Below are 72,089 nucleotides of genomic sequence, written 5' to 3' on the forward strand. Positions count from 1 at the left end.
AACATGTGTCAGACCCATTTAACACTGGAATATCTAACATTTTTTTTTCATGCAGGACCTGCAAAGGATATAATTAATATAGAATTTTACATCAAAAGTATAATAACCTGCAATAGCAACAACATTATATATTTATTACATATATTTATTGTCCGTGTAATTTGCAATATATAGAAAGAACCAATAGAAATTTAAAAACACGAATAAGGGAACATATGAACAATATTAAAAGAGGACTGATGACCCATAGTGTGTCAGCACATTTCAAAACCCATCACAATTCCGATCCCTCTTTCTTAGTCCAATTCACAGGCATAGTCCAGAAAAAAGAACACTGGCGTGGAAGCCATATTATAAATACAATTTCTAGAGAAGAGACCCTCTGGATCCACAAATTAAAGACATTAACTCCACATGGTCTTAATATAGACATCGATTCAAAATGCTTTTTATTTAAATGTGACTAAAATGAACATATTGCCGAGATTTCTATACTTATTTCAGACCATCCCTTACCCACCCCCCAAACACATTCTACGGATATTGAAAAGTCTGATTATCAACTATATCTGGAATCATAAAAATCCCAGGATAGCTGCCTCTAAATTGTCGGCTCTAAAGCGGAACGGAGGCGTTGGACTTCCAGATTGGGATGCTTATTTGAAGGCTGCACAAGTTAATAGGTGTTTTGATTGGGCCTTCCATCACACTAGTAAACTTTGGGTAGGTATAGAACAAGAATCTTCACTGACTCCACTGATGGCTTTACCTTGGTTGACGTCAACTGAGAGACGCATAACAGACAAAACTGACTCTAAGCTACTTTACACCCTTCAAATTTGGGATAGATTAGTCTTGACGGGGAAGTGGATACATGCACCCTCTAGATACACACCTATTTTCGGCAACCCTACTTTCCCCCCGGGATTAAATCCACGCCCTTACGTCGGATGGACCTTGAGGAGACATTTGGGGATTCAATCTCTTCTTTTTGGCACTACAGTCCCACAATGGGAGGTTCTATTTCCTAGTGTCCCCCCAACTCCTATGGATGTATTTCGGCTAGAGCAGGTGAGACATTTTATATTTTCCCGATGCTTGCATTTAACGACTACTGAACCTCCTACGCAGGTGGAACTTCTTTGGGAATCGAAAGATACTCCTCATAGAACGATCTCCTACCTGTATCAATGCATTCTAAGTGTTACAGACCCGCCAAAAGGTATCTTTAAGCATAAATGGGAGGCAGAGTTGGGAGTTCGACTGGAGGAGAGGGATTGGGATAAGATTGTTTGTTTAGCGCACTCAACTTCGACCTGCTGTAAAATTCAGGAACTTAATTATAAATTGTTAAGTCAATGGTATAGGACTCCGGCTAAATTGGCCAAGATATATCGCACACTTTCACCTTCATGTTGGAGATGCGATGAAGGGGTTGGGACCCTGTCTCACATCTTCTGGGGATGCCCGGGTCTGACGAATTATTGGTCTCAGATTAGAGATGTCGTTAAAGAACTCACGGATGTGGATGTCCCTAATGAACCCTTGGAGATACTTCTCCACTACACTTCCACTTCAATTAAGGCTTATCGCAAATCTCTGGTACCAATCTTGTTAGATACGGCTAAACTTCTTGTTCCCATAAACTGGAAACAACGTACTCCCCCCAAGATACGGGATTGGTTATGGAAGATTTCTGAGATTGAAAGGTTCTAAGGATATAAAGCATCATCCACCAAGATATTGAGAAATATACTCAGAAATGGTTTTATTGGGTACAGTTTAAACATTCAGCTAAATACGAGCTGCTGCTGCAGACTTAGATAGCCTTGATTTTAGTGATGTATTTGGAGATGGGATGTGTTTCCTGATTTGGCCTGTCGCTCCTTGGGAAGCAATAGCACTGGGATTTCGATCCACCTCGATTTCCAAGCATTGGCTTGCACATTGTAGGCTCTGCATGTGGATGTTGTCCGGTGGGAGCTGGCTTCTCCCGTCTAGAGGATCCCTGTTCACATCTCACTATAACAGGGTAGGTGCATCATTGTTGTTGTGTACATTATGTGGATGTGACAGTTTATGTGAATAATAGAATGATGGTATTAACTCCCGGACTCGGAGACCCATATCTATCTATGCTGCGTCCTGTGCGAGAGATATTCATGTCTGCTAGAAGATTTCTCTCTCTTTCTATCTTTTCCTTTTTTCTTTTCTCATTTTTCTTCCTTTTCTTACCTTTCTCCTCTCCCCTCTACGACGATTGTCTTATGTTGTTATCAGCGGCTCTTATTACACTCAGGGATGTAGGGTCGCTCCCTCGATATCATTGTGATACTATATGATGTATGATTAAATGGATGCTTTATTCTGTTCTTTGGCTTCCCGGAGTGTATTACCCCCTTTTTCTTTTTTCTGTAACCCTTTTAAAATTTCTAATAAATCAGAATTAAAAAAAAAAAAAATGCTTTTTATTTGATTGATAAAATAAATGTATTGTTTTAAAAGTTGTGTATAGTTAAACATATATTTATAATTTTAACTCCTTTTTAATAATCAATATACGTACATCTGTGTACCATTAATTATGCAAACAAATTAATGGAAGACCAATGAATGTTATTTAAGTAATGACGTGGAAAAATATGGCGTATGCCCCTGATGAAGTACATGTGATATGAAACGCTTTGGGCCTTTTGTGTTCTAATAAATGATATATTTTATATCTACAAATTAGTCAAGTCGATTTTAAAACCCCAAATACTAAATACCGGATCAACGAGCTGATACACCGAAAGGATTCTGCAAATAACCTGTCGGAACACGCCGAAAGACATCTCAGCGTTGTACCACACGCCATAAGACACCTCCGCGTTCCATTCCTAACCGGCATAAACTAACAGGCCCCGCACTGGAAAGAAATCCAAAGGACAGCGATCCAGTTAACACGCTGACTCCGCAGCGCCCTGCCTGAATCTGACAGGCATTCTCTGCAGTAAGAGATCCAAAGAAAGACGGCGATTTACCTAATAAGGCATTCTTTCCTACGTGAAGCTCAGTAAGTGCAATTGCCCATAGGGCACTCCACACAGTTTCCGGTGATATTACACTATTGCAGCCGTTCCTTAGGTGCGTCAGAAGATCGTCTCTACTCTCCACCTTATGCGGCTAAGATTTCCGCGATAAGGATATTATCAAGAAACAACTTTGTGAGTACATCTGATTAGCGATCCACTCAATGTAAAAAACTGTAATACACTATATTGTTTTATTTCTTTATTTAGATATTGGGGACATATATACCGACTAATTGCACCAAACCCATAACTTTTTTTACTTGAGCGCCTAGTCTACAACTGACTAACCTCATTCCTCTCTGACAATAACCTGCTGGACCCCCTACAATCTGGTTTTAAGCCACAACACTCCACGGAAACTGCCCTGACTCGACTAACTAATGACCTTTTAACCGCTAAAGACAACAATCATTTCTCACTACTAATACTGCTTGATCTCTCAGCCGCATTTGACACTGTAGATCACCCTCTCCTCCTCCAGTCCCTCCAGTCGCTTGGCCTTCGTGACACAGCAATGTCCTGGTTCTCTTCTTACATCACCAATCGTTCCTTCAGTGTCTCCTACAATGGAGTATCATCTTCTCCCCTACCTCTTTCTGTTGGGGTTCCTCAAGGCTCTGTCCTGTGACCATTACTATTCTCCCTCTATACTTCCTCCCTCTGCAAATTAATGAGCTCATATGGTTTCCACTACCACCTCTATGCTGACGATACTCAGATCTATCTCTCATCTCCTGATCTCTACCCAGAACTCCTAACTCACGTCTCCTCCTGCCTGTCTGCTATCTCTACCTGGGTGTCGCAACGCTACCTTAAATTAAACCTCTCTAAAACTGAAATTGTTCTCTTTCCTCCAACTAACACCAGTAACATCCATCATATCTAACAATTCCACCTCTCCCCAGGCACCGGTGCCTTGGGGTTATCCTAGATTCTGCCCTGTCATTCACTCCTCATATCCAGTCACTTATTAAATCATGTCACTTCCACCTAAGGAACATATCCAAAATACGATCATCCAGAGACTCTCCAGTCCATAATGAACACTGCTGCGAGGCTCATACACCTCAGCAACCGCTCCTCCTCTGCCACGCCATTCTGTCAATCCCTGCACTGGCTTCCACTACCTCTCAGAATTAAATTCAAATTAATGAACCTGACATTCAAAGCACTTCATAACTCTGCCCCACCCTACATCTCTGAACTCATCTATATACTCACCCAAGCGCTTACTGCGATGCAACATGACTGTTGGGTGCAGACACAGCATTCTGAGAAAAATGTTGCTGCTAATTTCTCCTAACTTAAGCAAGTAAATATGTGTAGTCGTTCTTAAAATTATGTGTGAGTGAATTGTTGAAATGTTATACTTAAAACAAATTAGCAGTGGCTGTTGCATACACGTCTCAATTTCGTATTCAATATAATAAAGATTGATCTGCATTTTCCGTCCTACTTTATTTGTGCATTGCATTCACCTAAAACCGTGACTTACTTGTTGTAATGTTGAATGTTCCAACAACATAGAAAAGTTCTAGACAAAGACAAACCAGATGATGTAACTCATCATTGAGTGCAGGTATGAGCCAGAGCATTCATATTAAAGTAAATGTAAAACCTATTTCCATTAAAGAAGAATTAAAGTTATAATCACAGGGGGTGCTCTCTCAGTGAATATAATCAGTTACCGGATACACGAGACCAGTGCTCCTGTCTGCTGAAAACAGCACCGGTTTGGGGTACTTCTGTAGGAGCAACACAACATGAAGGTGTTCTTCCTCTTCTTCATTCTTTTGCCTCCAATAAGGATTAATTATATCTTAGTTGGGATCAAGTACAAGATACTGTTTTATTATTACAGAGAAAAAGGATGTTGTTTTTTTAACATTTTACAATTTGGATGAAGTGAATTCTATGGGAGACAGCATTCAGTATGTCCACATTGGAATATTTGACAGACCATCCCAATCTCATTTTAGTTCAGACATAGTGAAACTGGTTCATTTTTAAAGGGGTATTTCACCTATAAAGTCACTTTTAGCATGATGCATGTAAATACAATTACATTACATTTAATTATTTGATTTTTTTTTAAATTATTAACCTTTTTTTTAGCAGTTCTCTAGTTTGGAAATTTCAGCAGCTATTTGGTTTCTAGGGACCAGTGCACACTAGCAAGTACAACCAGGCAATTTATTTTGAGAAAAGCATGGTAAAAAGATAATTTGTGCCAAAATCATTAAACCATTAATATTGTTTACAGAGCAGGGGTAATTTGCAAACACAACTGTGGACCCACAAATTTCCCTGCAGTCAGTTGCATGAAAAACCCTCCCTCTGAAGCAAAACATAGCGCCAGGATTCCCACAGCTCCCAGTGGGAGCACACATTACTCTTCAGCCAAACACCAGAAATAAAGTCTACTGGATTTAGAAAACGCTCACTGCAATTGTTAATGATTCAGATGGGCTCTGGCACAAGTGCATTTTCTGAGGCTTCAAGTTTCCTGTATTAATAAAGAAAGTAGCCAATGGTGTATTACCCTTTTATATAAAAAAAAACAACTTAATCTTATCAGATCTACTCACGTTACGTTGGAGCAGTAGTCAGCTCAAATGTATATCGCATAAAATGAGGCTTCCTGGTGATGCTGTAACCTGATGGGAAATGAGCCACAAATAGTGAAGTACAGCGAGGAGTTCCCTCCAATGGCCCAGGAACCGTTTATACTTACAGGATGTCAATCATTTGAAGCATATCTGTGCAAGCGGTACATAGTCCGGCTGTTGTTTGGACGGACTGCTTCAAGTGCTGGTTACGGAGTGCCTGGGTTGTTATGATCCTTCCCTCCGTGCTGATGCTTCTGAGAATGAAATTGTTATGCTCAGTAGCAGCATTCGTCGAAATAAGGGACCCACTTGTCCGTAACGAAAATGAGTCAATCCTTGATTCTCAGCTGAACTACGTACCGCTCACAGAGATATGCTTCAAACGATCAATGTCCTGTACGTATAACCGGTACCTGGGCCATTGGAGGGAAGTCCTCACTGTAACAGTAAATCAGAATAGACAGCACTTCTGGATAGTTTAATAAAGCAGGTTAAGGGATTTGATCTTGAAACGCGTTAGGTTTTTCCTGCAACCTGCTTTATTAAACTGTCCAGAAGTGCCGTCTATTCAGATTTTTCTGTTATTGGATACAGTGGGGATGCTGGAGACTGAGCACCTGGCAGGAGGAGGAACAAGCGGTGAGCTTGAGTGGTCTCAAGTTATCTTGTGAAGTCCTCACTGTACTGTGCACTATTTGCGGCTCATTTCCCACCAGGTTACCGTATCACCAGGAAGCCTCATTTTATGCGATATACATTTGAGCTGACTACTGCTCCAACGTAATGTGAGTAGATCTGATAAGATTACGGGGTTTTTTTTATTTAAAATGGTAATACACCATTGACTACTTTCTTTATTAATATAGGAAACTCAGAAACTGGGAAAGTCTCAGAAAGCACACTTGTACCTAGTTCAATTGTGACACGATTAATGTTGAATTAGGAACACAATTTAGTAAATTTTTTTTATAAAACATGTTTTTATTTAATATTTTATAACATAATATAGTACGTTTCCATTATGCAGTTTTGTACATACCGGTAGTAATAAGAATAAGTTCTTCACATTTTTTTAACAATATATAGTAACAGTGTAAGAACTTCAGCTCAAAATTTGGTATATGACCCTATGTAGGATTTAATGGGTATATAGCCAAAAATCCAGTAACGTGACTGGAGGGGGCGGGACCTGCAGCCGGGCCCCCGCCCCCTTCGTACATAGATTATCTGGCTGGAAATCTGCCGCTGCGGGAGGAAATCGCCAGTGCGCGGGCGGAAATCTCCAGTGCGCGAGCTGCAGGGGGGTCCTGAGGGGTTGCGGGCCCTGGCTCCCCCGATACTTCTGCCACTGCAAAAATCTATTTATTTGAATTTAGTCAATTTTAATGAATCAGCCCCAACTGTACCAGGTGCAACTTGCAAGCATGACAATACTGGAATTCTGGGGAGAAATGCTGGATTGTGGCACATGGAGATGCAAACTGCAGAAAGTAAATTATGTACCTCCGTGCAAAACTTTTTATAGAGGCAATTTTATAGAAGATTTTTTTTTTTCACTTTTCCAGTTTTGGCTAGTTACTATTGCTGAAAATTTTTTTCCTCAGGGCTAGGAGGATGCAATTATAATAATGTTTACAGCTATTTAGGTCAGGAGTTATGGAGTTGCAAATATATGTTCTATAGGACATAATTTGACATGTAAATGTACTGTAAATAGCAAATTCAAATATTTTAAAAACATGCATTTTTATAATCTGCCGCTAGATGGCAATAATGTTTATCATATGTACAGTAGCAGGGAGCCTAACCTGGTTAAGGTGGGCAGTGAAAGTACATTTTCTATACTATACTGTCTCCTTTGACTAAAATGGAATAATGAATCCTAGGTTCTGGTTTACTGTGCTCTATTTCACCACAACACAGTTGTAAAGTTCAGGAATTCATTCAGCAATAGATTGTCAGCTTTGAAGCCCAAGAATAGTTATGAAGCACTGAAATTATTTATACATTTTTTTAACATGATCTTTCTTATTTTCTGATAGTTCATGGTTTAATGTCATAGATGATCATAACGAATGAGGCAAGGAAAAAATCAATGTCAGACCCCAGTGTAATTGAAGGGGTTGCCATAGTGTTATCCTTGTCCCTTGGCACTTCATCAGCACGCCAGAGAAAATAAGAAAAACAAAGGTAAAATGCGGATCCCTCCCCTGTAGGGATCATGCACTGATCTCCCTAACCTCCAAGTCCCTGAACACTTATTAAGGGCCCCTCTTATTAGTTTTGGGTAAACAGTAAAGACAGTTCTCATGTGCAACGGACTGAATACAAAAATGATTTATACCCAAACATAGGGCCAGAACTAGGGGTAGGCAGTTGCATAGGACATAACTTGAAGGGAGAGCAAATTGAAGATAAAAGTGCACTGTCCCTAAGGGTAAGGTTAGGTTTAGGTGGTTTAAAAACAAAACATTATAAATAACCAAACTAATATTTAGTTACATAGACATTGACGGAGTTGCAATAAGGCTTGAGTATTAAATGAAAGAAACAACTATGTAATTTTTTTGATGTACAATCTTTAGTCCTTCATCTGTTTTTCCCTTTGTCAGTGAAATGTGTAGTTTAGTAGCAGATGACAAAAGGCCTGCAGGTTCTGTTACACTAATGAATATACATGTGGAATAATGTCCCCATCCCACTGTAAAATATAGTGTATTTAATGTCAGCAAGGACTTCCACAGTGCTTTGTAACATACACTAGTTTCAGTGAGTCAATGACACGCACTAATACTGATGGCATCACTAAGCACTTTTTTAGAAGCATGTACAGGTTATATATAGCTTTTGTGAATGATTTGCTTTTTTCCCAAAGGGGTCCCTGCATTGCTAGTAGGAACCCAAGCCAACTGCCCACAAAACAGGCACCTGTGAAGAGGGTTGCCACCCGGTATTTTACCGGCCTGGCTGTTGAAAATGTTGTTTGATGCCAATGTTATTTATAGGGAAAAACCATAAAAATATAGGAAGGACGGTATTTTTTTTCCAGAAAATGTGGCAAGTAGGGATGCACCGAATCCAGGATTCAGTTCGGGATTTGGCCAGGATTCAGCCTTTTTCAGCAGGATTCGAATCCTTCTGCCTGGCCGAACCGAATCCAAAGCCTAATTTGCATATGTAAATTAGGGGCGGGGAGGGAAATCACATGACTTTTTGTCACAAAACAAGGAAGTAAAAATTTTTTCCCCTTCCGGTATTCGGCCGAATCTTTCGCAAAGGGTTCGGGAGTTCGGCTGAATCCAAAAAAGTGGATTTGGTGCATCCCTAGTGGCAACCCTACTTTTGAACAATGGATATGCAAAAAAAAAAAAAATTGCTTTGTATCATTATTCCTTTTATTAACATCTGCATCTTAGTAAAATTCCAGAGTCAACTAATATGTATTTTACCTGTTTGCACATTTGTGAATCCTGCGGCTAAACTATAAATTCTTTTTTTATAGTTTTATTATATAATATATGTGCATTTAGAAAACATGAAAATTTCTACACAGCAGCAACTGAAGAGTTAACTTACTAACCAAAGGGCCGGACCAGTTGCATTGACCATGCATTTTATCACACAGGAAGCTGCTGGATGATTGGCTGAGGTTCACAGCATGTTTTGCTGATTATACGGTGTCCATTTTAGGACATCTGTGTGCAAAATTACAGTGTATCTGGCTGTCTTTCCAAACTAAAATCTCTATTTTACTCTCTTTTTTAAAAAAAAAAAAAAAAATCTTTATTGTACTGTTTAGCTCTTTGTTCTCCCCCTACGTGTAGGGCTTTTTTGGGCTGCAGCGTACTTCTCCATCCTGCTCCCTCCCCCCATGTCACTCTATCCTGCTCCCAACTTTCTCCACCCACCTCCCTCCATCCTGTCACTTATTTCATACGTCATTTGACCCACTCCCAACTCCCTCCCTCCTAATTTGTCCATGCTGCAGTATTCTACCTGTTCCTTACAGTGGCAATACTCTGAAGTTTCTAACTATAAGTTGATTTGTGGCTGTACATTAAATTAACCTATACATTTTATTTTGAGCTCTGTCTGCAATTAATTTGAGAGTATATAATAACTTATAGTTAGAAATGAAACAGAATCCCTACTAAAAGCAAAAAGATCCATTCACTAAGCACTAGAAGAACATACAGTTGAATTAAGGGATTGCTTTATTATATAGATTAATATCCATCTTTAAATCTGATTAGTTGCAGTTTGACAAAAGATAATACTGTATAATAAAACTCAATAACTCTGTATGTTTCACAGGCTTTGTGGATGATCTTGTGCCATGTAACAGGCCAGAGGTATCAGGGAGAAGGTATAATCATGCAGCAAGGATGAATCAGGAAGTAAAAAGCAGGTAGAGTGCTACAGAGGGATGGAATCAGGTAGCAGGATTGAGGGAGGGGATCAGAGAAATTTGGATGGAGTGAGATGGGGGAGGGAATAGGGTGCAGAATGGAGGGAGGTAGGAGGAGGGAGTAGAGAACAGGATGGAGGGAGGTAGGCGGAGGGAGTAGAGAGCAGGACAGAGAAAGTATGCTGCAGCCTGGAACAATCACTTACAAATAGAAAGATTACTAAGACTTTAACTGGGAGGCGCAATAAGAATTTTCATTAACAGAATTTACAATGGGGAGGGAGCAGAACGCACTGCTATTTTGCACACAAATGTCCTAAGATGGACACCGTTTGGTTACCTGCAGAGCACGTTAGTGAAGAAGAGGGCTGCGTGTACATGGTGTGGAATATGTTCAGTTTCCCACTGCTCTCTCAGCTGTACGGAGCCTCCAGGTAGCCGGGATTTGCCTTACAAGCAGACACTACTGGAATTGGTGAGCTTTGGGCTGAAATCTGGAGAGTGTGGAATTTTGTAGGAACTCACAGACAACAAAGGGTTTCTGGAGGGTTAAACTTGTCTAGCGTTCTTTTTTCTGTTTGGATAATGGTGAGACCATGTAACAGGTTGCTGGCAGTCGCCAAACCCCATGGGAGGTGAAGAGGAATAATAACTGGTGCATGGTAATCCCTGGGTGCCTTAGAAACATCTGCTGCTGAGCCAGGTGACATAATCCCTAGGCCAGTGCCATGCCGTTTTGGTACAGTGCAACCCGCCACTGATTTCCTTCTTTCCAAAGGCACTAGACATGAGGGTGACTGGGGATGACATGGATGGCTTTGAAGGAGAAGCATCTAGCACATCTATGGTGTCAGGGGCAAGCAGCCCATACCAACCCACCACTGAACCAGTGATGCACGGTCGGGGCCTCCGGGGTATACGCTGCGACTTGGCTTATATTCGCTCTCTCTTCGGGATCCTGAAATGCATTCAAGTGGTGAGTAATTTAAAAGAAAGATGTGTGAGTACATGGATTTGGTATAATAATTAGATTCAATAAGGTGGTCCTATTCCATTGCCTTTTCATTGTTTTGCTACTTCTTCTTCTTCTTAGCAACAGGTTGACAGGTGCATGTTTGAAATGACTGCTTTAACCAGGCCATGCATATTAAAACTAGAATCTTTCCAACACAGAATAGTTACAGTTAGCGAATGTTTGTTAGACAACGTAACATTAAAGGGCTGGGTCACCTTTAAGTTAACTTTCAGTATGTTATAGAATGGCTAATTGTATGCAACTTTTCAGTTGGCCTTTATTTTTTATACATTTTTTAAATTATTTTGGCCCCAATTTTTTTTTTTTTTTAAAAAATGCTTTGTAAGGCTACAAATGTATAGTTATTGCTACTTTGTATTACCCATCTTTCTATTCATATCCACTCCTATTCGTATTACTGTCTCTTATTAAAATCAATGCTAGGGTAAATTGGACGATAGCAACCAGATTTCTGAAATTGCAAAGTCTGTGGTTTTTGAGTTACTTATGTTTTTATTCAGCAGCTTTCTAGTTTGCAATTTCAGAAATCTGACCAAATTACCCTAGCAACCAGATTTCTGAAATTGTAAATTGAAGAGCTGCTGAATAAAATGCTAAATAGCCACGAAAAAAACACACATAAAAAAAGGAAAACCAACTGCAATTGCAGAATCTCACTATCTACATCAAACTAAAAGTTAATTTAAAAGTAAACAACCCATTTAACACAAAGGATATAAACAAGAGAATTGTTCTTCTGTTGTTGCCAGATTCAGAATCCATGTACTGATATTACTACTCTTTATTATAACTCGTTATTGTGAAAGGTTCCGTGCTGCTGTCCTGGACCGCACAGTTATACAATATTGTTTATATTGATAATTTTACTGTACTGTGCATGGCGGCACTGGAAGAACCCCAGGCTGGTGCAATATTCACAGATGATGAGCACCGTCATGGGATTTAAGTTTAGCAATTGCAAACACTAGGGGCACCTATAGTAATTTACACTTTTCTGCTTTGACCCAACCTGACCGACATGTTCAGACCTGCCAGACCAGTGGATGATCCAATACCCATTATATGTTCCAATATATTTGTAAGGCCCCAGTGCTCCTTAGGATGCGGCTGGGCGACATACCACCCTTAAAATTTTGCCGCCCTAGGGCCGGGCCTTTGTGGCCTTGCCACAAATCTGAACACAACTACCTGCAGGTCTGTATTTGAGCAAGCAGCCATTGCCATCTCCACAAGTTTAGAAAAATGTAATCCCAGGCTGCTTTATAGTCCCCAATAGAAATGGAACTCTGAAAAAACCCTGGCTCTTAGTCATTCTTAATCATGTTTGGGGACACATGAAGTATGACAGTAATGAAATAAAAAAGCACATTTGATGGTTTCAGTGTCTTGTTATTTAAACAATATTTTAGATGTTGGCTGATACACAACTTACCCACTCCTTACCTCTTACATGACCTGTTTTGTTTTACCAAGTCAGGCCAGGTAGTGTCTGACATTCTTGGTAATGCCCATTTCTCTGTCATACTGATGTAGCACCCCAGCTATGTAAAATAGGTGTTGTTTTGCATGGAAACAATGTTCTATTATAGAATCTATCAATTAGAAGGTCATTTTTACCTGTAGACACAAATGACTTGGCCTGTGTATATTTAAGGATGAAGCGAATAACCTGGCTAGAGCACTGTTCAACAACGGATTAGGTTGCTTATTGCTGCTACAGTTGTATAGGATTTAACAATTATTTACGCACATGGTACATATATTTAACTGTATTGTACACATGGATTTTAGCTAGCTGTCCTTTAGCTAATGTCACTACATAGGAAATAACAATGAACCAACGGCACTGTGGATTACAAATGACTTGTGATCACAGTATTTATTTTGTGCTGATAATTTAGCAAAGTCTATGATGAAAGTTTGGCCATGTGAATGTATGTCTGCATAAAGGTTAGGGTAGGAATGTGCAGTGCCCGCTGTACCTGCATCCTTTACATGCCCAGTCTTGCTCGCTGGAATGAGCACAATGTTCGGTTGTTGTCAGGGTCACCACGTGAGGGTGGAACTACGGCCAGAGGGTGCCAATAAGGTATATATTAATATTACAGAAAGTGGCACTTTGACTCTGTGCATGCAAACATGTACACCATGTAATAGTAACACCTGGAACAATGTTTATAGTGGGTTTACTTGCCCATAACAATTACATTTAGGGACTTTTTTAGCATATGTGGTCCTAGAAGGTAGAATGTAATGATGTTTGCTGGGAATTGTTGTGCTAGATCCTACTGTATGTAGGGCCAAATGTTTCCTATGCCTGTTCTACCATGAGATAAGTCTGGATTAGAACCATGGAAATATAGATCATAGCTATTGTAAAGTTTTATTCTTTTATTCAAGGGGGGGGTTACCACAGTTTTACACATGCTTGTAAGCCAAGGCGTGCACTGATAATTTTTTGTGTTTCTGAAAGCAGTGGGTCTGTCCTTATTGTTTATAAAAATCACAATAATACTGGTGTATGGAATAACTTCAAAACAGGGACAAGCTTTTGTGGTTTAATGGAGTCAGTCCACAAACAATAACATTCATACTGTGGAAGTACCATGGTCTCCCTTATGTGCTAAGCATTGGGATATCTTTCTTGAGCAGAAGCCAGTGCATTTGAAATATGTTAGTAGCATATTAATTATTTACAAGCAAAGGCTATACCTACTCATTTTATAAATTAAATTCTAGCTCCTGCATGCTAAGAAAGAAGTGACAGAAGAATGACCAGGTGGAACAAACAAACTTTTGTTTTGGTGGTACAATGGGTTTATTGGTTAGCATTGCTGCCTCTACCCGAAAAAGGTGTTTTTGAATAATGAAAGAAAATGTAGCAGACATCTCCAGGTTTAATTTAATTAAGAGGTTTACATTTGTTCTGCAACATTATTTCAGGAGAAAGAACCAGTAGTGCAGATTGTAAGCAGTCAGACAGGTACTGCTTTTAATAGCAACCACATTTACAAACGATATTAAAACAATTGAAAATGTTATTAATGTATATTGAAAAGGTACTTAAAATTAAATGTTTTGAATTGTAGAGGTGCCCCCCTGAACTACTGGAGTTCAGATTTAATTTCAACCAGAGCAGTACCTACAAATGTCATAAAAAAAAGCTTCTCCTATATTCCCCCTGTATATGCTTGGGTTCCTCCAAACACCAGCCAAGTTAATTGGCTCCTAATTAGATTGACACTATCTGTGGATGTGATAGGGACCTTAGACTGTAAGCTCTTTTGGGGCAGGGATCAGTGAATAGTCAGCCTCTAGACATAATTATAAAGTGCATGATTTTTTAGTATTTTGGTATGAACAACTACAGCATGATGCTCTCTAACACAAAGAAAAAATATAAACATTCCATCTGTATCTTTTTAACTTAGATGTTTAATTGCAGGACCTGCACAGGCTAATTAGGAGCAACTGTGTTCTTTTGTTTTATTTGCACTAGGAAGTGGATTTTGAATACGGTTGGGCACAGACAGTAGACAAGCTCCAATAACCAGGGTCACTTTGTTTGACTGAAGGACAAAGAATCAGGAGTGCTATGGATTAGTCTTAACATTTCTGGGTGATTTTCTTTGCTAATAACTCTTGAACATTTAATTTTTTTACACTACCTATAGGTATGTTTAGAAGCTCCTAAGAGGGTAACTGAACCCTTTCTGAAGTTTAAAACTTTTGTATCAGAAGCAACATAGGTATTGATTTGGCAGGTGGAAAGGGTTTATATTCTTGGTGGTGGTTTTATGTTCTAAAGGTTATGGTTACACCCTGTGCATAAATGGTTTGAAAGTCACACCCAATATACCTTTTCTTCATACATTTATTCATACCCAACGGAGCGTTTGAACAGTGGTAACTAGAGGTGAAATAGAATGCTGAGCTTAGGTAATCTTCTTAGCTACTTTCTCTTATACCAGAGAGAGCATTTTGATAATAGAAACTTAAATAATGCTCAGTTTCTTTATATTTGTTTTTAAATTAAGCACTTAGTCAATCCTAAGGTTCTGCACAATCTAACTGGAGGAGGGTTTTCCGACAACCTTGCAGTGGTCTCAGGAGCAGGCAATGGTGGCTATCAGATGGCAATTGGGAATGCTCACTTTGGTGCTCCAGGGAAATGCCATCTGACAGTGCTAACAATAGATATCATGGTTACCATTCAAATAAAGGTGAAGAAGCTGCAGTTGGTACAAAGACTTTTTTCTTATTACATTCATTTTCCTATTACATTCCAGTGTAACTGCAGCTTTAGGGTTCCCTGCTCAGCCACTTGGATTTTATTTTTTTTGAATGATAAAATAAGATTTTGATTGCTCCCACTGATCCGCCATTCACCACAGGTAAAGTTGCTGCATGCATGGGCTGCTTAACCTTCCCAAAAACAACCAGCTTCAGTGCCCTTACATCCCAACTAAATTCAAGATTATTTTGGCACAGACCTTAACCTTCTTGCAATCATTGCATCAGTGCTTAAGTTGAAAAGCTTTTTCTGACATTTGAATTGTTCATGCAATTATAATGCAGTTTATTAGATTTCTAATTCTATAAACCATAGTTGTGTTCTTCTGTAGGACACTGGAACAAGGTGAGGCAGAACACACTCTTGATTCTCTTTCAATGAGAAAGTCTGGTGCAGAGTGTGGAGAGTACGGCAACCCCCAATGTATCAGTAAAATAGAAATAACCCTGCCTTGAGTGCCAGTGTATTTCTATTTTTCTGTAGGACACCACATCACATGGAAACTACCGCTGTATTACTGGTCAAAAGTCAATACTGTACATGAATGTTTGTGCTCTTGCAATCTTCCTTTTCACTTTTGTAATACAAAAGTGTTTGAGAGTGTCATTCTTCCACTTGATAGTAGATGCTATTATTCACCATGCTTTAGCTCAGGGGTAATCTATATATAAAGGTACATTTTTATTGTAATTGTAATCCTATGAAATCATTTATTATTATATAGTACAGCACAAGAAAGGGCTGTTTCTGGTGTCCTCATGCCTGGATTTGTGTAAAGGCCTCAAAAGCCTAGGACAGTGGCGTAACTACAGAGGACAAGAAATCCAGAGGCACACAGAACTGATGCAAGCAAGGAACACCTTGCACGTTTATTGCGGTATAGATTGCGGTATAGCAGTGCTATACCGCAATAAACGTGCAAGGTGTTCCTTGCTTGCATCAGTTCTGTGTGCCTCTGGATTGCTTGACTTCTGGATTTGATTTTGAGGTTGCCGAACCTCTACCATTGTGCACCAGACAGCATTGATTTATTTCACACAAGGGTGTGCATGAGCCAGATTTCTCTTGGTAACTACAGAGGAAGCAAACCCTGCGGCTGCAGGGGGGGCCCAGGATGTATAGGGGCCCCATGAGCCCCTAATTCATATATAATTTCAATAAATATTGGTAAAACAGATCAATCTCTAGACATTTTTGAGCCATGAAAAATAATTTGCTGTGGGGCCCATTAATATCTAGTTATACCACAGGTATAGGGGGCAGAAGCACTGGGGACATGTGAAAGATTTGGTAGCTCTTTAAATCTTCATTGTGTCTCCATAATCCAGCCATGATGGGATAAGATTTGCACATGAGTGAATGCGCATATGAAGGGGGGAAGAAGGGGTAGGAAGGGGGGGAACGAGTGGTCCTAGCCTAGGGGTTCCCTATGTATAAATCTTATGTACAAATGTCTAAAAAGAGGAAGTTACTAGGGCAGTTACATTTTGAATCTTTTAAAGAGCAACTCTGTTAGTGAAATGTGGGTAAGAGAAACCTGCATCCGATCCTAACCCGCAAAATATTTGTACTGTAGGACACATACCCAACCCCTACTTGCATCTTTCCACTCTGTACTACTTCTATGTGTACCTCTGTTTCTAAGAGAAGAGGAAGAGTGTGTTTCCCAAGTCTGACCTGCACCCAACCAAACCTGCTATGGTCACCCAGATTTCAACCCAACTCTGAAGGTTTCAATTCAGCCCACACATTAATAAATTCTGTCCTAATATAAATAATGCTGATGTGCATTTGCATTTGGTTTTCCTACCACATGTGACTTTCTGTTATTGCGATCACTGCAATTGAACAGCCTGCAGGGCAGGAACATGACAATGTTTGCTGTGCTCAGCGTGGACTGCAAGCCAAAGATTCAAGACTTAGCTATCCTTTCTGCCTCAAGTGTTGCACCACGGCACTGTACCCTGCCAAGGGCTTATATTATCCTTATCATTATTCCTTTTAGTATTTCAGTACACCCCCTTTATGACAGGAGCTCATTTAATTGGGCTTAATGACAAAAAGAGACATACGGTAAATACTATGAATTTATAAAATATATATATATATATATATATATATATCCATACAAACTGGAGTGGAGCGGAGTCCCAATCTGTGTTTAGCCCACCATGTGAGCAAATCATACATTCAACAAAAAAGTCCAGACTTCAAAATTTCAAGAAGAAAAGGAGGAAAAGACGTTTATCAGAAAAACTTGCTCAGACAAACTTGCAACGTTTCGAAGCTCTCGCTTCTTTATCAAACATCACTTGATAAAGAAGCGGAAGCTTCGAAACCTGCAAGTTTTTCTGATAAATGTATTTTCTTTCTTTTTCCACAAAATATTGAAATCTGGACTTTTTTGTTAAATATATATATTTGTTTTTTAGCCAACTTAAAGGAAAACCATGATAGTTTGCCTGTGCTGCAGGGATCAGGCTGTCTTTTGTCTCATAGGGTAATCCAATCTGTGCACCACCCAATATGGACTTCAGGGGGGTATATTTTCCTATTAACTCTGCTTTAGGTGACACAGTTGAAAATATGTGCCCCTGTGTTAGGTAACTTTGAAATTTTGCTCGTGTAGGTATAATCACTAGTGATTATAATGACTTACCTGAGATCCTGGGTGGCTGTTTACTAAAAATCTGCACCAGGTACAACTTTGAGAGGGTCACATAGTGGCCTTCTTCTGCTTCTTTGATTTTCTCTGTGGTCCTGAGTCAAATTTGCAAGCGCAGTTAAGTGAAAAGCCAACTTTTGCATCTAGCTTTGGCTTTTCCCTCAACTGAACATACAGACCAGAACATAGAGAAGCTCCAGAAAGAAGAAGATGGTATCAGCGTGGCACTCTTACAGCAGTACCCTGGCTAGTGCAGTGAACAGCAGCACAGGATCTCAGGTAAATGATTAGAATCTTTGACATATTGTGACACTTTGGCACCCTACAGTAATTATTCCTTCTCCTTTTAAGATACTGGAAAATAACAATGAAAGCAGCAGGTGAGTTATTTAGCTCCCCAGCAGCATTAAGCGAGTATTTCCTTCCTTGCTGCAGTGTAGACTGACAATTTAATCATCTCTTGCCGATTAGTTTAAATACTACTTAAATACTACTTTTTTTACTGAAAGGTTTTCTTATATGAGCATCCGTATGTGCTGTGCAGGCACAAATATCCATAATTCAGCAATAAAAAAAACTGCAAGCACTATAACAAAAAAATACATTCCATTTCCAAGAATAAATAGGCTTGTGGTTTAACTAGGGGACGAGCAGCCCAGACGGAGGAATGTGTTTTTGGATCTGGTCACGAGTTAACGTCCCGCTTCCTTCTTTTCTGACAAACTTTGCATCTCCTGCTCCTGATGTTGAAATCCTAGAGAATGTTGTCTTTACTTGGTGATTAGTATTTGTCAGCACGTGGAACTGCTTTACTTTTTATTTCCGCTTAAGGTTACAAGTATATCTGTATGTCCCTCTTGTTTTACTCCATGCGTAATCACTGCCATTCGTTTGATTTGGCTTTACCAGCGTTAAAGAATTTGCGTGGTTTGATCCCTGATGGGTTCAGTGCTGACATAATACATAGGCTTGCTCTGTGGGTTTACTTATAATCCCAGAAATGTACAACATTTAATTCTAAAAATCTGAAGTCAGCAGCTTAGTTGTAATATATTTACAATAAGGAGTATCCCTGGGCCATTATACAGCTGTCTCATCTCTCACCAGTCCCTGCAAAGAGACCTACATCTAGTAATACATTAACATGTACAAGACTATACCTCTCATTAACTAAATGTTATTTTAGCCACATAGCAAACTTACTACAATTCAGCTTTCCTAAATAAGCATTGGGATTAATGGTAAGCACCTTTATTTAAAAATGTCTTGTTTTAAATAACTAATAAATAATGGTGTTAAAGGGCCTGTTTTTTTTCCAACTATTTTTTTTATTACGGCTACATCCCTGCTGACTTATTTTGTGTTTCATATGAACCCATATGCTTTCTTCCAACAGTTAAATTGTAGGCCTGTCTGGTTTAAAAAAAAAAAGGCAGTGGTCTGAAATCTTTTATTCTCATGTATATCCCCTATAAAGAGCAAATAACAAAAAAACAAATACATATGATTATTCCTTATATATATATATATATATATATATATATATATATATATATATATATATATATATATATATATATACTGTATATATATATATATATACTGTATATATGTATATATATATATATATATATATATATATATATACTGTGTATATATATATATATATATACTGTGTATATATATATATATCTATCTATCTATATATATATACTGTGTGTGTATATGTATGTGTATATATATATATATATATATATATATATATATATATATATATATATATATATATATATATATATATATATATATATATACTGTACAGGTGGAATTTTTTTCCCATGTGCTTGGTTAAACTGTAAGTAGAACTGTGAGTTCTAATTGTGTAGAACAGATTTTAACCCACGCCTTCTGTACTGCACTTTAAAGTGCCAGATGCTGTCAGTATTTTTTTTGTATTAATCTGTACTAGGGCATGTATGGTAAAAGCAGAGTTAACTTTGCCTTATGGACTTTGGGAGAGGCACAAACAGATGGGTTGTTTAACACCTCCTGCTCCCTCCATTGTGAGCTTTGGGTAATTATCAGCATGGGAACGCATCCTATAATTATATCACAAACGTATAATTTGTGTGCCTGCTAACTCTTGAATTGCTGCATTTTCTACAAATGCTTCTTAATGTAATATGGTTAGACAAAGGGTTACGCAAGTAAGTCTGTGTTCTGGTTTATATATAGACTTACTGGGGCATAGCCATGTATCTGAGCATCCAAATGTAATTTTTTTTGGGAAAACACAGGGCTTTGATTCCTTGGTAAAGTCTTCAAACTATTTTGCAGTGACTAGTACTTTGAGAAGCAGATTAAGGTAGAGAAATAATTATTTCCTTTTCATTAGTGTTTCAATTATTAATGTTTTGTTTTTCTAACATTTGCATACATTTTCCATAGACTGACATGGTGATAAATGTACCTGTGGTGTAAAAGGAAAAAACTGTTACAGGTATAGTATCCCTTATCCAGAAACCTGATATCTAGAAAGCTTTCAATTACTGGATATTCACCGCCCATGGGGCAAATTCACTAAGAATCGAAGTTGCGCCAGGCGAAACTTCGCCGCTCTTCGCCGCACTTCGCCAGGCGAATTTTCGCCAGCGCTCCGCAAATTCACTAAAATGCGAAGTTGCGCACAGGGGTAGCGTAATTTTGCGAAGTTGCGCTACCGTTGATTCGCTATATAAAGCGAAGTTGCGCTAGCGAAGGCTAATTTGCATACGGCGCGAAATTCAAATTTCAATGGAGGAACACGTATCTGCACTACAAGTGCCTAGAAAACCTTCAAATCTGCAAATAAAAATTTTATTTTGCCCTACACATGTGCCCACTGTCTAGGTAAGTTGCCATGAGTCAGGAAAAGTAGGGGGGAGGAAGGGGAGCCCCAAAAAAAATTCGATCTTTTTCAGCCTATCAGCCATCATGTAGAAAACACGCCAGCGTTTTTTGGGACTTAGAAAAAATTTTTACTTTTTTTGAAACAATCGCTATCTACTCTATTGCGCTTCGCCAGGTCTGAGGTGGCGAAGGAAGTCTAGCGTAAAAGGTAGCGTTCGCTACACTGCGCAAGTTAGTGAATTTGCGTAGTTTCGTCGCTAGCGAAAATTCGCCTGGCGTAAGGTTGCGAAGTAACACTAGCGAAACTACGCCAGCGTTCGTTAGTGAATTTGCGCAGTAGCGAAAATGCTGAACGCTAGCAAAAAAACGCTACCGTTCGGCGCTTCGCGCCTTAGTGAATTTGCCGAGTTTAGCAAATAATTATAAACCATATTATTTTTTACCAATTTTTTGTAAAAATAAAAGCGCACCCTTGTATTTGATCCTAACTAAGCTGCATGCATCCATATTGGGGTCAAAATAATCCTATTGGGTTAATTGAATGTTTACATTTTTTAGCAAAATTAAGATATGGTAATCCAGAATATGGGGATAGTCCCCAGATCCCAAGCATTCCATATAAAAGTTATTATACCTGTTTGCACTTGGCTGCTAAAATGCCTTTTACAATTTTTTTTTCAACATTGGTTCCTCCTTAGAACTGTTTAAGTAATAGGTAAATAAAAGTCCCCTTTAACTTCCGTTGCTTCATCCACAATTACACCTACAATACGTTTCCTTAACCTCTAATTGATAATTTCTGCTATAAACTGGGGCTGTTTTGTAGTGCAGTGGTGCAGTTTGGGAAGGGGATTGAAGGGCCACTACAGGAGTCATAACTTCAGTACATGGCTTTCATTTTCCTTTAAGGAGAACACTATATCAGGCCTATCAGTCTTCCTTTTCTTGCAGGTTAAATCCTGGTGAACAAACTTGAAATAGACGGCACTTCTGGGCAGGATTTATTGTAGCAGGTTGCTGGCCAGAAGTGGCCTAACGCGTTTTGGGATGAGATCCCTTAATTATAGGCTAACAATCCATTGCATTCAGCTGTTCTTTTATACAGTTCATTCTAGTGACCCCTAGTGGGCTTTTTTTAAAAACACATCTTTTATTTTACACTCTTAAAAAGCCTTAAAAAAAGCTTTAAAAGGTTAAAACCCAATATACAAAAATTACAAAAACATACTCATTGTAAAAAACCAAACAGAACCGTACATGTTTGTGTTTGAGTCTGAACGGAGAGAAATATTACTTCTTTGAGCTCTAATATAATCAGTTTTTTTTTTCTTTTTCCCTTTCTTTCTCACTCTTTTCTTCTCTTTTTTTTTATTCCCTTTATTGTTCTTAGTTTTTTACTAGTGTGAATTTATTGTATTTAAAGTTAATTTTGGTTGGAAGGAAGAGTTTTTGTTGGGGAGAAGTGTGTATATAACATCTTTCTTCCTTTTCGTTCCCTACTTAAAGAGATACTGACACCTGAAATTAAACTTTTTTTTACATCTATTATAATATTGGCTTTGCAAGCTACTTCTAACTTTGCCATAAAGTATTTGCATGATGCTTTTACATTACCTGTCTGATCCCCCATGTTCCTGTATGAGGGGGCTGCCATATTTGTGCAGCAGGAGTCCGTTAGCATTAGAAACTGTAACTAACAGGCTGAGATGGGACAGTCAGGTTGGCAAAGTCAGAGTGTCAGAGAGTCAGGCTTAGGAACTTCAACTAACAATTATATACAAAAACAAACCTCTCAGCAAAAAATTATCAACATGACCTATAGGTAACATTTAATGTACATTCATATGCTAAAATTCATTTTTTAGTGTCAGTATCACTTTAAGGTTTCGTATCTATGTATCCTATAGTTCTCAAGCCTCAATATAAATAGCTGATATCGTGTCTGTAGTTGAGGCCATTTGGAATTCTGGTTTCTAATTTCAGAATCCAGAATGCCTCTCTGAGGTTCAGTCTGTGAATGATGTTGTCCCCTCTAATAGAAACTTTAACCTGCTCAATAACTTTGACTTTTAGGTCTTAATTCCATTGGGGGAACATGTTGTAAAGTGTCTCCCCAACAGGGTTGTTTCCTCCTTGTTGGAGATGGTCCTAATGTGTTCCCTTATCCTATCTTTTAGTGGCCAGGTAGTCCGGCCCACATATTGTTTGTTACAATGTCCACATTCTAATAAATACACTACATTTTTTGTATTGCAATTGTAGAAACCAAAATTCTTAAACGTCTTAAACTCCTTGCCCTTAATGATTACTGTACAGTTCTTACATATTGTTGCCCCACATCTGTAGGTTCCCAATGATATCCCATATGAAACCAATTATTCAATATCTTTCATAAATTCATCCTGGGGATTAGAAGGTAGAATAATGTAGGTTTCCAAATCGTGTAATTGTCGTTGGGCCTCTGCTATATAATCTGTAGTATCCATAACAACCACACTGCCTCCTTTATCTGCCTGGCGAATAATGATGGAGGTAGTTTCTTTCAATGTTTTAAGTGCTTGTCGTTCCTCAAAGGATATGTTGCACGGTCCTCTTTGGGAACCTTTGAGGTTCAATTTCTTCAGATCATATTCCACAAGGTCCTGAAACATATCCATTGAGGAACACCTGGACTGCAGGATAGAAATTTGAATTTATTCTCTTATTTAGCAGGGATCTACCCACTAGGTCCTCCATTAAAGTGATCTCTCTGATGGATTCCTGTTCCAACATTTGTAGGTCAGTCAAACAACAATATTCCATAAATGTGCTATTCATGACTGGTTCCTTATCCCACTGTCTAGTCCCATATTATTTCTTCTGGCCGTTATGGTCTGTACCCATCCCACCTGGCCCAAAGTGTATTTTAATAGTTTAATTTACCAGCAAACTTGTAGACATCTAAGAGGGTGTTAAATAGGCTAAAATGGTGGGTGGGGTTCACAACATTTAGTATATCCTGTCTTTTCTCTTCGTATTGGTTCTCAGTCCGTAGGGTCTTTCCCTGGAACCGTTTCCCTCCTCTTCTGGTCTTCTTTAGGGTCGGTCGTTCTTCCTGTTCCAATCCCTCTTCTCCTGTTTCACATATTTTTCCTGGCTGTAGTAGTTTTGACCTTCTTGTATCATCCACTAGTTCTACTTCATCCAGGTATGTCTTAGTTGGAGGATATCTGTTCTGACGTAGAGGCATCACATCATCTGTGCATAAGTATGTGTCTTCCCCTGAATCGCCCGATTTATTATGGTAACGTTGTAATTGTTGTTGTGTCCTATATCTCAGGATAGATTTAAATCCTGGTGCATATACATTGTAAGTTGTGTTGAAAAAAAACACATCCATCAAGTTCAACCTTTTAAGTCTATATATAACCTGCCTAACTGCTAGTTCATCCAGATTTGCCTCAGAGGTGGAAAAAATTCCTTCCTGACTCCAAAATGGCAAAAATCGGACTAGTCCCTGGATCAACTTGTACTATGAGCTGTCTTCCATAACTCTGTATTGCCTTACTTGCTAAAAAGCCATCCAATCCCTTCATAAAGCTATCTAATGTATCATCATGCACAATTGATTCAGGGAGATAATTCCACATCTTCACAGCTCTCACTGTGAAAAGAACCTTTCTGAATATTTAGGCGGAACCTCCTTTCTTCTAATTGGAATGGATGACCTTGCGTCAGCTGGAAAAACCCACTGGTAAATAAAGCATTAGAGAGATTATTATATGATCCCCTTATATATTTATAGATAGTTATCATATCAACCCTTAAGTGCCTCTTCTCCAGCGTGAACAACCCCAGCTTGGCCAGTCTTTCCTCATAGCTAAGATTTTCCATCCCTTTTACCAGCTTAGTTGCCACTTCTCTGCACCCCTCAGTAATGAGACCAAAACTTTATGACATTTTCTAAATGTGGCCTTACCAGTGCTGTTTACAGTATAAGAATGACCCCCTCCTCCCGCAAATTGAATACAGCTCAAGACTTTATTTGCCCTTGATGCTGCTACAGCCAAGTTTATCATCTACAAGAACTCCAAGGTCCTTTTCCATTATGAATTTGCCTAGTGCAGTCCCATTAAGGGTATAAGTGGCTTGTATATTTTTACATCCCAGGTGCATGACTTTACATTTATTACATTGTAATAAACATTGAATAAACAATATGACATTGAATCTCATCTGCCACTTAGCTGCCCAGATTTCTAGTTTGTCAAGATCCTGTTGCCGCATCCCGGATGGAATTAATTGGGCTGCATATACCTGTTTTGCAATATTGTTGCAGCACGATGCCCACACAAATGCTGCAGAACTTTAAATAGTGCCTCCTAGAATGTTAAAGGGAATATGTATACCCCTTTTTCAGCATGAGCTCAGTGGGAATGTTATAGTGGTAAGCATAATTTTTCTTTTTAAGAAATATATGTGTTTCCCTTATTTCTTGTATAAAACTAGAAAATGAAACCACTTTCCAACTTTTTATTCTGTTAGTCACTAGTTGGAGCAAAGAAGCTGGTAAAATAAATTGTATAATAAACGGCTCCTTATTACAAAGGCTGCAGCTTAGGAAATGTAGGAGTCTGATTACACAGAGTTCATTATCTCTAGCTGAACAGATTAACCTGTTTATAAAGGAAGCGAGTTGAGTGAAAAAAAGAACAGGTTTCCATTAGTGCTTTATAGTGGCATAAAATTAGAACACCAAGTCATGGGCAACTATGATAGTTTCACTGTTTCCCTCAAAAGTGGTGCAGACTAATATAGTGATGTGCTGCCTCCTACACTGTGAGGGAGCCCCTTGTGTGGACAGCCATATTTTGTATCATGCACATAAGCGCATGGGTCTATACATTATTTTACCAGTGAAATAATGCATATATTATATTTATTTAGCATGTGGTGTGTCCCATTTTATTATGCTTAGGTTCTAACAACATAATTTAGTCAAGTGGTTGGGGTGTATGTCAGTGTAGACTGCCCCTCTTGAAACAGGACTCTACTATCCTTCTGCTATTGCAGTTATTATTTTGAAGACTGCATAAAACTGTTACAGCTTTATGTTGCTGCAGAAAATCTATACTGTATATATATAATATTCTGACTTGAAGCACCAGTCCACTGACGAGTTGTTTTTTCAGTTACTGCAGATTGGTTATCCTCATGTTCTTGATTCAGTGCACTGTTATGCCACAGGGAGATGCTACTCCTACAATGTGTTTAGATTGTGCTTAAATTGATCATATTTTTTTTTTTTTTTAATTGATGGGTGCATACCAAGTATACTGGTGAAATAACACATATATTCATTTTATTTAGCAGGTGGACGTGCCCCATTTTATAATGCTTAGATAGTAACAAAATAATTTAGTCCTGGGAAGTGGTTGGTTTTAATTAAGGGATTACTACCTGTTCTGGGTACTTGTGTTATCATTTATACAATTTTGTGTAGTCATTTTATATTGTTTTCTTTTATATGAACAGTATAGATTTGTGCTGACTATTTTAGAACAATGTATTTTTTATGCAATCCACCGTAGATTCTTTTAGTGACATTTAATTTCTGTAACCTTGTTATAAGCTCATTGGGAGCTCTTGATACATTTTGGACCTCAAAGGAGAACAGTGAACCAAAATAGACAAAAATGAATTGCCTTAATAACTTAGAGGTACAGAGGTTTTATGTAAATACATACTTACATAAATATATATACATACACAGGTATATGTTGGTAAAATCATAATTGTTTTGGATCCAGACAGTCTGAAGTAAGTTGCTCTTCAAATTATTTCATGCCATGGCCCCATAATCTATGGGCAGACTGGGAGCCAAAAAAATGCCTTGGTGGGCTACATCCAGCCTTCAGATGAAAAGCCCCTTATGCAGTAAATAGACTTATTACTAGCTCAAAATGTGTTTTGTTTGTTTTTTTAATTTTTAGCATTCTTATTCTGTTTTTTGTTTTAGTCTAGAACTAAAAATGCTGTATGCAGGGGCGTAACTACTGAGGAAGCAGACCCTGTGACTGCAGGGGGGGGCAGAGATACAGGGGGCCAGATGAGTCCCTAATTAATGAGCAATTTCAACATATATTTGTAAAAAAGGACAACCTCTGGATAGGTTGGGGGCCCTAAAATGAATTTCCTGCAGGGCCCAGTAACATCTATTTAAACCACTGGCTGTCTGATTGTCAAGAATCTCTGATCCCAGCAGCCGGGACCTAATTAACTGTGATAGTTCAGTTTTATTTTTAATTCAGTTTTATTATTATTTTTAATAATTTATCTTTCTTTTCACCTCTTTACCAATTTGGCTTCCAACCTAATCGTTACAATTAACTAATTAAGCCCTAGCAACCAGAGAGCAGCTTACATTTCAAACCTGAGAGCTACAAAACATTCATTACCGATTATCTTACAATACTGACTAAAATGTGAGAAATCTTTTATTGGCTATTTATTTGTCATTGATTTGGGCAAAAAAGAACCAGACAACACAATGCAAGGCATGGAAAGAAGTACACGCACTTTGATCTATGGTAAGATCATCCCCTGTCCTTCATCTTCTGTCATCTTCACTAATAAGAAAAAAAAAACCCAGCAGCTTGGAGATCTACGTTTTCTTACTAAAATCTTGCTCTTTTGTCTCAAACGGAGAGGTGAACTGGAGGAGAGTTTATAACAAATGTGTAATTTATTAAGCAACTCTTATTATTATTATTCTCCTGCCCAATTTGTGTTCTGGCAAAAGAAATGGGAAATCACAGTTATTTTTTTGCCAACATCTACAAATACTGTCAAATGAACACTCAAGCGAATCAGATGTAAGCCTATACCATAAAGCAGTGATCCCCAACCAGTAGCTCGTGAGTAACATGTTGCTCTCCAACCTCTTGGATGTTGCTCCCAGTGGCCTCAAAGCAGATGATTATTTTTGAATTCCAGGCTTGGAGGCAAGTTCTGGTTGTATAAAAATCAGGTGCACTGCCAAACAGAGCCTCAATGTAGGTTGACAATCCACATAAGGGCTACTAAATGGTCAATCACAGCACTTATTTGGCACCCCAAAAACATTTTTCATGCTTGTGTTGCTCCCCAACTCCTTTTACTTCTGAATGTTGCTCACGGGTTCAAAAGGTTGGGGATCCCTGCCTTAAAGCATCTCCATACCAGAATATAGTAAATGAATGATCTATCTATAATCAATCAGCCAATATGTAATATTAAAGGAAACAATACAAGTAATTCAAATATATAGCGCAGAAGGTGGTACAGGCATGGGAGTTTTCAGGGATAACTTAATATGATTGTTTTGCTGCCAATAAATATTTATTATCTTTTAGTTAGGATCAAGCACAAGGTTCTGCTTTATTATTACAGAGAAAAATTCAAATCATTTTTAAAAAGTGAATTATCTGGTTAAGATCGAGTCAATAGGACTTGGCCTTCCCATAATTCGGATAACGGGTTTCTGGATAATGGATCCTATACTTGTACATAGATTATCTGTATTCCCCCAAACGTTAAGCCTGAAACAGTGGTATTGGAGAGAAGCTCCAATCTAGAACTGTCACACTAACAATATTTGAACTTGTGTGCTACCAAATGCTTTGATGCTCTCTCTTCCCAAGGGCGGCTTTCGACCTGATTCTTCTACCTACATAAGCTAGTTACTGAGAAATTTGAATCTTACAACAGTAGCACAGACTTTTACTAGGCATTGCAGTCTTAAATAGGAAAGGCTTCCTTCATCACACCTTTTGGTTGAGGTGATGGCAACTGATAAGTATTGGTGGCTATGTTAGTAGGCCCTAAGCCACTACCCATCTACATTATTGTTACAATAGCTACAACTTTCTAATAAAGAGCCACTGCTCTATTTGGGAAGAATTTGTGTTTTGAAGGGTTTATTTAATTGTGAGTAAATGATCAACTGGAGCCTTTTTTCCCCACAAAGTAACATGATTAAATCTGCCTAAAATAATATGAACATTAAATAAACCATATAGCATTGTTTTGCCACCACTATGGATTATGTGCATCTGTTACCATGAAATCATTTTGGATTATTTGATTAAAATGGAGTCTATGGAAGATGGCCTTCCAGTAATTTGAAGCTTTCTGGATAACTGGTTTCCAGATAATGGATCCCATACATGTACCCTCATTTGAAGGTCAATGCTGAAAGTAGTGTTGCCAGATAATCATACTCTTTTTCAATTCTGCTGCCTTCTGCAATATCTGTGTTTGTAGGAGTATAATTTACATTTGGCAGCTCTGTCTAACAGTTCTTTTGGGCTGACCCTAAGCTTTTCTGGCAGCAGCGAAACCCCAAATCATAATGGCAGAGAAAAACAGCAAACTGTTCCAAGAACCATATTGATTTCTCTCACTGGCACTTTTGCCTATGAGTATGTGGACAGTAACTTTTTAAGACCACACACAATCTTTAGTTTCCAAATACATTAGTCTTCATGGCTGGACAGCCCAGACTAAATTTCTCACAAATCTTAAAGCCCTTACTTACAGTCTAGGGAAGGCAACAAGATCCTGGGAAGGCACAGTGCATCCTAATTTAGTTTTTAGTGCACCAAATTATTTCTCTTAGTGGATGTTTTGGCCATAGTAAAGTTTAGTTACTTTCACACATAATGACAAAAATGTTCCCTGCAGAAATTACAGATGAAGAATATGTCGTGATCCTCTTTTTTTTTTTTGTTACATGCTCTCATGTTTTCTTTCTAAAATACGTAAAATGTATAACCACCATTTATTAATACTGTGTGCTGTCCCAGAGTAGTTTGCAGTGTCATTTGCCTATAAGTCACATTCTAGAATCATTTATATCAGGAATAAATTAAAGCAGAGCTATAGGCACACTCAATTTTGCTGCTTTCTCCCAGGTATGAAGTTGTTCACATGCACAGTACAGTATTTTAGACCAAGAAAGTTATTGCAGCTACAGTAAAGCACTATGGGACCCTATGTTTATTTATAAAAGAAGAATGCCAAACTGGTTTAGGTTATTCGAGTCACTGCGACTTATAAATTCACCCTCACAATATTTCAATTCAAAACCGGACTCCAGGGCTGCACAGTAGCAATATTAACCACTATGGTTTTTTTTTTCATTGGTCATAGTATAGGTTGATGCTATTTTTAATACTGGGTCTTGTATAACATGTTTTCAATTTACTTTGCAGGTCTTGTCCCTCTTTGCATTCATCAGCATTGAAACAATCATGGAGTGTTCGCCTTGTGAGGGCCTCTACTTCTTTGAGTTTGTCAGCTGCAGCGCATTTGTGGTCACTGGGGTTCTTTTACTCCTGTTCAGCCTTAATCTCCACACCCGGATCCCTCACATCAACTGGACCATGACTGTGAGTCCCAGTTTTGCTTGTGTAGTCAGGTGGCCATGATGATGACCTCAACGCATGGTCATCTCGAATAAAAATATATATGTTTACGTTAAACTTCCAATATTATTCAATTCAATGTTTTTCTATATTACAAAAACATCAAAAATAAAATTAGCGTGTTGCTGACCGAACAATGCTAATTGATTTTTAGTCATTTATATAATATTTTTATAAATGTTTTTTTTTGCCTTCCTCTGGAATAACTAGCAGTTAGGCAGGATAAATATAGACGGAACTATAGGTTGAACTTGATGGATGTATGACTTTTTTCAACCTAACTCAGTATCTCTCTCTATACTATAAAATATATTGTTTGTTTTACCTCCAGAATAGTTAAAATAATTATAAGTGGGGTAAAATGAAAGTGAAATTTATGAAGCTGTGACACTCTCCTTAATCCTAAACTTACATTGCTTATGACGATTTCTATCATCATCCGACAAAATCCACTGCAAAGTTAAAAGTGGTGTAAATTGTAAAGTTGTGTATTTTGATTTAGGATAGAAATCGACTATTTCTGCCATAATCACAGAATTAGGTGGTAGTGTGGGATATTTTATGGTACTTTCTTCCATTTTGTGCTCTTTCCATCACACATTGTGTGGGTTTTGTTGAACACGAAAACAATGGGTCTTCTTTTTTTCCTATGCAGGGTACTGGCAGGTTAATTTTGTGCAGCTTGCAAGAAAGTGTTTCTTGGCAACCTGGCAAGTTCAGTAAATCTGTAAAGCATTTTTTGTTACTGCTGCCACCATTTTTTCAAAATGCATTTGTAAAACCTCTCAATAATATATTTACTTGAATTTGCTGTTGTTGAACTGCAGGCCGTGCATGTTAGGCATGCACGGCCTGCACCCGGGCCCCACGGGGGTTAGTTATGTTACTGCTGTATATGCTCAACCAGAACTGTATTTAGGTCCGATGCTGCCCTAGGCATCGGACCTAAATGCGCCCCCTATGTCGTGCACGTGACGTCACTTCTGCAAACCCGGCCCCCTATCCCTCACCCCCCAGCTCTTTCACCAGAATTCCAATGGAAATCCGTGGAAGAGGCTGGGTGATTTTTTTTTTATTTCAAAAAAGTAATTTATAGGTCCCCAAAACCTGCCGCCCTATTCACAGGCCCTCGGGTGCCTTAATATAAATAAGGCCCTGTGCTCAACTCCTTCAGGAGAAATTTGCAGCAAGAGAATTGAGCCTGCTGAGGGTAATAAACAAAAATGTCTTTCTGTTTTCAATTTGCCTTTACTATGGGATTTGCTTCCTTTGCACAGTTCCTGGTCTTTAAGGGAGAACTCAACCCCCCACTAATAAAAACCCCTACCCAGTACCCTACATAGTCCCCCCCCCGCATAGGTGATAACACCTTTAAGTGCCCTTAATCCTTGACTCGCCTATAGGTGCAGAGTAAGCGAGTGGAGCTTGTGGGTGCCATCTTCTTGCTCTTTGGATTTCTTCAGGAAGTAAGCAGCATTTTGGCGCATGTGCAGTTGGAGCAGTCTTTCTGTTCGTAGCAACTGCACATCAAAAGTGATGGAAATTGCCGAAGGGAAGGAAGAAAGAAATCCAAAGAGCCAGAATATGGCACCCATGAGCTCCGCTGCTCTTACTCTACACCTATAGGCAAGTAAAGGATTAGGGGCAGTTATAGGTGTTATCACCTATGTGGGGGGAGAGCAGGGAGTTGGGACTATGTAGGGTACTGGGTAGGGGTTTTTATTAGTGGAGAGTTGAGTTCTTCTTTAAACTAAATTCAGAATATTTTAGGCACCTTAATGCAGTTCATAGGGGTACTATATGTGCATAGAGCAACAGTTTTATCAAACTGAAGAATCAATAACGAATACAGAATGTTCATCTCAGAAAAAAACCTTTTGCTAACTGCCTGATCCAAGCTGCATGGGGTCAATCACACTTTCAATATGTCCAGTCTATTGCAAGAAATCAGCAGCACACTGGATATATGAAAAAAGTGCCAAAAATGATTTATATATTTACTTACAATATAGAACCCTCTTACTGTGCTTTCCTAAGAGTCGTCGAATTTGAACACCTTTTTGTACGTTTCCCAGAGCCCTGGACCAGTGTACTCCTGGCAAAAAATGGGACAAGCCATCATTTTTAAATATGTCTCAAGTTTATTGCTGCTAGTATTGTTGACAGTGCCTTTGATTTATTGATTAAGCATAAATGTTCAAATTGTAGGAACAGAGCTTCACTCATGCGGAATGTTTCACATTCATTCTACCAGCCCATTGTAATAATACCAGTAATAATTATTGTAATAATAGCTACTTCCTAGTAGGTTAATAATCCGTTATGGCATTCATCCACAGTTACACTTTTGCTGTGTCTTTTTTTTTTTTATATTTAAGTTTTGCTGTCATGCAGCAATTGAAGAGTTAAAAAAAAAGCAGAGCCTAAAATAGGCTCAGAAAATCTGCTGACTTGATTCTCCCATTGTCAGCTGAAACTGAAGTGCCCAGTGCCTGTGATGTGGGCTTTTATTTAGCTGTTTTTGCTGGAATGACAGTGTATTATTGCCTGCAGATAGACATGTGATTGAAACCATGTGCCTGCCTGCAGCCCCTCTAGGAACACACACAGAGGTGCACATCAAGCATGATTTGCACTGCTGCTTTCACATTCTCCTTCCCACAACAGAGGAACTGGGAACACCAATCAACTGTCTAATATGTTCCATATTAGCGTGACAAAGACTATTCAAGAACATACATTTTCACATGCAAACAATGCAGTACATAGACATTTATAGCTTGTTACTTGCTAGACTGCCACATCTACAGAGTGCCAGCGCTCTCTGGGGCAAATTTACTAACCTCCGTAATTGCGACAGCTTCACTGACTTTGCAACACTTCGCTAGGCGTAGATTTGCCAGGACAACGCCAATTCACGAAAATCCGAAGTTGCGTCCAGGGTTCTGAACGCTTGCAAAGTTGCGCTAGCGATAATATGATAAGCAGTTCATAGTTACGCTAGCGATGCCTAATTAGCATATGGCGTGAAGTTAAAGTACAATGGACAACTACATTACACTACACAAGGCCAGGGAACCTTGATAATATAAAATAGAGTTGATATATTGCCCTACACATGTGCCCACTGTATAGTTTATGTGCCATATGTTGGGAAATGTAGGAGGGAAGGAGCGAACTCAAAAAAAAAAATTACGATCTTTTTCAGCCTGATCACACTGTAAAAAGTAAAAGTCGCCAGCGTTTTTTGGGACTTAGAAAAATGTTCAACTTTTTTTGAGGAACTCCTATCTACTCTATTGCACTTCGCCTGGTCTGAGGTGGCAAAGGCAAGTCTGGCGCAAGAGGTAACGTTCAGTAAGATCCGCATCTTCGTGAATTTGCGTAGTTATGTCCATTTGCCAGAGCGAAAATTTGTGGCGTTAGAGTGCAAAGTAGCGTAGAGTCTCCTTCACTAGCGAATTTACACCAGGGCCGTTCCAAAATGACATCACATTGGCGAATTTTCGCCAGCGTTAGTCACTTTGCCCTTTAGTAAATTTGCCTCTCTGTCTCAGGTTTTCGGGTTGCTCTTTGAACACAGCAAGACCACAAGAAAATAATCAAAACTGATCTTGGGCCCATATGATGTTTCATTCGCTAAAAAGTTTTAAACATTAAAACTTCCTAAAGCTCATTACCTGCTGAGTTCACTAGGTGGCTGGCAGTGCCAACAAAATAGAATTTACATTTTTTCAAAAATGGTCTGCAAAACAAAATATTCACTATTCAGCATAGAGCTGTTGAAAAATCCTTTAGTTTTAAAGAGGCATTTTCAGGGGGAGTATTTGGGTTGCAGAGGCCTCTATTATGATTAGAGTTGCCACCTGGCCGGTAAAAATGATGGTCGATCACATTGTTATTAATAGGGAAAAAAGTTAAATATATAGGAAGGCCGGTATTTTTTTTCCAGAAAAGGTGGCAACCCTAATTATAATGCAAGTGTTGACCCAGTGTTCAGACAACCATATCAGCTTACTTTAGATCTGCTCTTAAGTTACTAAATGTAACCTTACTAAAAGACGTAATTGCTACCTTTCTGATCAACATTAGTAGATACTGTATATGGATGGAAATTAGACTGTTAGGCACCTCCACACTTATTAGAATGGCTTAGCTGAGACCCTGGGAACTTTGACACATAAAGCATAACTTCTGCTCTACTTCACATGCACATCATCATCATTTATTTATATAGCGCCGACAAGATACGCAGTGCTTTACCTTAGTTATAACAAACAGGGAATAAATGGAGGATAACAAACAAGGGTTACAGAGTACAATAGGATTAGAGGGCCCTACAAATTAGAGTTTACAAAGTAAAGGTTAAGGTGCAATTGAGACATTAGGATTTTAGAAACAATTTTGTGATTTTTGATACAGCAATGATTGATTAATTAAGGTACATTGAATAAGCTTCTTTAATGGCCCAGGACTGCATCCTCAGATAGGAAAGAAGAACTCAGTGGTGGTAAATAGAACATTTTGTAATTGGACCATTGTTTTTAGTGGAGTACCGCAGGGCTCTGTACTTTGCACTTGCAAAGGCCCTTGTGATACTAAACTCTACAGTTAGTATAGATACAGTATGTGTATATATATATATAATTTATGTCAGGGTATGGAGGGGTGTGTGTATGGATATTGGGTTTCATTTGGAGGGGTTGAACTTGATGCACTTTGGTCTTTGGTTCAAGCACACAGGCAGATTCGGGGAGATTTAGTCGCCTCTTCTGCTGGGCGACAATCTCCCCGAACTGCCTTCCGCCTGCTATAATAAGAAAACGCCAGCGCCAATGCACTTGCGGTGCTTCGATTTCCTAAGTCGCCCAAAGTTTTCTCGTGGGATGACTTCGGAAATCGAAGCGCCGCGAGTACATTGGCGCTGGCGTTTTCTCATTATAGCAGGCGGAAGGCATGGGGAAGGCAGTTCGGGGAGATTGTCGCTCCGCAGAAGAGGTGATTAGTCGCCAGGGGACTAAATCTCCCCGAACCTGCTCGTGTGCTAGCTTCCTTAACTATTAAATTAAATAGAGATAAGTTCTGTATAAACAAACGCCCCCTTGCTGCCTCTAGCTGCAGTCTTTGTCAGAATTTGAGATAAGGAGCAGCACATTATAAGGGGGGGGGGCTTAGTAGATGAATCATTTGCTTAATTGGCTTCTACCTCCCCCAGATCACAATTGCTTGCAAGAACCAATGAAATAGGTTTAGAGGAAAAAATTATATACTAGCCTTTTCAAGGAGGATGAAAGTCTTTTTTTTTTTTACTTGGTGACACCCTGTCCCGGTGCTCCTATCAGCATAAAACTGCCTGGGGTTCTTCCAGCGGAACAATAGTCTCTTCCTGCTTCTTCTTGCTTCTTGAGCCTGTGCATGAATCATTGAACTTTAGTGAAAAAGCGGCTATTTCATTCTACTGCGCATGTGTCTGCCTTGAGAAATTTGAAGCAGAGAAGATGGTTGCTCGATGGTGCTCGCTAGGGTTGCCACCTCTTCTGGAAAAAAATACCGGCCTTCCTATATATTTTTTTTTTTTCTCTATTGATAACAATAGGATCAACCATCATTTTTATCGGCCAGGCCTGTAAAAATACTGGCCAGGTGGCAACCCTAGTGCTGGCAGAACCCCAGGTCAGTTTTTAGCTGATAGGAGCACCAGCCTGGGGTGTCAGGGAAGTAAATACAATCACTTGGGGGTGTCTAACTTTTGACACCCCAAGCTAAAATGACTTTCCTTCTCTTTAAAAATTTCTCTTCAGCCTACAATTTGTTAAAGCCCATCACACAAGGGACCTTACCAAAGTGCCAATGCAAGTCAGACGTTAATACTGACTCCTGCCACCTTAATCAAATTATAAAAGGCAACATAGAAGCTGCAAAGTGAAAGAAAGGAAATTCTCTACCCCCAAACAGTTTAACATTTTTTCATACAACTGTTTTTGTCCGTTCAAATAACAGGCCTCCTCTATGGTGCTTTTAAGGCGATCTGAACTCCCCATAATTAATTGATAGAAACGTGCACAGGGTGGTCTTCTGAGCATGATTGGAATTCATATTAAGCTTACATCAAATCATTTTTTGGTTTTTGATCCCCTTTTACATAAATAAGTGCTCGTCTGATCCTGAGAGTAAAGAATCCCTGCCATAACTCACTTTGTTTTGAAAGGAAGCAGACATTGGCCATTGTTTGAGCATATTTATGTACAACATGAGCATGTGATTACAAATACAATTCAGCACAAACACATGCACAAGTAATTGTGTGATACTATGCAGGCCGAGTGCTTGTATATACACTAGGTTGCAAAATAATAGATTACGAAGTAGGAGGTGCAGTCCTTTATATAAGATTTTCATTTGTGTGCTCTGGGGGTTGTGTGAAGGGTTGAAGGGAAATGATGGCACAAGTTGCTGGCAGGTGGCACTGTTTATGTCGTTGGCAAGTGTTCTCATATAACCTCCATATGAAGGACAAACAGTGAGGTTTTTATTTAAAACACATTAAACAGCTTCTACACATATCTTTGGTAGACAGTACAAGGTACTGTTTTATTATTACAGAGAAAAAGGAAATACTTTTTTTAAAATTTGGATAAAATGGAGTCTATGGGAGATGGCCTTTCCGTAATTCAGAGCTTTCTTTATTACATGTTTCCGGATAACGGATCCCATACCTGTATAATATATATATATATATATATATATATATATATATATATACATGTACATAAGCTCTTTTCTATTAGATTGTAAGCTCTTTTGGGAAGCTCTTTTTTTCACCTCTTGTATTGGTTATTGTTTGTTTAAATATTGTATAGTTCAGCAGACTATGTTGCTACTTAATAATTACATGTTATAAATAATAGTAATAATCATCACCATCTTTTTATTTTAGGACCTGGGGAACACAGTAATAAGTGCTTTATTTTTCTTCATTGCTTCTGTGATTCTGGCTTCTCTGAACCACAAATCTGGGGCAGAAATTTCTGCAGCGGTAAGAAAAATCATACGTTTGTAATTTGTGCAATTTTGCTTGTTGGTTTACTAGAGCCTTATACATAGGACACGTTACATGATCAATCACATATATTGTGTGTCTATAATACTCTTACCTCACTAACCCTCATCCATCAAACTTGGGCTGATGGCACACAAGGCGACTTCTCTGCTGCCTATTTCAGTGCCAGAAAAGTGCCCGAAACCACCACACCTTTCATCTTCTTTGTCTGTAATGGGACAACATATCACACTTTCTAAATATAACCCACAGAAATTCATGTTAACCTTGTTTGAAACTCTCCTTTCCAAGGTAAAATGATTACACAAATATCCAGTTTCCCTTAATATCGGAGCCGCACAATGTTACTGTAGAATAATTGCAGCCGTGCCAGTCTAACATCAATACCTGTTAATTAGTTACAGAGAATAATTTATAATGAGAGAGAATGCAGATAGAGTCCCAGGGAATTTAATGGTCCATAGCACATGACTTATGTTGAGTTTTATTGCCCCCTGCTGGTACTTTTATTAATATTAACATTACATTGTTGTTACTTGTATTTAGTGGCGTTGTAGTATTTTTAGTTATTTTAAACATCTTTTGTTCTGTTTTGTATTACATTGCCCAGGTGAATTCTTTAGATTTGTGAGTTGCCTTCTTAGCTTCTCCTGTTCAACGCACCACATTAATTACAAATAAAGAGCTACAGAATTTATATATTTTTGAGTGGTCAGAACACATGGGGTGATTGTACCAACAATAGAGCCAGTGGCCTAACTAGATGTGACTGGGCCCCACAACAAATTCAATATAGGAACGAAAACATTGGTAAGTTGACCTGCTCTACCAAGTTAAGTTGAATTTGCTCACTACGATCCAAAATTGAAGAAAGAAAAGGAACTGCAGCAGAATTACCGCAAATCAGCTTTAATTCTGAGTGGTGGCAAGCACGACATGTTTCGGGTACAATACCCTTTATCAAGTGAATCACTTGTATTCAAGTGAATCATCTTGTTTGCCACCACTGGGAATTGAAGTTTATTTGCAGAAATTCTGCTGGAGTTCCTTTTCTTTCTTCAATTTTGGATCGCATGTAGCAGTTGCAGCACAGAGCAACTGTAAAGGAATTTGACACAATTCGTTTGAAATTCGTACTGACCAGCATCCCCCTCTTCTATTTGGAATTTGCTCACTAATAAGGGCCTTACTGGGCCCTCTACCCTCCTGGACCCCCATCCCCCCTTGCTTCAAAGTCACTTTTTTGTAGGTAAATCCTTTGTATAAATCTGCTGAGTGCATTTGGGTTGATGTGATTTTCTCTTCCCTAAAGGTATTTGGCTTCCTCGCTACCCTTTCTTACATGGTGAATGCAGTCCTGGCACTTAGAAAATGGAAAGACGGTAACAGATCACAGAACATCCATCAGACAAGTGATTACATACGAGCTCGCAGCGAATCCCGTGATGTAGACTGCCGCCCTGAAATACAGCGCCTAGATGCCTGATAGGACTCTGCACACTTTATTTCAACTGACTGGCCTTCTGTCCAGCTGGTCCTGTTTTTTACTAAGGGTCAGACAACCAGAGGATTTAACCCTGGGCAGAAAGTTCAGTGGTTTAAAAGGAAGAGCATTGCTTCATGAACTGTTATGACATTTACTGGAGACAGGAAGGTTTGCTTGGTATTTTGACTTTAGGAAAGTACAACTGGGTACAATTTTCTTTATATCTCACCCTGGGCAGTCCAAAAAGATTTTTGTGAGATATATATATATATAGGAACAATTTCATAATCTATCATTGACACAAGTGGATTTCAACATTCCCAAAACGATGTTTTGTGGAAGTTATTTATTGATCGGTGCAATTATTTGCAACAAGGACATTTTTGTAAGGATTGTAATAGTTCTCTATGGGTCCACTTTGGTACGGAATCTGAGAAAAGCTGCATTGTTTGATTATTTTAAGGCCAATTACAGAGCCAAGTACATTTTTGTTTCTAGGGTTGTTCACTTGCAGAAGGTTGCTGTATGTACGTTATCTATGAGCAAGCAAATTTGCCACCAGGTGTCACAACATTGTCTTGAGTTTGTGATTGTATCTGCTCTTTCACTCATTGGTGAGACATAGGATTGTCAAGGCCAACTTTGTGCAGATAGAGTGAATATAAATAACTAGAGGTAAAGACTGTGAGTATGGGTACGGGGATGTACAGCAAACATGTGCAAGTAATGTAGGCCACGTTACATACATTCAGTTATTGGACATTTACTTAAAACATAATTCCCAATCTATATTACATCACAATGGGGCAGATTTATCAAGGGTCGAATTGAAAATTCGAATTTTCAAAAAATGTTTATGGTCAAAACTGTCAAATTCGACTAGCGAGTTATTCAAATTCGATTCGAGTTTTTTTTAAAAACTTCGTTTTTTGAGATTTATTATACTCTGGGCCTATAAGAACTTAAATTAGTCTATTCGCCACCGAATTGCTGTTTAAGTCAATGGGAGAGGTGCAGGGATCAATTTGGAGTTGTTTGCAGCCTTCATGACATTCAGGTTTTTTTCGGAGAAAAAACTCGAATAGAGTTTTTAAAAATCCAATTCGATTTGAGTTTTCGGTCGATTTAATTCATCCGAGTTTTAAAATATTCAATTTTTTTTAATACATTTCGAATTTATGGGAGTTTTTAAAAACTCACATAGAATTGACAAATGTGCCTCGAAATGTTAAAATCATAATGGCAACTTAATGTTAAATGTAAATAGATACACTAATTTAAGTTACACTTAATTAGGTAATTAGGGTGCATATTTGCATCTATAGATATGAGCAGCTACATTGCTTCTTCTGGCAGGGACATTCTTCATAGACTGCAATAACAGCAGCAATTTACTGTTTTGAATTGAAGATGCCTTAGTCGAGGAAAGCTATATACAGGTATGGGACATGTTATCCGGAATGCTCGGGACCTGTAGTTTACCGGAAAACAGATCTTTCTGCAATTTGGATCATCCTGCCTGAAGTCTACTAGAAAATCATGTAAACATTAAGTAAATCCAATAGGCTGGTTTTGCCTCCAATAAGGATTAATTATATCTTAAGTTTGGATCAAGTACAAGCTACTGTTTTATTATTACAGAGAAAAAGGAAATTATTTAAAAAAAATTGGATTATATGGATAAAATAGAGTCTATAGGAGACGGCCTACCGTAATTTGGATCTTTCTGGATAACGGGTTTTCCGGATAATGGATCCCCTACCTGTACTAGGGAAGAGGAAGTAACAAGAGTAAGGACTGTGCTCATACATAGGACTGTGCTCATACATAAGGTAAAATCTTTAGCTTGATTATGCAGGGTTGCGGTTTTTTTAACCTTCTCATCACCATATGAGAAAACAACCCAATATAGAGCTGTGCACTGCAGAATATAAGGCAATAAAACTGTTACAGTGAGAGGAGGAGAACTTGAGAAGTCTGTCTACCAAATTCTTATTTTATTTGAAACCTTCCCGTGGACTTTAAAATTGTGTGTTTTTAATTAAATATAATAAATACATATTTTAGTTTCATATATAGAACACTAAGGGGGTTATGCAATAAAAGGCACTACGTTTGCCCAGGAGCAGTAACCCATAGCAACCAATCAGCAGGTAGAATTTACTGGTCACCTGTTTAAAATCAAACATCTTATTTGTTGCTGCTCCTGGGCAAACTTAGTGCCATTTAATACATATGGGGGTAACTGTTATAATTATGGATGCAAACAAATCTTCTGTTGTCCAGATCATTTAAATCAAATGGCATTAATGGCTGGGTGACAGCTGCATCCCAAAAAGAATCCTGGATTTGGTGCATCCCTTGTCATAGCAAAATATCATACCATACAACATACAGTATGCAACGTGGATTCCCCACCAAGTGAGTGAGTCCAATTTAAATAACAACACTAAATAACTGGACCAAAATCATTAAAGCAATGATCGTTTTTTTTTGTATTTTTAGAAAGTGAGTGAAAAAAATGAACAGTGCTCCTGTTTAACCACATCTACTATGTCAAGAAGCCAAGAATTGTCTCGAAACATTTGATTTGTTTTTTACATTTTTTTGCAATTATCACCCAGTTACTAACACTCCAACTTTTTAGACACCAACTGCCATAAGCTGCATAGCAGATGCTTTTAAACACAGGAGAAAATATGGGGTGGATCCTGACATTTTTTTCTATATGAAGTATATTCATAAAGCAACAGAACAGCAATGTATAATACTTGCAATAACACAAATAGCCAATATTGGAATTATTTAAAAAGCTTCAAAAAGTATTAAAATGTATCTGACATCCCATTTCTTCAGTAGCAGAATAAGAGCATTTTTGAGCGATAGTTAAATATCGGACATCAAGAGATATACCTTCTGCAGGAAAACATGGGATTATGTCAAATCTGGGCAGATCTAAGCATTTTAGTCAAAGTAAAGGTTGAGGAAGAAGTTGTCCTAAGCCTAATGCCGCCAGACAAAAAGGCCACCTGCTCTGAACAGCCCTGGTATCCATTTGGCATCAGTTGCGCGGGCAGGGTGAGCTCTGGCCCAAAAAGGCTCAAGTGTATGTTATTGGTTTGGAGTTGTAACGTAAAACAAGCGATGCATGAAATTAGCCTTAAAGGAGAAGGAAAGGCTAAATGTAAGTAGGCTTAATCAGAAAGGTCTATATAAATACACCAGTAAACCCTCAAAGTAATTCTGCTCTGAGTCCTCTGTCAAAAGAAGCACAGCATTTCTTTCCTTCTATTGTGTACTCATGGGCTTCTGTATCAGACTTCCTGTTTTCAGCTTAAACCTCCAGGGCAGGGTTTGAGCATGCTCAGTTTGCGCCTCTCCCCCTCCCCTCCCTGCTGTAATCTGAGCTCAGAGCTATAAGTGAGCAGGGAGAGACTCAGGCAGGAAGTGATTTCACATCAAGGTAATATGGCAGCTGCTATCCTAAGCAAACAGAGAGAGCTTCTAGAGCTGTTTACTCAGGTATGGTAAAGCCTTCTGCAGAATAAATATAGTCTTATAGCTTGCACTATTGTGGCTAATCAATTGGCAATAAACTGCTTTGTTAGCTTTCCTTCTCCTTTAATTGTTTTCATTTTCTTATCTTATTAAGGGTGTGAAACATTTCTAAACGTCCAGTTTGTCTAAAATTTTGCTTTATCTTTTCTTAATCTATTGCCTTTTCAAAGGGGTGAGAGGATTTTTGGAAATTGACTTTCTGCTTGTTATATGTGCCACAGCAAGTACTCATTGATACTTGCTGAATCAAGGCATATTGGATTCTTTAGGAGGATTTGTATTTATACTCTATGATTTAAATTTGATTATATTATTATATTATGTGCTTGACCTAATACTAAAGTTATGGGTTTGATACATCTTTCATTCCTAAAATTCATTGTTAGAAAAAAGAAAAGTGCAGCATGGTTTTTACAGAATTTTAAACAAATTATGAGCTTAATTACATAAGTGTCTAAAAGTAGGCAGTCTGGGAGCTTATTGTGCCAGCACTCACTGTAATTCATGTACAAAAATAGTCTAATACAAGTATTGGGTCTATTATCTGGATACTTGGCATCATGTTTTCCTGATAAGGGATCTCCATAAATTGATCATCAGACTTTGTCTTCAAAATGTTAGAATTTCACGATTTTTTTTGTGAACTTTCCAATTTCACGATTTTTCACAAATTTTTCAGTTTTGCAAATTTTCGGGGAAATTCTCAAATTTTTCGGGGAGGTAGGAGAAATTCGTCCCTTCACTAGTTACAAGTACAGGGTGCTATTTTATTATTACAGAGAAAAAGAAATCATTAAGGAAAGAAATAATGTACTCAATAGATGATGCCCTTTCTTTAATTCAGAGCTTTCTGATAACAAATTCCATACCATCAGTGAAGAACCTAAGACATAGATTAGTTATATATGACCAGCAGCCTCCACAACAGCTGCAAATGACTGGCAGCACTCGGATTGGCTGTTTTTGTGTAGAACACCCCATAGATTTATGTTTCATGAAATCTACAATTCAAAAGCCTTTGTAATAAGTTTTATGTATTATTTATTGCCATGCCTCAGCCTCTGATCTGTCTTAGATTCATTCCAAGATGACTATTGAGAGAGAATTTAATGACAAGTACATACTATAATCTCTCTGAAACCTGTGCATATCCCCATTATTGAAGCCCTGGTCTCAATTGGCTAGTTGGTTATATTGGTTGGTCAATATTTACACCAGAAGTTGATTATTAATTACCCCTTCGTGCATGACAATGTATAATTATACATAATTATACCTACAATTGTAGCATATTTAAGTCCCATTTGCTAGTAATTATTTAATGGTGTGTAATTCTTTATTATTATTTTTAAGGATATGGTCACAGATGGTACAAACCAGTGTTCAGGCCGAAGATGGCAATTGTTTTTTGCTAATTTAAATAGTTTTGTTTATTGTTTATTACTTAAAATGTCATGTATTCTATTATAATCTCGCATATTTAACATCTGATTAGAGTTTTCGAAGCATTGCAATTTTACAAACAAGCATTAAAGAAATGAACTATCTATTGCAAGGATGCAAGTTTCCATTCTACATTTATATTTGCCTTAAATCTAAAGCTGTAATGTGCTGAATTGTATGCTGCTTTGATTGGCTTAAAAGCAATAGGAAGCTATTTGCACTCGTACTATTATATGAAACCTGTGTTCTATGCACCAGCCAATATTTGGGCTTTGTGGCTAGTATGAGTCTTTAAACAGGTATAGCACTCCTGCCCTTTATGTAAACTATCAATATTACTCTGTATTGCTGGAAGGCTACTGTCAGAATGCAGCTTCCGAGTCTTTTTACTAGCCCCAGTGTACCCAAGGGCTCCATAGATTTCCCTCATAATAATGAAATAGACATAGCTCTGACATAGACATCTGCATGTTATTTTCTCCATCTGTGTGTTTGTTTGTTTTTTGAGTATTCTACTTTCCTTCTACATTCTAAATACAAACTGGTAGGGTTGGCTGCTGGAATGGACCATAGAGTGTGTGTTCATGGTAGGGAGATTGTAAGCTCCAGTAATGGGGCAAGGATTTATGTGAGTTATCGAACAATCTATGTAAAGCACTGTATACCATGTTGGCACTATATAAATGAAGGAATTATAATACTGATAATAAATGTACTGCACCTCTCTGTAATCCTAATATAGGATTTGCCACCATGTTGAACAGTTTGCAGGGTGTTTTCCAGAATCCGACGAGAGAAGAGCTGAACATGGTGGCACCTTAGTACAGGCGTGGGATCTGATTGTCAGAATGCTTGGGACCTGGGGGGGTTTCCAGAAAAGGAGGTGTCTACCATTTGGAGCACCGTGACTTAAAGCTACGCTACAAGTTTGTGTGGGTGGGGCAGGTGTAAAAAGCAATAACAAAAATGAAGGACTGCTTCTTTAAATAGAACTCTGTATAAAATGGCAGTACTGTATTGTAGAGTTTTCCATATTAAGAATTTCTGGATACTAGATTCCCATACCTATACTGTGCATTCTCCATGCAGTGGTCTGTTAATTCCCAAACCTGTATGTTCACATAGAAGACTGTGGACACCAATAAAATCCCTCAAACTGCCACATTGTGAGTATCAAGGACAAGAAGTTCTAGAGGGGAGCGTCAGGGATTTCTCATTTGTATTCTAATTAGAGAAACATATAACTGATAGTAATTTTGTATTGCCCTGCTACTTGTACAGGCTTCTTTCCATTGCTTATTCTGTAATAATATGTAACAAATAACTATCATTCCTTCCACCTTGTGTGCCTTTCATAGCAATCTGCACTTGTCAATCATACACAGAAATGGAATAGTCTGTATATTGTGAATTTCTTATGTTTTGTACATCTCTTTTGTAAGGTGTCTTTTTACCGCTTACTATCATAGACATTTATCTATAGACGCAAACTCTTGTAGACGTACAGTTTTCGGTGTGGTTGTTAAAAAGATCAAATTTGTTTACTGTGAAATAAGTGAAAAATGAAGGTGCGTTGTTAATTACGCCTTGCTTATCTGTTAATTCTCCTGCTAATGGTTGCTTCTTTTGATCTCCAGATTTTAGGAAGTAAACGTTTGCAAACAAGCCTGCTTTTGTGTGATTGTGTGATTGTATCATGTTGTCTAGTTGAAATAAAGTATGATCCTATGGTCGGATGGTGACAACACGTTCAATCGTTGATTAGTCACTTAGGTTGCGGCATCATGGGATAAAAATGTATTACTCACCCCCAAAAAAAAAATGTACATAAGAAACTTGAAAAAAAGGATATATACATGTAGGGGCTTCTTTAATAAAGTCCGAATGCCTACAACAGCAGCCAAAATTTAAGTTTTTTTTACTATAAAATCCGAATTGTTTGTGAATTTTTTTGGGGGATTTATTATACCCAGAGGATAGATAAAGAATCAGAAAATCAGGCATCTCAGACCTGCCGAGGTTCTATATAAGTCAATGGGAGAAGTTCCGAAGACATCCTGATCTGCTCTGGGTTTCATGCACTAATTACATTTCATGGTTTTTAGGCAAAAATCCGAAAAATTCGGACGATTCAAATCTTTGTACGTTTTTTTTCCTCCACTGGAATTTTTCGAGAGAAGGGGAAATAACCCATGCGGATTTGGTCTGAATATAAATTTCAGAAAATATTTAAATTTTTTAGGATTTTGATAACCCCCGTACAGTCATGGCCAAAAATATTGCCTTCTTTACACTTTTTTCAAATAAGGCCCCAGTTCTGCCAAAAAAAGCTGAAAAAAATAGATCCTAAAAATCAATTGGTCAACATTTCTAGTACATTTTAGAAGTTGTAAGAAATATTTGGATTTAAAGTGGGTGATTATCCTTCAGTTTGTAACTAAACTCTGATACAGTGAGATAAGAAGTACGCATTTAATATGTTATCAATCCACATACTATTGTACTGTGCCAGTGAGCAACACACTGAGAATGGAGAAATAAAGTAGAGCAGAGATTAAACAGAAATTCATAAGAAAGCATGGACAATCTCAAGGCTACAAGTTCATCTCTAGAGACCTTTTATGGGGAATGTAATTAAAAATCGTAAGCGTTATTCTAAATGGCCTGACTAAACATATTACATCCCCCCTATTAAAGTCTGTGTGTTTAACATATACAGTATATGACCTGTATATACCCACCCTATTCAAATTGACCTAAGCGGAAGAGTACAGGTATGGGACCTGTTATCCAGAATGCTCGGGACCTGGGGTTTTCCGAATAACGGATCTTTCCGTTGTTTGGATCTTCATACCATAAGTCTACTAGAAAATGATGTAAACATTAAATAAACCCAATAGGCTGGTGTTGATTTCAATAAGGATTACTTATATAAGAAGCATTTTTAAAGGACAAGGAAAGTTAAACTAAAGAAGTAGGCTAGAAATGTTGTACATTATGTTTTGTGCTTCTGTACCAGCCCCAGGCAACCAAGGCCCTTTAGCAGTAAAGATCTGTGTCTCCAAAGATACCCCAGTAGCTCCCCATCTTCTTTTCTGCTGATTCACTGCACATGCTCTGTGCTCAGTGGCGTAACTACAGGGACAGCAGGGGATGCAATTGGACCAGGGCCCGCATCCCTGCAGGGCCTCCAGGCAGATTGTGCACCATTGATTCTGGCTGCACTCAGCTGCAGCCGGGAAAAAAAAAATCGATGGTGTGGGGGCGCCCCAGCTACAAGGCCCGCCCCCACCTAGTTCCGTTACTGTCTGTGCTGCTGTCAGTTACTGAGCTTAGGGATCGACTCAAAATATACAGAAAGCATATAATATAAATGTCACAGTATAAGGCTGATTAGTAATTACTACATGGCAGCACAGAAACCTGTGCAATTAGCATCAGAATTTAATAATCAGCCCTGTAACATCAGTTTATATAACAGGCCAACCTTGTTTTCTGCTTAATAATTAGTGATGACCCCTAAGATTAGCTTCTGAACAGCTGCTCAGAGCTCACTGAGCATGTGAGTGTCACAGACACTTTCCAAGATGGTGACCCCCTGTGACAAGTTTGAAGTCCTGCTATTGAGAAGCTGAAACTTTAGGCTGGTGCAATAAGTTAACATATAAAACATAGTGTTTTTAGCACTATTTATTTATACGGTTTAGTTCTCCTTTAAAAATTTGGATTATTTGGATAGAATGTAGTCTATGGGAGACGGCCTTTCCATAATTCAGAGCTTTCTGGATAACGGGTTTACATATAATGGATTCCACACATACTAACAAAGTTTCGCTAGGCAGAATTGAACGCTATCAAAAGATCGCTATGTAATGCTCACGCTAACAAATTAACGCTAGCGAAACTTTGACAGCATTTGGCAATGTAGTATTTTAGTGAATTAGCGTAGTGGTAACGAATTTGTGCCTGACGAAGTGGAGCGAAGTGTGACGGATCGCGTTTGCTGGCTAAAATTTGCCCTTTAGTGAATTTGTCACCAAGAGAACTACTTTCTACTTCCAGAGAAATATAAAAAACCAACCTAAGAACATCTCTGTGTTTGCACCGGGAACTGGATGCCTTGACGTGTCCATAGCACCATGAAATCAGGATCAGGAATCAGAAAGGCATTTTGGATCACAATATTTAACCCAGTAACATTTTGTGAAAACCTGATTTTGTCAACTTTTGTACAGTAAATCAATTTTATTATTATACAGTGCAAAGCTGTCAATATTTTGGGTGTCATCATTTTATTTCCCTTTGTCAACAATACATTTTATAGTCGTGGTGTTTCCATGTTTCTCATTCTGCCCCAGTTTTCACTTAGTAACAACAAAATCCTCAGACACTGGGAACAGATGAACTTGTCTGAATGAACATACTGAGCTTTGTGCCAAAATATGAGTTGCAAGAAATATATGAAGCTCTCATGTAGCAAAAATGTTATTATATGGCCATAATATACTGTAGCTGTGTAATAGAAAAGCAGGACTTATCAGGCCCATTAATTTTAAAAATATATAATTTTTCTTAATCTCTTCTCAATACCCTGTTGCAGGATGTACTGTATATCATTCAATGCTCTCTAACACATCTGTAAAAGACGTTGTTCTTCAGAGCAAAATACCAGTCTCCTGTATCTGGTTACTAGAGTTTCTTTTAGCTCTTCTGTCATTACACCACCCCAGGGAATTATGTCCTCCTATAGCCTTTCCAATAGATAGGTGTCCAATAGAACTTGTTATTTAAACTGCCCCAACCTGTTGTTAATTGGGAACATGATACCAAGGCAGGTCATGCCCATGGCACATAACATGAGAACCTAGTTCTAAGCATTTATCATAAAGCACTTTAGTTTTTTTATGCAAAAATAAAAAAATTCCATGAACTTGGTGGAAGTGTTTGGATATTTAACCTAAACCCCCCATCCATTCCCTTTTGTTATTTATCTGCTGACCTAATTGGTGCCTAGTTTACGGCAGAAAAAGTTACCATATATAACAATCACGTAATCTGGCTATGCAAAACTTTTACTAAAGCCTCAGCAATGTTGATTTGTAAAGGAAGCTTGAGTTACAAGACTTTGTTTCACAAATACACATTAGCAGATGTAAAGAAATAACCTATTGTAACCCCCATTACTCCCCAGCAGCTTGTTTAGATAAACTGTAGTAGAACTTCTATAGCAAGACACACTCGTTTTACAGAGCAAGGCAACACTACATTGTATTTTAATTATTTAAAGGGAAACTCCACACAAACACAACTTTTTGAAAAGTAAACATAACTTCAAGCAACTTTGCAATATACATCAATTAAAAAATATGTATACTTTTCATGATTTTTAATAGTTTGGAACAGTTCCTTAAGCCTAGTCCCCTGCTCTTCTGCTGATCTGTCTGACTACTTTGCTGAGCTGACTACCGTTACTTTGTATCAGCAGCCATCTGTCCTCAGCCTGCATCCTCCAAACCCCACAATTCCCTGCACATGTGATTTCAGTAAGGAACGGAATATCAAAGTGCAATGCATTGTGGGTTATGTAGTTCCTGCATCCTGTCTGGAAGCTGTAGAAATGTTGTTACAATTTGTAACATCAGTGTTTAGTCCCTCCTTTCCTGCCAGGATTTCAAATGATGTATAAAAAAAAATCTTGATTTATCATTTTTGATGGGTGAAAAAATTCAAAACTCACTTTTGACATCATTGGCTCCCATTGACTTCTACATGAACTCAGAAAGCAATCGCTAGTGCCCCCAAACGTGAAGATAAACTGTTTTAGAATGTTTATGTATCATTTTTATTACTCTTGTATTTATATATACTTATAAATTGCTTACATATCCATCCCACTGTGTTGTACCATAGATGGGTATATACATTAAACACACAGGTTTACATACAAAAATACAACCCATGTTTGATACAAGAGGCAAAGCGGGCTCTGCCCAAATATTCTTACAATCTAAAACATATGAAACATTAGCAAGAAACTAATTGGGCTACTTAAGAGTCTACCGCCTCAATTATCACTGACCTGCGTGTCCTTATAGGAAAATTTACAAGTAGCAGAGCAATGAAATAGTAACACCATTACCTTGGCCTATGTATACACGTGAATAAACTTTTCACCAGCACCCTGTACCCATGCTAACCCTGTACATTTAATTTCTGAGATAGAATGGCACATGGACATTTTGTCTGCATTTTTTTCTCGTGGAAATACACCAGGGCAAACTGTTAGGAAAGTGTAAACTTTCCCAAATGGAAAGGGGGTGGGGGCGGCAAAAGAAGGCCGACTCAGGCGGCATTATGGCAAAAATCGCCCCTGCTTCCATCCCTCTAACCAGTTTAGTTGCACGTCTCTGCACTCTCTCCAGCTCATTTATATCCCTCTTAAGGACTGGAGTCCAAAACTGAACTGCATACTCCAGATGAGGCCTCACCAGGGACCTATAAAGAGGCATAATTATGTTTTCATCCCTTGAGTTAATGCCCTTTTTCATGCAAGACAGAACTTTATTTGCATTAGTAGCCACAGAATGACACTGTCTGAAATTAGACAACTTGTTATCTACAAAAACCCCTAGATCTTTCTCAGTAAAAAAAACTTTCAACGCATTTTTGCCAAAGTGCATAACCTTGCATTTATCAACACTGAACCTCATTTTCCAGTTTGCTGCCCAGTTTCCCAACTTAGACAAATCACTCTGCAAAGTGGCAGCATCCTGCATGGAACCTATAGTTCTGCACAATTTAGTATCATCTTATAAATAGAAACCGTACTTTCAATGCCCACCTCCAGGTCATTAATAAACAAGTTGAAAAGCAAGGGACCTAGAACAGAGCCCTGCGGTACTCCACTAACAACACTGGTCGAATTAGAAAATGTTCCATTTACCACCACTCTTTGTAGTCTATCTTTTAGCCAGTTCTCTATCCAGGTACAAATACTATGTTCCAGGCCAACATTTCTTAATTTAACCAGAACCTTCTGTGTGGCACTGTATCAAATGCTTTGGCAAAGTCTGAGTAGATAACATCCATGCCATCCCAGAATCGATGTCCCTGCGCACTTTCTCATAAAAAGAAATTCAATTAGTCTGGCAAGATCTATTATGCATAAAACCATGCTGGCACAAACTCGTAGTATTATTATTTGCAATGAAGTCCAGTATCTTATCCCTTAATACCCCTTCAAAAAGCTTTCCTACCACAGATGTCAGACTAACCAGCCTATAGTTTTGAGACTGAGAACAGGATCCCCACCCAATAATTTGTCCAGCCAATCAACAACATGCCTCCCTTTTCCTTTTGCACACACTATATTTTCTAACTGCCTCATCATACTGCTGCTGTTCTGTTGCCCCCAAACTAAAATCACTGAATGAAAAGCTGTTGTTGGCTCTACCCAGTTTTCTACCCTTGGACTACAGTCATACAGTAAAAAGCAATGTACATTTTGGGGCCCTTGTTTTAATAGTTTTCAGAATGGCAGCAATGTAAATTTCCCAACTGAAAGTCAAGACGTTTGATTGATGGTTGGTGGCTCCGCCCATTTTTTTCTAACCTTAAACTGCAGTTACAGTGCAGTGCAGTGACTAACTCTGAATTTTAAGAGACCTTGGCATTAATGACAGCAGTTTAAATATAAACCAATAAAAGTCAATAGGTGAATTGTGATTGGGGGTTGGTGGGTATGCTCACTTTTGCTAACCTTGAGTCAAAGTCATTCAGTGACAAACTGCAATGTTTGGGCAGCCTGTCATAAATAGTTTCAATGAAATTCAATGGATGAAATCTTATTGGCTGTTGGTGGCCCTGCCCATTTTGTCTATTTTTGAACTGCAGTCCCCTAGTGACCAACTGTGAAAAGTTTAGGGACCTTGCCGTAAATGGTATAAGAATGGCAGCATTTTAAATTTAAACTTAAATTTAAACTAATGAAATTTGAAGGGGGTAAATCTAACTAGCGGTTGGTGACTCCAACCACTTTTTCTAACTTTAAATTTGTAGCCATCCATTCACAAAATGTGCAAAATTTGGGGACCCTGACCTAAATAATTTAAGAAGGGCAGCATTTTATATTTAAATCAATAAAAATTCAACGGGGCAGTTTCAGATTGGCTATTGGTGGCTTAGCCAAGTGTGGGAATGGCAGTAGTTTAAATTTCCCCATTAAAATCAACTAGATAAATCTGATTTGATGTTGATGGCTCCACCCACTTTTTTTCAAATCTTCACCCAGTGACTAACTCTGAAAAGTTTGGGGGCTCTGGCGTAAATAGTATGAGAATGGCAGCATTTTAAATTTAAACCAATAAAGCTCAAAAGGTGAAACCTGATTGGTTGTTGGCTCCGTCCCACTTATTCAAACCTAAAACTGCGGTCCCCTAGTGACCAACCGTGAAGAGTTTGGAGACCCTGGCACTAATACTGTGAGGCAGTAGGTTCAATTTCCCCATTGAAAGTCAATAGGTAAAATCTGATTGGCTGTTGTTGGCTTTGTCCACTTTTCTAAACTTGAAACGTAATCACCCAGTGACTGTGCAAAGTTTGGGAACCCTGACATAAATAGTGTGATAATGGAATTGTTTTAAATGTAAAACAATGACATTCAATAGATGAAATTTGACTGTTGGTGGTTCCGCCCACTTTAACTAACCTTGACCTGCAGTCCCCCAGTGACCAATCATGAACCAAGTTTGGGGACCCTGCCATTAATAATAAATGAAAATGGCAGCAGCTTCAACTCCCCCATTACAAATGACCGGTTGAAATCTGATTGGCTGTGTGTAGCTCTGCCCATTTTAGGCATCCAACAAATATATAATTTTTTTTTTCAGGGTGACCCCATGACTACGTGATTTAAGTTTGGTGAGTGTAGCTTCAAAGCTGTAAGAGCAGTAGCAATTTAAAAATCTTCCCTGTCAAAGTCAATGGAAAAATTGGGGTGTTCAGAGAGCCTCCCCAAAAAGTAAGATCACTTAGAAATAGCCATTCAGCTGTAGTCCATTATTTTTTGTCCAACCCATCCTCCTGTATGTTTGGGAAGCCAATTTCATGTTATATCTGACTCTAGACCAGCTGCTGGCAGATTATTGCCAGTGTTAAGAGGTTCCCAGGGGCATTCTGAAAGGGCAGATATAACCAAATTACATATGTGAGTGTACCCCGCTCTGGGTTTCACTTCCACAAGCTCTTTCCTAGCAGTCACTTCCCGGTGTTTGCCGTAGCTTTGTTTGTTTTTCTAATCTGCAGGGGTGGATTAATGTACAGGCTCTCCTAGGGGCCCATCTAGCTTTCTTCTCTTGTAATATGTATTTTTCTTTGCGCTGCTGGATCCAGTCAGCGCACCTACTGTGCAGGCCCAAACTGGCAATCTGTGGTTTGGCAAATGCCAAAGGGGTTGCTGTAATTTGCCAGTCACTATTCACTGGGCTACCGAATAGAGTTGCCACTCGGCCGGTATTTTACCGGCCTAGCCAGTAAAACATCAGCCAAGGCCGGGGCTGGTATTACAAATTTACCGGCAATGTAACTGCTGGTAAATTTGTAATACACCTAACAAAAGCCCATGGCCTGACCCCAGTCTGGTCAAAACTCACCTTTTTGCCGGCTTCTGGCCAATCGCGTGCCGTGGCTCCGCCCCTTTGATGGCACAATCCGCCCATCCAATCGCGCTTCATGGCCCTGTCCCTTTTGCCACCAAGCCCACCCTTTTGTTCCCGCCCCCCACTGGCCGGTGGAAATTTTATTAAAAGGTGGCAACCCTACTAGCGGGGGCTGTTTGGGCCTCTGTGTATCTAAAATGCCAGGGTCTATTTTGATTCTCAGTCCAGACCTGCTGTTGGGAGAAGAAGGCAGGCAAGGCAACACCTTTATTTATTTATTTTTTAAGCAGCACCCCTTTTAGGATCCATACAGAAAAAAAGAATGGATGTTATATACACAGTCACAAGGGCTCATTAACTAACACAGGACACAATTTCATAGTGTGAAATACTGATATTGACTAAAGTGAATCTATAAGTTACTGTCTACACTTGCCCAGCCACTCACTTATTTCATAAATCCACTCTATTACACCTTGGGGTGCTGATTCTTGGGCCCCTAGACGTGACACAGCTATAAGTAAATATCTGGCTACATCTAGAAACGTGGATTTGGCTGATATGCACCTTAGTTAATAAAACACACACAGCCATTTATCTTGCAAGAAGCTCATGTTGTATCACTTCTCAAGATGTGTGTGGGCATGTATGTATATTAAGGGAGTTGTTTTCTGTTAACTTTTAGTACAATGTCAAATTGCAGTTGGTCTTCATTTTTTATTATCTGTGTTTTTTTTAACTATTAGTATTGGATGCTATGGTTCAAATGACCTTAGCAACCAGGGACTGCTATCAGTAAGAGACTGGAATATGAATAGAAGAGGGCCTGACATTGTAGCATCACAGACCAATAGTTGGCTGTTGGGGGTCAGTGACCCCAATTTGAAAGTTGAAAAGAGTCAAAAAGAACAAGGCATGATGCATGGCAGAACATAAATCAGTTCAGTCTGCAGCATGTATCTCAATGAATTGCTAATTAGCCATGCAGACTGTGGCTTCCACAAGTGTTCTGTTTTAAAGGGGTGAGGTGGCAACCCTAGTGGGGATCCCCCAGTGGGTGAGAGATTAAACATTGTGCAATATTATGTGACGTTGCTCCTGGCTGGCAGGCTTTAATATACAAGCTATTTAAACACACTGGGGCTCATTTATAAATCTCACGCAGGGCAGCTTGGTTTGCACAGTGAATACATTTGCCCTGCGCATGTTTATACTAAATAAGCTAAATAAGAATATGCAAAGAGAATTGTGAATTTATTTTCACACTGCAAATGTCCAAAAGAGCTTTTTAAATATGGTAAAAATCTCGAATTCACGCGTTGGTGGTGGAGAAATTATACTGCAAAACAGTAATCACGTAAACACCTGTCTCATTTCTGTCCAGGAAAAAGCATGGGCTAAGCCACCATTTAAATGTGAACTTTATAAATAACCCAGTGTCTTTCAAATAAATCAGCCTTCTCTCTGTGTGTGACTGTGAATTAGAAAACCTTCCAGCCCAGTTTGTCCTGTCCCAGGGTGAAGGCATGGCAAATATATATAGAGAGAGAGAGGGAGGAAGAGATAGATTCATATATTATTCATATATATTATTTATATATATATATATATAGTGTACCTGCTCGACCATATAGCAGAGACAAATTCTCTTCTGTAAACCCATAGCTTACTCCAATCAACTAAATGAAGACACATTTTCCATTTTGAACACTAATAATAGAACCCTTCATGTTATTTTGAAATGCTTCTTAATGTTTTGTCCTTTTAGAAAATAAGGAGTCTGCAGTTGGACTGTACCACTATTTCCCTGCTGAAAAACTACAACCAGCAAGGTCATGTGACAGCAGAGGGTTTCTTGGTGATGTCATAATGCTGCCTGCTAAGTCTAAGGGCAGACAGAAAACACATTCATTTGCATCACCATGCTCTTCTTGCAGTACATTTTGTTTTTTTCCTTATTATTCATTTATCCACATTATAGCTGCGCCCCATACATTTTCAGTTAATTATGTACATTAATCTAATCACATAACAATGAAGGGCTTGTCACACACTGATGTCATAATGCCATGTGTAACCAGATCAAACCAGTTAGCGATGTCATAATGCTTTCAGTCAGTGATGTCATAATGCTGCCAGCTGTTAACTTTAAAGTTATGTTCAAGCACAGACAGAACATACGTTCATTTGCAAGAGGGTTGTCGGTGAATAACCACGATGCTCTTGCTTTTAATATTTTTATTACTTTTAAATTCTGTTCAAACATCTAACTGTAAGTATAACTGTTTATACTAAATATAACTGGTTTATATACGCTCTTTTATTTGCTGATTTAAGTACATTTTAGAGAAATTTTTCTCTTTTATTAGCTGATTTAAGTACATTTTAGAGAAATTCTTCTTGTTTATTTGCTGGTTTAAGTACATTTTAGAGAAAATCTTCTCGTTTATTTGCTGATTTAAGTACATTTTAGAGACAGTTTTCTCGTTTATTTGCTGATTTAAGTACATTTTAGAGAAACTCTTCTCGTTTATTTGCTGATTTAAGTACATTTTTAGAGAAATTTTTCTCGTTTATTTGCTGATTTAAGTACATTTTAGAGAAATTCTTGTTTATTTGCTGATTTAAGTACATTTTAGAGAAACTCTTCTCGTTTATTTGCTGATTTAAGTACATTTTAGAGAATTTTTTCTCGTTTATTTGCTGATTTAAGTACATTTTAGAGAAATTTTTCTCGTGTATTTGCTGATTTAAGTACATTTTAGAGACAGTTTTCTCGTTTATTTGCTGATTTAAGTACATTTTAGAGAAATTTTTCTCGTGTATTTGCTGATTTAAGTACATTTTAGAGACAGTTTTCTCGTTTATTTGCTGATTTAAGTACATTTTAGAAAAAATGTTCTCGTTTATTTGCTGATTTAAGTACATTTTAGAGAAACTTCTCGTTTATTTGCTGATTTAAGTACATTTTAGAGAAATTGTTCTCTTTTATTTGCTGATTTAAGTACATTTTAGAGAAATTTTTCTCTTTTATTTGCTGATTTAAGTACATTTTAGAGAAATTTGTCTAGTTTATTAGCTGATTTAAGTACATTTTAGAGAAATTCTTCTTGTTTATTTGCTGATTTAAGTACATTTTAGATAAATTTTTCTCTTTTATTTGCTGATTTAAGTACAGTTTTAGAGAAACTTCTCGTTTATTTGCTGATTTAAGTACATTTTAGAGAAATTGTTCTCTTTTATTTGCTGATTTAAGTACATTTTAGAGAAATTCTTCTCGTTTATTTGCTGATTTAAGTACATTTTAGAGACAGTTTTCTCGTTTATTTGCTGATTTAAGTACATTTTAGAGAAACTTCTCGTTTATTTGCTGATTTAAGTACATTTTAGAGAAACTTCTCGTTTATTTGCTGATTTAAGTACATTTTAGAGAAATTGTTCTCTTTTATTTGCTGATTTAAGTACATTTTAGAGAAATTCTTCTCGTTTATTTGCTGATTTAAGTACATTTTAGAGACAGTTTTCTCGTTTATTTGCTGATTTAAGTACATTTTAGAGAAACTCTTCTCGTTTATTTGCTGATTTAAGTACATTTTAGAGAAATTTTTCTCTTTTATTTGCTGATTTAAGTACATTTTAGATAAATTTTTCTCTTTTATTTGCTGATTTAAGTACAGTTTTAGAGAAATTTTTCTCGTTTATTTGCTGATTTAAGTACATTTTAGAGACAGTTTTCTCGTTTATTTGCTGATTTAAGTACATTTTAGAGAAACTCTTCTCGTTTATTTGCTGATTTAAGTACATTTTAGAGAATTTTTTCTCTTTTATTTGCTGATTTAAGTACATTTTAGAGAAATTCTTGTTTATTTGCTGATTTAAGTACATTTTAGAGAAATTTTTCTCGTGTATTTGCTGATTTAAGTACATTTTAGAGTCAGTTTTCTCGTTTATTTGCTGATTTAAGTACATTTTAGAGAAATTTTTCTCGTTTATTTGCTGATTTAAGTACATTTTAGAGAAACTCTTCTCGTTTATTTGCTGATTTAAGTACATTTTAGAGAAATTGTTCTCTTTTATTTGCTGATTTAAGTACATTTTAGAGAAATTTTTCTCTTTTATTTGCTGATTTAAGTACATTTTAGAGAAATTTGTCTCGTTTATTTGCTGATTTAAGTACATTTTAGAGAAATTTTTCTCTTTTATTTGCTGACTTAAGTACTTTTTAGAGATTTTTTCCCATTTGAGAATATACCAAGGGCCTATGCCAACTGAGAATAATAAGTGAAAAATTCATGTTCTTTTCATTGTTTTTATTATTCGGTATTGGTTTGAATGCTTTTATGATTATTGAAAAAGAAGAGATTAATTTAGCAATCTGTTTTTGTCTCTGGGTTTATAGATCTTAAAGCTTAATTATAGATCTTAAAGCTTAACATGAGGCTGACTTTGTGCAATGCTGGAATCTCATGATTCGGGTCATTGTTACTGAAAATGAGCAAATAAATTGTAGTTGATGTTCTAAACCAAGAAAGCCTGTTCTTGGTTGAATTTTAATGTCTGAAATATTCTTTCTAAGTTGTGTATTTATGCATGTGATGCCATGCACACTGAAAATTTTGAACTATATTGTTATAAACACACTATTTATCTCAATATTTTCTGCTACAAACTCCGATCAAATCTGTTCTGCTTTTTTCCGTTTATTTATATTACATTTTCCCGAAAATTTGCTTTCTGGGATTTTTTCACGAATTTTTTCGGACTTTTTCATCTGATTTTCACGATTTTTTCGTAATTTTCACCCGAAAATATTGCCCGAAACCCAGCGCGCATCAAAAAATCATTGGGACTTCTCCCATTGACTTATATGCAACTTCGACAGGTCTGAGATGCCGAATTTTCAGCTAAAGACTTTTCCATCCTCGGGGTTTAATAAATTCAGAAAAATTTGTAATTTTATATTAAAAAAAATCACACATTTTTTGTGTTTTTTGCATTCGGAGTTTAGTAAATAACCCCCTTATAATTCTGCATGCACAATGTTAATAAGGTACACACAAAGCTATTTTTTGTGCATAAACCCTACAAAGAATAGGACTGTGGGTTTTTGCAGATTGCAGGTATATTTACCAAAGAATGAAGTTAGAGATGGCCACAGTCCTCTAGAGTGAAATTCCGCCACTCTCCATTCATTTCTATTGGATTTTTAAAAGTGTATTTATCAATGGGTGAAAGTTAATTTTTGTGCTACTAAAGGGCGAAAACATCACAAAATTAAAAAACTTTTTTTCCAGAGCATAATTTTTATGTAATCCAGGTGTTTGTGCTGCTAAATGTATTTCTGTGTTTATGACATGTTTATTCAATTTAATTTTTTTTTTTTTTACAGTAATTTCTGATAATAATGAGAGGATTACAGCCAGGAACAGTAAGTAGAATTATTTTTGTGTCTGACACTTTTATGTAGTAAATGTTTGGGTGTTTGTTAAATTGAGGAATTTAGGGATGATATAATGGATCCATTATCTAGAAACATATTATCAAGCTCCATTTTAAGCAAATAAATCAGACTTTCAAATGATTTTCTTTTTCGCTTTAATAATAAAGCAGTACCTTGTACTTGATCCTAAGATACAAAAAACAATCATATTGGCTTTATTTAGGGGCAGATTTATCAAAGGTCGAGGTGAATTTTCGAATGAAAAAAATTAGAATTTTGAATTTGTGTACCTCGACTAGGGAATAGTCCAAATTCAATTAGAATTTGCAAGAAATTTATATGTACTGTAAAAATTCAAATTCGACCATTCACCATCTAAAACCTGCTGAATTGCTGTTTTAGCCTAAGGGGGACCTCCTAGAATTTGCTATAACTTCGATTCGTACGCTTCGAATTCGGCCGAATACGGACCTATTCAATCAAAAACTGACCTATTCAACCGAAAAAAAACTTAGACTAAATTTCGGTTGGTCTTTTTCAATTCGAATTTTGACGTTTTTTCAATTCGAAATTCGGCCCTTGATAAATATGCCCCATCGGGGCCCATTTACTTTGCTTGAGTGAAGGAATAGAATAAAAAAAACTTAGAATTTCGAATGTTTTTTTTGGCTACTTTGACCATTGAATTGGCTACTTCGACCTTTGACTACGACTTTGAATCAAACGATTCGAACTAAAAATCCCTTCCTAGCAATATTTTGGTCGAAGAAAAATCCTTCGATGGATGGATTTAAATCCTTCGAATCAAACGATTCAAAGGATTTAATCGTACGATTTTGTTTGATCGAACGATTCGAAGTCGAAGGATTTACATTCGGCAGTCGAATATCGAGGTTTAATTAACCCTCGATATTCGACCACATGTAAATCTGCCCCCACGTGTTTAAATGATTTTTTATCAGACTTGAGATATGGAGGTCTAAAAAAAGAAAAGATTCAGTCCCAGGTCCCTAGAATTCCCGATAATAGATCATATACCTGTACTTTCTCTTATTTCTATTTCCACAGAAAGTACATTTCTGAATATTCTGTACCTGCCGCAACATGTTCTCATCTTGATAGTAATATGTGGCTAGTTACAGGAAACCTGTTTTGTTTTGTTGCTTTATTTTCTAGTTCAGGGGTTAAGATCTGGTTATGAAACTAACAAGTATTCTTCATTTTTTTAGTGAAAAGAAATATGAGAAAATATGAATTCATCGCCGAAGAGTTTCATGACCAATGTAAGCAGAAAAACAAGTTATTGCCTATTTAAAAGCAGGTTTACTGCATCAAGCTTACTTTTCTTACATATGGGGGTTTATTTTCAATAGACCCGACCTGCTCATTATGTGCTGGGAACAGGACAGCCTTTCTGTTTGCTGTAATTAGCATAACTGCTTTGCTGCTAAAAATAAAAATAATCTCTCCTCCAACTAATCAGGTTAAACTGAGGGAAAGCAAGTTTTTCCTTTTTCTTAAAATTATTACTAGCCTGTATTTATGTATACGTTATACAGTCTTTACACTTTCAAACTCTCACTGATAGGCCATTAACCTGCATTATGCTTTTGACATATGTGTGGAAACCAGAGTTTCCAGAGCAACTTCATACAAGCATGGGTAGAACATACATACTCCGTGATCTTTCCGTGATCACAATCAAATCCTGTCCCCAGCTTTACATTTTAACTGGGTTATAACGGCTATAAAAAAAACATCCATTTCTAATGCAACAAATGTTCTTTATAATTGCCATCAGTATCAGTCTAAAGTATTTTCTTTTCTTTCAGTATTACAATATCTGCCATTTGTAAAGGAATTCCATCACAAAACAGAAACTGAAAGTAAGTCAATTAAAATGTTTTGCCTGTTTATTGGGTGATGTTATGTAGTATTAGTTGTGAATAGTGTACACATTAGTGAAAACGGGTTACTGGGGCCAAACAGAGAACCTGATACAAGGACACTATATGGTCACCTGTACTGAAAAATCTTTGTGTCTGGCCTGCTTAATATCAATTATGGGGGGTTATTTATCAAAATCCGAAACGTTCTCTCTATTTTATGAAAACTACTCCAACCAAATCTGCGCTGACTCCCCCCCCCCATTTATCAATACATTTTTCTGAATATTTCTTGTGCGGGAAAAAAATCCATAAAATAGTGAAAAAAAACGAATCATATGAATTTTTTGGATTTGTTGCCAAAAACTGCAACTTTTTAGAATTCGTTGCTGATCTGACTGCGAAAAAACATGAAATCTTTGAATTTTTGAACAAAAACTAGTGGATATCAGGATATCTGCTGGATTTGCCATTGACTTGTACGTGAACTGAGCAGGTCTGAGTTGATATACTTTTTTATTCAGACTTTTAACACCACCGGGTTTAATAAATCACAAAAAAAGTTCTAATAAAAAATGTTTTTGCCCTTTAAAAAGTCAGACCAGAATAAAATGGACTTTAAAAAAGAACCTCCTATGTGTCCATGCACCCTGGAACTGGGAGGGGTGGGCCGACAGAGAATTATATTAAGAACAGGGGAGGAGTTGTAGGAATGTGCTAGGTTACTAAATGGCATTGTAAAAAGTTGATACAATGTAAATTAATTGTAAATTAAGTTATTTTTGCAATTTTAGATTCAGAATAATATCATTAATGTTTATGCAATTTTATTTTTCAGTGAAAGAAAAGCTGGAAAATGTATTATTGGATTATATAGAGAGCATAGATGAAGGTAATTATATATTTATTCATTACAACCAGTACCAGTATAACTTATTCCAGATCTAATCTTGGAAATATAATGTATTTTTTTAATAAATTTCTTTTTGTTTTGTTTATTTTAGTGGAAAAAAATGGAGCTCCAGATGTAAACGAAATACTGCATTTGCCTGATATATGTAAGTAATGCTTGTATTCTCTATGGAATTCTCTAAGGGGCCGATACACTAACTTCGAGTGAAGGATTTGAAGTAAAAAAACTTCGAATTTTTGTACTCCTCGACTATCGAATTGGCGTAAATTCGCCTGAGTAGAATGATTCGAATAGATCGAGCGCAAAAACGCTGCGACTATTCGCCATTCGATAGTCGAAGTACTGGATCGAGCGCAAAAACGCTGCGACTATTCGCCCATTCGATAGTCGAAGTACTGTCTCTTTTAAAAATACTTCGACTGCCTACTTCGCCACCTAAAACCTACCGAATTGCTTTAAAAGCCTATGGGAAAGTCCCATAGGCTTGTTTTCCAAGTTTTTGATCGAATAAAAAGGCATTTGATCGAATGAAAATACTTCGAGTGAATATTCGATCGAGCGCCTATTCGCCTGGCGAATATTCGCCAGCGCGTAAATTCGCCCGAATTGCCTATTCGATTCTATTTGATTCTATTCCCCAGTCGAATTTCGAGGGATTTAACCCCTCGAAATTCGACCCTTGATGAATTTGCCCCTTCGATTTAAGAAGAGGGTGCCCTTCCTAACATATAACACAGTAATTGTGCACAATCATTAGATTTGCATTGGGAGACAATTTTTTCTTCATCTAGAACTTATGTGAGAAAAGGCAGTGACAGCTTTCTGGGCAAAATAACTCGATATTAAAAATTGTGGGGCAATAATGGATATTATTATTTCAGGAAATGTAATTTATGCTTTTTTTTATTTCAGTGAGAGAAAGAGTCCAGGCGAGATATTTAAAATTTAAAGAGGCTCTACAGAATTGTAAGTACAGCATTGACTTTATTCCAGACTCAAATCTTTCATGGGAGAGGTGGTAATTGCGTTTAAATATGACAAGACAACAGGGCTGGGCCAACCTGGAAGGCTAGCCCCACTCCCTTTGCACGTGTGTGTGTGCGCCATAACTTTGGGGAGGGCAAAGAAAGGGGAAATGTAAGGGCAGGGGACAAATATAGGAGAGGGACAGAGGGGCAAGCGACAGGGATAGGTGAGAGCTGTAGAGGGGAGAGAATCTAAACTGGGTTAGGCAGAAGACTCTTGAACAGGCACCTGCCAGCGCCCCCACATTGTTGCACCCTAGGCAGGTGCACTTCTGCCTACCCCTAGTTCCTGCCCTGCATGATAATGTATTACGTTATTCTAGATCTAGACAGTGCATGTGACAACCCCAAATGCACCCAAATCCAAATTGCAATGAATTATATAAGTGATGCCAAGGAATTGTATGGGTAGTTTATTATAATTACTGTCACGGCGGAATTTGTGTTGTTATTAAAGTGCTCATCTTTGTGTTTTATTATAGGGAGAATTAAAGGGTCAAATGAAGTTTCCAAGTATTTCACTTCAATTAAATCGGATGGTAAGTACTGGAATATTTTTATAGAAGGGCTCATTTGTGGTTACAAGCTTTGCTTTACTTTAAAGGTAAATGAGTCTACAAACGTAATAACAAACAGTGAGCAACATCATATCATCTATGCATGACTTAAGCCATGACATTTTTCAAAATATGTATATTAAAGTATATTAAGTACAGAAGAACCCTGGTTTCATGTCCCTGGATTTTACGTTTTCCCGTTATTGCCATTATTATTACTATTTTTTTGTGGCCCCTTACATCCAAGCGGTGTCTTCTTTTTTTTAAATTATCTCTCGGATTATATGATTTCCTGTAATTCACACGATTTTTAACGTCATACTTGGGAAACGCAAAACTGGATTTCTGCTGTATTATCATTATCAGTGCAAGAAATGAGAGTGTTGAGGGTTATTAAGGTTTTTTATGTGTCATTTCCATTTTCTACTTTATTTTTGCCCATTCATTTTCTACTTTTAAGATGTTAGCATACATATAGGAAGTGTATAAAAACATAAAGACAGTTATGGTTGCTGATATTTAGACCTTCAAAGAGAGCTGTTAACCAACTATTAGTGGTTTAAATTGCTACTAACTCATAAACCACAAACATAGCAAATTATTGTACATTTCAAAATAAATGCTCATTGAAATACTCTAAAGAAGTGAACATTAGTGATGGGCGAATTTGGGCGCTGGCGTCAAAAACAAGACGCAGGCGCCGTTTCACGAATTTCCAGGAAATTTGCACATTTTTCAGCGAAGTGAACGGCCCAAATTTGCACATTCGCTGGCGGGAATTCGCCGTGAACTCGCGCCTGGCAAATAAATTCACCCATCACTAGTGTACATGGGTTTTTGGGGGATAAATACCCCTGAAGAAACAGAAACCCACAGTGTGCAGCCTGTAACAATACGTTTACTAATCAGCAACCAGTTACAAATAAAGGAAACAGTAGAAATATATTTATCCCCCTTTTTGATATTTAGTTTTAAAAAATGTCTAATTCAATATAAATTTTTTTCTGTTGTTTCCTTAAGATAACGAAGACAGCAGCACAGAACCTGAAACTACAATGAATCCAATCAGCGATCAAGTGGTTTCAGAGAAAAACATAGAAAGCCAGCAGGATTTGGGAATTCGTGCAATAGCCACACAGAGTGAGTAGAATTTGTGTTTAGCTAAGTACACACAGTGGTCAGGGTACATTTTACAATTCTTGTTTGTTGCGCTTTTCTATGTGTTCATTGCTTAGCATTGCAGATAACTGATTTCATTTCCCATTGAGCCTACAGAGATTAACAAAATCGGCCATGCTCAAATTTTGATGCATTTAACGCTGATCTCTGTTACCAGGGTGCAATTTTAGGGCCTCTCCGATATAGAATTTCTGGGCATTCTCTGCACAAAATCAGGGGTTACCCGCAACCACCCCTGCACAAAATCACGGGTGACTACCTAGGAAACAAAACCCCATCAGACCCTCTATACCCTCAGCTATGGAGTTGGCTTCCTCGTTAGTTATACCGCTGCTCTGTTAAGTGCAGACCCACTGGAAAGTACAATAAATGCAAAGCTCCACTGCCTGCAAACAAAAGGTGGGCTTGTGACTGCCATATGCTCTTACCTATAGAAGGCAAATTCTCTGGGTTATATTAATTAGATCTGAAGGATTGTATATTGGTATATATATAGACACATACACAATTTCCCTTGTTTGGTATATATATATATAGTATATCACCCCATCTGATTATTACATACATCTACCTACTATCACAGTTTAATCTCTGTAAGAAATCATTCAAATATTTATATAAATGTCTGCCTTTGTTTTTTTCACAGTGCAAAGAATCATTAAAATGCATCACATGCTTGGCAAGAAGTATTTTGAGATATGTAAGTAGAATTTTATAATACCCATTTGTGTGCCAATAGGGGTTGTTTGTTTTAGGAATATAGGAATACTTGGAATTACAAAGTTATATAACCTATATACTATTCGATTAGATATAAACATTTTTTATTATTAGCTGGAAATATTAAACCGACTAAAATTGTTCTACAATATGAAATTCTTATTTTGATTTTCTTTGTATTTCAGTTCGGGACCAGGTGACATATGAAATTGAACATGGCGGCTCAGAAGCAGGAAGTAAGCTGTCTCATTTCTTTCATTACAAAATACTTTCTGTATGTTGTATTTTTATGCAGTGTAAAAATACAAGGTTGAAATACAGCAAGGGGCAGATTTATCAAGGGTCGAATTTCTAAGTTAAAAAACCTCGAAATTCAAACATCGAATTGGCCAAATTCGATAGTCGAAGTTTTCTTTTTGAATTTTTTGGCCGTTTTCGGTCAAAGTAAAATCGTTCGACCATTTTTGGTAAAAAAAAAAAAACTTTTTAAAACTTAGCCAAATTTTAGATCTAGGTTCTAGGAGGTCCCCATAGGCTAACATAGTAATTGGGCAGGTTTAAAGTGTGTCGAAGTCGACGTTTTTTTAAAGAGACAGTAATTTGATTGTTGAATGGCGGAATATTCAAAGTATTTTCAATTCGAATCGAAGTCGAATATGGCCTATTCGATGGTCGAAGTACCCAAAAAATAATTTGAAATTCAACGTTTTTTAATTAGAAAATTCACTTCGACCCTTAGTATATGTGCGCCCAAGTATCAGCACAATACACTGTGTAAATCCCTTGTATTGATAAAGCTTTTTAGTTATTTTTAGCACATGTATAGAGTAATGAGGTAATAGCTTCAAAAACCTTTGTAAAAAGCAGTGCTTTTTTGCTGAGTATATTTGTCTCATTGACTAAAATTGCTTAAATAATAGGTAAATTACAATGTTAGTGTTTTTTCCTCAATGTAATTAAAACATTTTCATAACTTGTATTTCGGAGCACTACACAAAACCTGTATTTTAAGTAGGGATGCACCGAATCCAGGATTCGTTTTGGGATTCGGCCAGGATTCTGCCTTTTTCAGCAGGATTCGGATATGGTTGAATCCTTCTGCCTGGCTAAACTGAATCTGAATTTGCATATGCAAATTAGGGGCAGGGAGGGAAATTGCGAGACTTTTTGTCACAAGGAAGTTAAAAATGTTTTCCCACTCCTAATTTGCGTATGTGGCTGTATTCTTTTTGTTGACTCCAACAAAAACCAAATGCACTGTAAGATAACAATTGTATTGTTAGCACTACTTTTTATTACACGTCTTTCTATTCAGGCCTCTCTCTATTCATATTCCAGTCTCTTATTCATAAAATTGCATGGTTGTTTGGACTCGGCGGTATTCGGCTGAATCTTTCACGGGGTTCGGCCGAATCCAAAATAGTGGATTCGGTTCATCCCTAATTTTAAGGAATGATGTTACGAGTCATTCTTAATTCTGTGTCAATTCTGTTCAAAAACTCAGCTTTCAGCTTTGCGTTTTACAATGTGAAATTTAGGATATAGTGATGGGCAAATGTCCCGTTTCGCTTTGCCGCGAATTTCCCACGACATTCGCAAAATGGGCAAACGTGGCGAGTTTGAATTTTTACAGCAAATTCGCCAATTTATTCGCTGACTGCGAAACGCGGAATTTCACCGCAAATTTGCGCCTGCCAAGTCAATTTGCCCATCACTATTAGGATATCAAAATGCATTTCCTATTGAAACCCAATCTGTACTTTTCTTTTCAGGGCAATTAAAAATAATGCAGTTATATGACGACTTTAACGAGGCTATGGATGAAGGTAATTAGAATCTTTTCCTCTTTTTAGAATCTTTTTCCTCTCTTTTTCTCTATTTTTACCATTTTAACAAGTAAATAAAACCTGTAAAAAAAGATTTGTCATCTTAAACTTAGCCACAATGTACTAGAGCCACCTTTTTTCATTTTAGTCTGTATATAACCTGATGTATATTTTCTGCTCCACCCTGAATAACGACTTATTGTATTTAAAGCCCCACTGCTACTTGCACTGGTTGGACACTCACCAGTTCACAATACAAAAGTAACACATGCTTCTCTGAGCAGCTTTTATTATCTACTTATTAATGATCACTTATCCCCCAGAGGCCAAAGCCATTCAAATAGATTAAATGGAGCTTAAATTGTTTATTTGTTACCTATAGTTTACTAATTCAGATCTAATCCAAACGAAATCAGTAAGCATTTTTATTTATTTTTTTTCCTTTTTATTTTAGCTAAAAAAGCTGCATCTCCAGATCCATCCCAACTGGAAGACCTGCCTAGAAAATGTAAGAAAATAAATAACAGATGTAAAAATATTTCTATGACATTGTACATTTAGGAACTAATTTCATTTCAAAATCAAAATTGGGCAAAATGTTTTTATTCAATTCAAACAGCTCTTTGGACCAATTTTATTAAAAATTGGTAACATTAAAATGTTTTCCTTATTTTCACCATGTGAACATTTTTATATTTGCGGCCTTTATTGAAAAAAAAAATGGTTGAGAAAATTACCGATACATGTACATTGTGTAAACTGATATTTGTTTCACAAACATGCAATTTGTTTTGCAAACTAAGAGACATTGTTCAAACGATAAAGTAAATTGGGTAAAAATATACAACTTGAAAAAAAATGTTGCTACTGACGAAAAATTCAGAAAAATGTTTATATATATATATATATATATATATATATATATGAAAAAATGTAGTTGTAGTTGAAATAGAGGAGAATAAAAACAAATATAACCTTTAGTGATGTGTGGGCCGACCCGACACCCGCGGGTCGGACGGGTTCGGGTCGACCTCGCACTGCTCCTCGCTCCTTCAAATGCTGGCTTCCGACTTGCGGTTTTACAGTCTCACGTCTGCTCGCCCTGCCCCTTTTGTGATGTCATTGTGATGTCAATGGCGGGTCTATAAAAGGACCCCGGAAGTGCGCGTGCGGGCTGGCGTGGGCTGGAGCAGGGCGGGTTAGGGTCGGGTGCGGGTCAGGAAAACCCTGACCCACACATTATTAGTCCCAATGTTTCCAGAGCCATTCATTCTATTTACAATATATTTATGTTTTATATGTTATATATATATATATATAAATATTTATATTTTTTTTTTTAGCAAAAGACACAGTATTGGCAGTAAAAGCGAGGTTTACAAGGGAAATGGATATATGTAAGTATAATGTTTTTATTTGATTATAAAGTTAAAGATCTGTACTTGTCTTTGCTCATAAGGAATATCATTCAACAGCAATTTGGATGTGGTTAGTAAACATGAACATTAAAAATTAAGCTTGATGCCTATGTTATTCATAGAGGTTAATGAACATATCTGAGCAATGGGCTCTTGTTGCTAGATTCATACCTTTCTATAATTCCAAAAAAGCCTATTAATATTTAGTAATACAGATAAAGGATCCAAAACTATTATCCATAAGCTCCGAATTACAAAAAGGCCATCTCCCATAGACTCCATTATATCCAAATTTTTTAAAATGATTTTCTGTTTCTCTGTAATAATAAAACATTACCTTGTACTTGATCCCAACTAAGATATAATTAATCCTCACTGGAAGCAAAATCAGCCTATTGGGTTTATTTAATGTTTACATGATATTCTAGTAGATTTAGGAGGTTATTTATCAAAGTCCAAATTTATCTCAATATTTTCTCTGATCAAACCTGCTCGGGTTTTTTTACGCTTATTTATTATTACATTTTCCCGAAAATTTGCTTTGCGGGAATAAAAATCAGACTTTAATTTTTCGGACTTTTTCATCCAATTTTCACAATTTCTTCGTAATTTTCACCCAAAAACTTAGGGGCATTGCCCAAACCCAGCACACAGCAAAAAATCATTGGCACTTCTCCCATTGACTTATATGCGACCTCGAAAGGTCTGAGATGCCGGATTTTTAGATTCTGACTTTTCCATCCTCGGGGTTTAATAAATTCAGAAAAAAATGTAAAAGTCAGATTTTATTAAAAAAAAAAACCCACACATTATTCGTAATTTTTGCATTCGGAGATATAGGGACTGATGAGAAACCTAAAGTGATTTTCTTTTGTTTCTTTTTTTATTTTAGTGAAAAGCAAAGGAAGTAAAGAGGTTGAGAAATATCTGGCACACATGAAAACTCGTAAGTACAACTCTAATACATTGTATTTTTCCTTTAAATGCACCCTTCCACATGTCTACTGTCCTTTGTATAATAAGCTTTCTGTTATACTGACATATCAGATAGAAAAGATAATTTACATTGAGCACAGGGGCAATAGATTTCAGTCAGTACTAAGGGGTGGGCTCTTGTGCCCATTAGCTCTCTAGCACTTGCCCCTAGGAATATGGGGCTTTACATTAGAACACTTTCAACTTCCTGGTTAGCAGTTAAAGCCTTCTTATTGCAGAATGAATTCACGTGGCTCTTGCTACACATTAGCATTGCCTTAAAGTAAAAAAAAAATAGGTTTTAATAAGTAATTATGGACAGACGACTTTCTAGTTTATCAGCAGTTTAGTTTATCATGTGATCATTTTCTTTATTTTAAAGGACACATAGCATAATTATGAAGATGAGAAGAATATGACAGTCCATGAGAAAAGTAAGTAGAATATATATTTTGTGTTGTCAGAAAAAAAATCTTTGATGTACTTACAGGAAGAAATCTTCCCCTTTACATACATGAATATATGCCTTAATTGCCATATGGGAGAAACAGATTTGTATTCATCAGAGCGGTTGCAGGCAATTAAAAGGATAACGCTAAAGTCTATGACCTAGTTGATCGCTGTACCTTTCTAGAACAGATTCTATATCAAATAAAAAAACAAATTGCATTTACTAAACATAGCATACTTTTGAATTAGTTGATGGACTTACAAACACAGACACTAAATTCCATTAGCGACCAATCGGCAAATAGTTTTGATCGGTCTATTATAGGTTAGAAAATGAAAGTGCAGAGCTAGTTGGTAGCTATGGACAACTGCCCTTGTAAAACTTGTTATTTAATCAATTTAGTGGCAGATACATTTTAAACTTGCAGATTCCTGTTGAATTCCTAGGAGTTAATCATTTTTTTTAATATAAATTGGCATATTATAATCCAGTTATATCCTATGGGGTGTTATGCCAGTGGTGCATTTGGGGCAATCCCTAGTTTGCCCTTGTCCTACGGGAGTCCGTTGGATGAAACCAACACTGCACACCGCTTAGTAACTGATAAATCAGCAGTGGTAAATATACAGTGTCTATACAGTAAACTTAGTTTAATCCTGCTGTGGAATACATGATACAGCTATTGGATGAATATTTTTGTGTGTAAGAGACCATAAAAATCAAAGGAAAGTAAACTGCTTTGCTCTCCCACTCTATTTGGCATTGTTAGTTCATCAAGTTGTGTATTGATTTTTGAACCTAGTGTAGAAAGCGGCAGTTATAAATATATGACATTATAAATATAAGAGGGGATCATACAATAACTTCTTTCATGCTTTATTTCCCATTAGATTCTTCCAGTGTGTAAAGGCATCCATTCCTTTGAAGATACGATGGAAGCAATTGCTGTTGCAATTACTATGCAAGTCAACAACAAATGTTGACAGTGCTCGGGATTACCCAATAAGAAGAAGAGATACATCAATTAGTTCCTGTTACGGACAGCCGAGCACTTCTTATATTTGTTATCAAATGTTATTAATGGGACTTGTTTTAAATGTAACAAAAAACTATTAAAATAAATTAATTTAAATAAATGTATTTTTTTTAAAAATTTAATTGCACAGTGGTATTTTCTAAGCAGGTGCATATTCAAAATGTGGTGCAGAATGGGAATTGGTATATAATACCATTAAACGGGTTGTTTTCCTTTAAATTAACTTTTAGTATGATGTTGAGTGATATTCTGAGACAACTTGCAATTGGTTTTAATTTTTTTATTATTTGTGGTATTTTTATTATTTAGCTTTTTATTCAGTAGCTCTCCGATTTGCAATTTAAGCAATCCAAGTACTAGGGTCCAAATTAGCCTAGCAACCATACATTGATTTGTATAAGAGACTGGTATATGAATAGGAGAGGACCTGATTAGTAGGATTAGTAACAATGGCAATAAATGTGTAGCTGCACAGAGCATTTGTGTAACGGTTGGCACCCTAAATCTAGAACCAACGCCAAGCACCCTGGTCTTGGCTCGTACTTCTGCCTTTAGCAGCCACCTTAGGCCTCAGGAGGAGCCCTGAGCTACTCAGATGCCGCCAGGTCTTAAAACGAGAGGTGCAAGGCAAGAGGTTCTAAACAGGCAAAGGGGCACAACCGTAAATTTTGGGCAGAAGGTCACAGTACAAGGCGTAAATAAGAATCATAGTCAGAACAGGCTGGGGCAGGCAGAGAACAAGCGTAGTCAGGCAGGCAAGGGTCAAACCGGGTAATCAATCAGAAGGGATTCAGCAGAAGAGGTAGTCATATAACAGCCAATGGTCAGGAATCAGGAGTTCAGAATAGTCGTTAGCCAGGCAGGGGTCAAAACAGGAATCAGACAGAATAACAGATAGCTTTAAGCTCAGGAACCACAGGAAACAGATCCTATCACGGCAAGGTCTAGAAGCCCCACTGAGCTTTTTATAGCGTCAGTTTCACACCAAGATTTTCGCGCTACAGCGCGTCTGCGCCAGGCACTCGCGCGTCCTCGTCAA

General features: G+C 37.5%; 1 protein-coding gene across 2 annotated transcripts; it reads left to right on the forward strand.

Moving 5' to 3' along the window:
- The first annotated feature begins 10,160 nt into the window (after window positions 1-10,160).
- LOC108715399 (CKLF-like MARVEL transmembrane domain-containing protein 4) lies at window positions 10,161-40,521 on the forward strand. Of its 2 annotated transcripts, XM_018260489.2 has the most exons (5): window positions 10,161-10,566; window positions 10,870-11,067; window positions 30,209-30,385; window positions 37,359-37,457; window positions 38,794-40,521. In XM_018260489.2, the coding sequence occupies exons 2-5, from the start codon at window positions 10,879-10,881 to the stop codon at window positions 38,965-38,967; spliced, it is 639 nt and encodes a 212-aa protein (XP_018115978.1). In that variant the 5' UTR covers window positions 10,161-10,566; window positions 10,870-10,878; the 3' UTR covers window positions 38,968-40,521. The 2 variants fall into 2 exon arrangements, with proteins under 2 accessions (XP_018115978.1, XP_018115977.1); XM_018260488.2 differs by having other exon boundaries at window positions 10,163-11,067.
- The last annotated feature ends 31,568 nt before the right edge of the window (window positions 40,522-72,089 follow it).

This window comes from Xenopus laevis, chromosome 4S (genome assembly GCF_017654675.1).
Source record: "Xenopus laevis strain J_2021 chromosome 4S, Xenopus_laevis_v10.1, whole genome shotgun sequence".
NCBI classification, from domain to species: domain Eukaryota; kingdom Metazoa; phylum Chordata; class Amphibia; order Anura; family Pipidae; genus Xenopus; species Xenopus laevis.

What these genes read in the sequence shown, in the direction of transcription:
- LOC108715399 (XM_018260489.2), top strand. Translation starts at nt 10,879, where the DNA reads ATGAGGGTGACTGGGGATGACATGGATGGCTTTGAAGGAGAAGCATCT. An exon ending in ACATCAACTGGACCATGACT is followed by an intron (nt 30,386 to 37,358) that starts GTGAGTCCCAGT and finishes TTTTTATTTTAG; the next exon opens with GACCTGGGGAACACAGTAAT. An exon ending in GGGCAGAAATTTCTGCAGCG is followed by an intron (nt 37,458 to 38,793) that starts GTAAGAAAAATC and finishes TCTTCCCTAAAG; the next exon opens with GTATTTGGCTTCCTCGCTAC.